Genomic DNA, 72089 nt, shown 5'->3' on the forward strand with positions numbered 1-72089 from the left:
TTTTCTGAACCTCACAATGAAAAACCTAAATTGTCAGCAATATGTTACCGACTTCAACTCCCTATCTAGACTAGTACCCTATTTAATCACCCCGGAACCAAAACGCATTGCGCGTTTCATCGGTGGTTTGGCACCAGAAATAAAAGGGGATGTTAAGGCTTCAAGGCCAATCAACTACAGATCAGCTGTAGATCTATCCTTGTCTCTCACTCAAGATGTAGTGAGACAAAAGTCGTTCATGAATGAAACTAATGACAAAAGACCAAGGGAGGAGAATAACTCTCAGAATTCTAAGAAGAGCAAATCCAAGCTCAACAACAACCAACAGGATTCCAACAAAAAGCCTACATGCAAAACCTGCAAAAGAAGACATTGGGGGCAGTGTCGATTAAACCAAAAGATAAAGCAATGTGGCATCTGTAAAAGAGCTGGCCACCAGTCCCACGAATGTAGGGACATGAAGAATGCAAACTGTTTCAGTTGTGGTGAAAAGGGGCACATCAGTACTAATTGCCCTAAGGCTGCCAAGAAAGGAGCAGCTAGGTCTGGAAAGGATAAGAAAGGAACCGCCTGGACTACCGGTTGAATACCTGAGGCAGTACACATCGATAATAGCATTAGGTACGTCCTTTACCATTTAGCATTGATAGTGACTGCCAAGTATTTTTACATTGATGCAAGGGATAATAAACCTTTAGCAAACCATAAGCTTAGCAAACTCTGGATTACATTCATAAGGACTTCATATATTAAATATGAGGTATAATTTACCAATGGAATCTTTAATGACCTCTCTCCCACCCTCGGAGATAATCCTTTCATAAAAATCTGGAGTACTCTTCCCTAGAAAGAGTACGACAATATATATTATTTATTTTATTTTATTATTTTTCTCATTGTTTTCTATCGTCTGCGAATGCCAAACTATGTTTGATAAGAGTACCATATGAGGATTTGCGTATCCTAGTGTGTCCCATAGATTGCTTCCATGCCTGATCAGTATGGAGGTTTAATGCATGGGATCCCCGAAGATATCCTAATAATCATATTGTACTAAAGTCGACTAGTAGTATTCAAAGAAGATATCCAATATAAAATATCCTTATAAGTATCTCTACTTAGGGCATCTTTGCAATGGTAAAGGGAATGTGTCACTTATCTGACACCGAAAGCGAAAGATGAGCCAAAGCCTGAGAATGCAGAAATCTCTGACACCTCTATGTGTCATAAATAGCTTCTTTATAAGAATTACCATGTCTACCTTCTGAGAGGCAAGAGGATGTTAGGACAAACATCCCGCTTAGGGCTGCAGTTATTGTAAGAATCTTATATCTGTTATTACAAACGAAATAGGAAGAGCTAAGAGCCAAATAAATAAGTTTTGGATAAGGTTTTGTAAAGCCAAAAAATTCGAGGTTTTAAGAACTCCGATTTTTAGTAAATAAGAAAGACGATTCATCTTGCTTATGCATTGATTACCGCAACCCTATTTAGGCAACAACTAGAAATCCCCAATTGCTGCCAGGATCGTCGATTTATTCGACTAGCTGTAAGGAACAACTATTCTTTGAGATTAGTTTTAAACAGTGATTGGAATAACCATCTCACCTTAAGAATGGCTCGTCTATAATAGTTGTTATATAAGTATCAAGGCTGCTCCTTTGGGAGACCTTGTATAGATAAGATGTTAAACATCTATTGCTAGATAGAAAATTGGTAAGTCCAATTAACAGGATCTAAAAGTTGCCCTGGAAACAACGAATAAGATCGAGCAAATCCATAACCATCTATAAGTTGCCAGTATTCGGCAGAGAATCAAGGATTCATGGAAATAGCAAACCTCCAATTTGTTAATTGTCAGGCTAGTAAGCTCTGAATGTATGAAATCATTCGAAGTAATCAAATATATCAAGATCAAATAACTTATGAGCTAAAACTTATTTAAGGAGCTTGGCAGAGCTCGCAATGTATCACACCCTAAGGATTAAAGGATATGTTTCGCCAATAAGTCATGAAGCGCTATCACATAACGGTTGGCAGTCAGACGGACCGAGTGAGCGTACCATCCAAACATTGGAAGACATGCTTCGAGCATGTGTGATTAATTTAGGTGGCAGTTGGGATAACCGCCTACCCTTGATAGAATTCTCCTATATAAATAGCTACCATACTAGTATTAGGGCCGCGCCTTTTGAGGCCTTATACGGTAGGAAGTGTAGATCGCCCATTTGTTGGGCAGAAGTTGGAGATGTCCAGTTGTCTGGACCAGATCTCGTCTTTGAGACGACAGACAAGATCGTGCAGATTCGCGATCGTTTGAAAGCTGCCAGGGATAGGCAGAAAAGTTATGCGGATCCTAAGCGCAAGGATTTTCACTTCGATGTAGGTGATAAAGTGTTGCTTAAGGTATCACCTTGGAAAGGTGTAATGCGATTTGGAAAGAAAGGCAAGCTAAGCCCGAGATACATAGGACCTTTCGAGATAATCGAACGTGTCGGGGCAGTCGCTTATAAGTTAAACTTGCCTGAGGAACTTAGCGCTATTCATAATGTGTTCCATATCTGTAATTTGAAGAAGTGTTTCGCTGACGATTCACTGGTTATACCGCATACGGATATACACATAGACGAGAGTCTAAAGTTTGTTGAAAAACCTTTGTCGATTGAGGATCGACAGGTAAAGAAACTTCGAAGGAAGCACGTGTCTATTGTTAAGGTCAAGTGGGATGCCCATAGAGGACCCGAATACACGTGGGAAGTGGAATCCACGATGAAAGAAAAATATCCCCATTTGTTTGAGTAAATCTCGGGGTCGAGATTTCTTTTAAGGGGGTGAGGATGTAACACCTCGAAAAATTTCGTCCAATAATGTCTTGACACGTGTCATAAGGTTCCGGTATGTGAAAACATACTTTAGAAGGACTAAAAGTGACAAACAGTGAAAACTATGGAACATAAGGGTCCAAAGTGTCAACAATGGATAAATAGGCTCTATGATAACCCCACATAATGTTTATAACCTTAAACGGATGGTTCATGGATCATACGACGCGGAAATTGCACAAAAGTGAAGTATTGTAAACTATAGGGGCCAAAAGTGTCAACATGTTGAATTTATACCTCTGAGTGAACTTTTGGCAGACCCGAAGCTTTGTAAAGCTAAAATATACTCACTAGAATATGTGGTAAAAATTTCATGAAGTTTCGTCAACGTATGAGAAAGTTATGGCCAAAACCGTACTTAAGGGACTAAAAGCGTCAACGTCGAATTTCATGGCTTTTCGGTTGAGCGCAAAGTTATCCGAGGACATTACCATGTTGGTAAATGTCCTAAGGTTCTTAAAAACCAAGTTTGGGGGTTTACGGGTCGAGAAAAGTAGCCGAAACATCGCGTACAAGCTCAGGGACCAATTCTGCCAAGTTTGAAACTTGTTGGGCTGAACCAGGGGTCAGGCGACCCGCCTGGGAAAGCCCAAGCGGGCCGCGTGGGGCTGCCAGCGACAGAAAACTCATTTTGGGTCGATTTGGGTCCGATTTTGGGTTTGTTACAGCTGGTTCTTGCCTCCTTTTGCACCAATTAGAAGCCATGCATGGCTACTACAACAGTAACCTCGAATTTGTGGCTTTAAATCAGATTTGATCAATGTTCTTGGCACTTGCATTTGTAAACAAAAGCTCTCTCTATCAAGAACCTTCAAGGCAAGACTTCTGGAGCTAATCTGATCAACAAGGCCGACTTCTAGTGTTCTCTAAACACCTATAGGACCCTTGTAAGCTTTCAATTCGTTCTTTAATCCGTTCTTGTTGTGATTATTGATAAAAGTCAAACTGGGTGTTCATAACCTTTGACTTTCCGATTAAACGGATTTCTTTCAGTCATTTCTCGAATTGAAACTTGTTATAGATTGGTATTTATGTGGGAAACAAACCCTCTAAAGGGTACTCTCTGATTCCCACTACATGCATGCTAAATGTCGAGTCAAACCTATTTCTAAAAAGTCAACAGAAGCGATTTTTGTGAAAAATGACATAAATAATGATATAGATGACATGCAATCTGTTTGATCTTCATAGAAAGCTTTATTATGAATATAAGAATGTATTTTACCACGATCAACTCGACGATCTTTAGTGTAAACCCGGATTGGAACCGAAAGTCTTAATAATCGACTTTTTCGTAAACTATCGGTTCGGATCCGTGCATGCATGTTCGAGATCTGTATTGGAAAGTATTTTTGACTATTTTTATTTTGTTAAACTTTCTGGAATTTTCGTTGATTGAGTCTACGCCTAGCCTATTCGAATGCATGTTTCCGATTTATGCATAAAGTTGACTATCTTGCCCTTTTTGTTATAAAACGTGATTTTTGGAAAAGTGAAAGAGTAGAAATCTTTATTTTTAATATATAAACTTGCACCGAAAATTTCGGATCAGTTGGTGGTCCAGATTGTGAGTTATGGCCGTTAGCGTAAAACTATATTATAAATTTACATAAACGGCCCTTTTCGTGTAGAACCCGTTTCTGGCCACGTTTTGATGCAAAACTTTTTACCAACTGATGTATTATAATATTCTGGGAATTTTGATGATTTTTAATAAATTTTTGGCTGAACGGATCCTAGATCGCCTAGTTATTTCGGGTTATGTCGGTTTTGACCGTTTAAGCCATAAAATGAGTTTTACACATCCTTTTGACCCGAAACCTTTTTCTACTGATTTTAAATGTTAAATAAATTATTTTAAGTATTCTGGAAATATAAAAATCTCAGATTTATTGTGAAAACCCGAAAACGCCCTTAAATCGCATTTTTAGCGTTTTTAACGCATAGTAAGCGTTATACTTATTTTTAACATATAAGACTTATACCTACTGATGTAGTTAGCATATTTTCATATAATAACAGTAAGTATAAGTATATAAACTCAGACTTCCAGTTTTGGCAGTTTTAGCCCTTGTGAAATTACTAAAATACCCCTACGGTGCATAGTTTGGTTTTAAATGATAAATCTGATATATGGGTCATACCCTACTGATATAATATGTTATATTAAGTATATTTACTGTATGAACCAGACCCGAAACTCAGATTTCTAAATTTACTCTTTTATGATCTTTTGAATGACCAAAATACCCTTTTAAGGCGTAAATTGGGTTTAAAATTATTCCGGGCAATATAGGACATAACTTACTGATATTATATCATAATTAAAGCATATTATATCAGGGAACTTGCATTTGAATCATTTGACTACCCGTATCGCCCTTTTTGCGTTCGGTTCGGTTTACGTAACTAGTTTGCGTAGATTGACCGAAACGGGTCAAACGTTATCATTTTTGTCTCAAAATCCAGAATGTATTTAGTATACCCATATTATACAAGTAATTGAACTTGTCGGGTCTAAATAACGTTCTATCCGGTCTTCGCTTAATCGTGCGCTTGAACCATATATTTCCTTAAAACTAACCGGTCTAAGCTTAGGCTTAATTAAAGACCCGTTAGTAATCTAATTGGTTATTTATACCATCGTTCCAGACTAGAGCCTTCCGGTAAATTGTACCTACGCTTACTTAAGTGAATACGGCTGAGTTATTATAATTCTTGCCATTTAAGACAGGAGCTAGCTCAGGTAAATACTCTTAACTTATTTTCCCTATTACGGGCTTGGGATACGGTAATATAAATACCGCATGGTCAGGTATGGGATTCAAAGACCAATGTGTCGGGAAATCCAAATAACCTGTTTTTAATTCGTATTGCTTGACTGAAACATTGGGGATTAATGCGACCGTGTCCTGGATATCCTTGACTCATTAATTGCAATGGCCACGACCTAAGCACGGGGTGTAGGCATACACCTGACAGATGCTTCATGCTTATTATTTGATTATACCCAATAAGGGATTCCCAATAAGGGAATAGTGGTGTGTCGGTTAATCTTGAACCGGCATAGGACCGGGCCCCGCATGTAGAGCAAGTTATGTAAAACTGATAACATGAGATATAGTTTGTCCCAAGTATAAAAGATTAATCTTGCCTTGTGCATTTTAATCAAGTGTCAAAATAGTTTTGTGCCTTGTGCGCCTAAACCAATTTTCATAAACTCTTTTCAAATGAGTCAGTTGAGTGTATTTACCAGTGAAAACTGACGTATTTTCCAAAGTCTAAGTGACAGGTACAAGTACGTAATAGGCTGGAAGCTGCTCAGGGCGTTAGTAAGGAATCTTGCAAGTTCTAGGCGTCTAAAGTCTGTTGAACATTTATCTTATTTTATTTGATCCGCCTGTGGATCCGTTTCAACTACTTGTGATATTAAACATTACGTTTATGTAAAGTTGAAATGAATCTATTTCTGCTTCCGCTGTGCATTTATATATTGTGTTGTTTGACTATGATGTTATCAACTACGTCACGTTACCCCCACCGGGCCCACCGGTGACACGTGGAAATTCGGGGTGTGACATTAAACTATGTGTAGTCGTATGTGCATTACTTGAGACAAAACCTGACTTGTATGATAAACGTGTTAGGACGTGATTGACCATTTTAATTCAAGTAACTTTGGTATAACCTGCCGAGCAACCCCAGGTGAGTTCATTGCATTTTCTCAAGCATGCGTCCCGGTGGTTTGGGACAACTGGTAAACATTGGAAGGGAAACTTGGGGTAAACAACTGAAACATAGAAACAATCATTTACCGGATTGCCTGTAAGGCAATGGGGTAATTAGTTGATAGCGCTATTAGGTTTGGCACCCTCACACCGGGCCGTAAGGACGGGCGTGAACTAATTACTGGGACAACTTGTAACGCGGATATAAGACCTCCTACAGCTTGTCAAGGTTGTTTGATACCTTGACTTTGACCAATGCCTGTAAGGCATTGGGGTTAGGCATTCCCATCATTGACGCTGCATACGGTACAACAAACGAATTAACAACGATATCAGAAACAAACAACGAGTTGATTTAACTAATATCTGGTAACTTCACACGTAAGCAACACCTTGAACTCACCAGCGTAGTCTGACACACTTGTTTGCATGCTTGTAGGTCGTTAACTTTGGAACATGGACTTGCTATCTGGGCGTGCTGAAGGGGTCATGGATCGAAGCTGCTGAATTAATTATAATTGATACATTGGTTTTAAGTTCATTTTGAAACGATTACAAAACGACTTATTATTTGCTTCCGCTACATAACTCTTGGAAATTAATATTGTGTTTGACATCTAATCTTGACGATTAATGACATGATTTATTTAAGTATCTACTATTGGTTCAGTGTGATTGGTGGCTCAGACTCTGATGTGTAACACGCCTCGCGGGGTTTCCGCAGGTGGTATTTTGGGGGTGTTACAGTTTGGTATCCGAGCCACTGGTTATAGTGAACTAGGTTTTAAAACGTTTTGTAAAACCAGACTATAACCGAACAACTTCGAAAAATCGATCATGACACTCAGCACCAGATTGCAAGGTTCGTTTCTCTCTCACTTTATACAGTACTTGCTTAGCAGTCACACACCCACAACGTATATGAACTGAAACGTTTAACACCATAGTGACTTGATAGTGTGACACTACTCTTCGACTCATGTAAACCATAGAACTGTGATATCATCTATTGTGTTGTTTGAACGGGGGAAACTTCGAGCGTAAGTTAAGAGGCACTGAGATAAGCATGCAAATTGCCTTATTATTATGGGTGCACACTTAATAATAACGCGGGGTGCATGCAAGTCCCAGTGAGGCTTATCGAGCGTGAGAAGGGTTCTGCCTTACTATGTGTGAACTTGGTAGTACGTAAATATCAGTGTGATACTTGACTCCTGTCTCATTTCGATTTCTAAATCGGTTTATTCCCCACTATAGAAGCATGAGTGGACGAGGACACGGACGTGGCAACATCAACATGACTCAGGCTGAGTTGACTGACCTAATCAATACCCGCGTGGCTGAGGCCCTAGCAGCCTATCAAGCTGGTACGGAATGTACCAAGTACTCTTTACTCTTATACCACGTACACGTCTTTTCATTCCTGTAATGTGTTTCCTCCCGTTATTTAGGTCAACAAGCGCAACCCCAACCTAACCAGCCTGCGTGTACGTTCAAAATGTTTATGGACTGTAAGCCACAGACCTTCACTGGAACTGAAGGGGCTGTGGGACTTCTGAGATGGTTCGAAAAAGCAGAGTCTGTGTTTGCTATCTGTAACTGTCCCGCTGGGGACAGGGTGAAATATGCTGCGGGTACCTTGGCTGATGGTGCCCTAACATGGTGGAACGCCCAAGTGCAGTTGTTGGGAATTGAGGCAGCGAATGCCACAACTTGGGAAGATTTTAAAGAACTGATCAGGGAAGAGTACTGTCCTCGGGACGAGGTCCAGAAGTTGGAAAACGGATACTACGACTTGAAGATGGTTGGATCTGAAGTCGAAGCGTATGTGAAGCGATCATATGAACTGGCCGACATGTGCCCAAACTTGTCCCGGCCTATGTCTCGGAGGATTGAGTTATTCATCAAAGGGTTGCCTCCGCGTGTGAAGAGCTTGGTCACTGCAGCCCATCTCAATGATTTGACACAGATCGTTCGTCTGACCCACAAGATTGTGGATCAAGAGGTGGAAAGCGAATCGTTACCCCCGCGTATTTCGGCCACTAAAGCGGCTACACCCACTGCCACTGCGTCCGCTAATGATAACAAGCGGAAGTGGAGTGATTATGACAAGGCATCCAGTGCTGGCCAGACTCAGAAAAGGCCAGACAACAGCAATCGCAACATCAGCCAGTCGTCTTCTGTCAATCAAGGCCAGGGAAGTGGTCAAAGTCAGGGCTCGTATGCAGGGAAGAAACCACAGTGTAATAAGTGTGGCTACCATCATTTCGGGCCATGTAGTCGCACATGTCGCAGGTGTGGTAAAGTGGGCCATGAGGCCAAGGATTGTAGGGCTTCACAGCCCAAACACCAGCAGCAACAGAACCAGCAGAATCAGAGACAACAGGGACAACCACCACAGCAGAACCAGGGTTTCAGGAAGGGGTGCTTCCAGTGTGGTGATGAGGGCCACTTTAAGCGGGATTGTCCTCAGTTAAACCAGAACGCCAACGACAACAACCGCCCGAATAACAACAATGCTGGAAACAACAACAACAACGGCAACAACGGGGGTAATGGTGCTCGGGGCAGAGTGTTTCAGCTTGGAGCAGGGGATGCCAGGAATGACGGCAACGTTGTAACTGGTACGTTTCCTGTTAATGATCGTATTGCTTCTGTATTATTTGATTCGGGTGCCGATTGGAGTTACGTGTCCCTAGAGTTTAGTCAACGATTAGGGATAACCCCAACACCTTTAGAGGTTAGACAAGTAGTGGAACTAGCAGATGGTAAGACGATAGAAGCCTCAAATGTCCTTTTTGGATGCAAACTAGATCTCGTGGGTCAGGTGTTTGACATTGACCTCCTTCCCGTTACGCTCGGTAGTTTTGACATAGTGGTAGGCATGGATTGGTTGTCCAAGCACCAAGCAGAAATTCTATGTAAGGAGAAGATTGTGCGTATTCCTCTCCCTGATGGAGAGCCACTGTTAGTTCAAGGACATCGTAGTGGGACGATGGTTGGGATTATCACGGCCATGCGTGCACAGCAGTATCTACAAAAGGGGTATCCTGCACTGTTAGCGTTAGTTACCAACGCTCAGTCTGAAGAGAGTAAGATCGAGGATCTACCAGTGGTGCGAGAATTCGCTGATGTGTTCCCAGAGGAGCTACCAGGGTTACCTCCTCACCGTCAAGTAGAATTTCAGATTGATCTTGCACCGGGAGCGGCTCCAATTGCTCGAGCCCCTTACCGGTTAGCACCAGGAGAGTTACAGGAACTGTCCAATCAATTGCAGGAGTTGTTGGAGAGGGGTTTCATTCGACCTAGTTCGTCGCCTTGGGGAGCCCCAGTTCTGTTCGTGAAGAAGAAAGACGGGTCATTCCGTATGTGTATCGACTATCGAGAACTCAACAAGGTGACCATTAAGAACCGCTATCCGTTACCACGCATCGACGACTTGTTCGACCAGTTGCAAGGGTCAAGCTTCTATTCAAAGATCGACTTAAGGTCGGGTTATCACCAGGTAAGGGTTAGGAAAGAGGATGTTCCCAAGACAGCCTTTCGAACGCGCTACGGACACTATGAGTTTTTGGTCATGCCGTTTGGATTGACCAATGCACCAGCAGTTTTCATGGATCTCATGAACCGCGTATGCAAGCCATATCTCGACGAGTTTGTTATAGTGTTTATTGACGACATCTTAGTCTATTCCAAGAACAAGGAAGATCACGAGCGTCACCTACGTCTCATCTTGGAACTCTTGAGAAGGGAACAGCTGTATGCAAAGTTTTCTAAGTGCGACTTTTGGATTCGGGAAGTGCATTTCCTTGGGCACGTTGTTAACGAGAAAGGGATACATGTGGACCCTGCGAAGGTGGACGCAGTTAAGAATTGGGCGGCACCAAAGACTCCGTCTGAGGTACGTCAATTTCTTGGTCTCGCTGGATACTATCGAAGGTTTATTAAAGACTTCTCGAAAATCACGCAACCTCTCACCTCACTGACACAGAAGAACACGGCATACTCTTGGGGAACGAAGCAGGAAGAGGCCTTCCAGTTGTTAAAGCAGAAACTTTGCAGTGCACCAATCTTGTCATTACCAGAGGGCACCGAAGATTTTGTGGTATATTGTGACGCGTCAATTCAGGGTCTTGGTTGCGTGTTGATGCAACGCGAGAAGGTAATCGCTTATGCTTCTCGTCAGCTGAAGGTGCACGAGAAGAACTACACGACACACGACTTGGAGCTAGGAGCGGTGGTATTTGCGTTGAAGATTTGGAGGCACTATCTGTACGGTACCAAATGCACCATCTACACCGACCATAGGAGTCTCCAGCACATCTTCGACCAGAAAGAGTTGAATATGCGACAACGACGATGGGTAGAGTTATTGAACGATTATGAATGTGCCATCAAGTATCATCCGGGCAAGGCGAACGTTGTAGCTGACGCCCTCAGCAGAAAGGATAATGCACCTAGGCGTGTACGAGCATTGCAACTCACAATCCAGTCCAACCTTCCTTCCCAGATACGAGACGCTCAGTTAGAAGCACTAAAACCAGAGAATGTTCGAGCTGAAGCTTTGCGTGGCTCGAGACAACGACTAGAACAAAAGGGAGACGGCGCTTACTACATAACTGGACGCATTTGGGTTCCACTCTTTGGCAACTTACGAGAACTTGTAATGGAGGAGGCACACAAATCACGCTACTCTGTACATCCTGGATCAGATAAGATGTACCATGACTTGAAAACTACCTACTGGTGGCCCAGCATGAAGGCTCATATAGCAACCTATGTCAGCAAATGTTTGACTTGTGCTAAAGTCAAAGCAGAACATCAAAAGCCCTCAGGTCTACTGCAGCAACCAGAGATACCCACATGGAAGTGGGAGCAGATCGCTATGGATTTCGTGACAGGACTACCAAGAACTCAGGCTGGGAATGACACTATTTGGGTGATTGTTGATCGCCTCACGAAATCAGCACACTTCCTAGCAATCAAGGAAATAGACAAATTCTCTCAGCTGGCAGCAGTGTATCTTAAGGAAGTGGTTTCTAGACATGGAGTGCCAACTTCTATCATTTCAGACCGTGATCCGCGTTTCACTTCAGAGTTATGGCAGTCAATGCATAAATCGTTCGGTTCCCAACTCGACATGAGTACCGCTTACCATCCGCAGACAGATGGTCAAAGCGGGCGTACCATCCAAACACTCGAAGATATGCTTCGGGCTTGCGTACTCGACTTTGGAAAAGGATGGGAGAAGCACCTACCGTTGATAGAATTCTCCTACAACAACAGTTACCATTCAAGTATTAAGGCAGCTCCGTTCGAAGCACTATACGGACGGAAATGTCGTTCACCTCTCTGCTGGCATGAGGTGGGGGATAGTCAGATCACAGGACCTGAGTTTGTTCTCGAAGCATCGGAAAGCATTGTGCAGATCAGAAACCGTATGGCCGCAGCTCGCGATCGTCAGAAAAGCTACGCTGACAAGCGTAGTAAACCGCTGGAATTCGAAGCTAATGACCGCGTTATGTTAAAGGTTTCACCCTGGAAGGGTGTGGTGCGTTTTGGGAAACGCGGCAAACTAAACCCTCGTTATGTAGGACCATTCAAAATTTTAGAACGGATTGGAAAGGTGGCCTACAGGTTGGAATTACCTGCTGAGCTGGGTAATGTCCACGATGTATTTCACGTATCACAATTAAAGAAGTGTTTGGTTGATGAAACATTAGTTGTACCATTTCAAGAGCTGAAGATAGACGACAAATTGCAGTTTGTCGAAGAACCCATTGAAATTATGGATCGGGAAGTTAAAGTTCGTAAGCACAGCCGCATACCGATTGTGAGAGTTCGTTGGAACTCAAGACCCAGAGTTCACGTGGGAACGCGAGGACCAGATGAAACTTAAGTATCCACATCTGTTCCCCAATGACTAGTCGAAACCTAGCGAACCTACTGTTGATGCAACTAGTGAATTTCGGGACGAAATTCCCATTCAAGTTGGGGAGGATGTGACACCCCAGGGAAACCAGCAGATGATATGACTTACCTAGCTTTAACCTATCTAGCTTACGTTAGTGAGTGCGTACCAAATTTCGGGACGAAATTTCCTTTTAGTTGGGGATACTGTGACAACTCGTAATTTAAACCCACTTTGAGTTAACGTTACGTGCTCACGTGAACTATGTTGGTTGAATGTTATGCTTATTTTATGTGAATGTTACGTTTATTTTATGTGAATGTTATGTTTATCTTATGTGAATGTATATTTATACAAGTGACCCGACCGCACAAGACACTCGAACGCACAACACCTACTTGAACGCACAAGGGCCTTGGGCCGTATTCCTTGTAACCGGAACCAATGGGCAGCCCATTAGGGGTTTCGGCCCACTCCTCTTATACGTACATACACACAACTTTAGGAGGTTGTTCTCATTTGATTACACAAAAACACAAGTTACAAAACCCTAGTACTCTCTCCCCTCCTCTCAAACTCGACGGCGAACAACCCTTTGGATCGAAGACCTTGTCTTCCATTCGGCTCACCTTCTCTTTGATCCCAATCGGTTAGTGTTTGATATATATTGCTTTAGTTAATGATGTTGTAACCTACATAGTTTTACATAGTGAATTATAGATGCTTTGTGTCATGTAGTCGGCTCACATGTGTAGGATGTATGGATTAATATAAGTTAATAACTGATTGATAACATGATGAACTAGAATTGGATGTTTATAAATCGGCTGCCATGTATTGATTCGGATTGTTTGATGATGCTTGTTAGATTGACTATTATGTTAAGATTTCCGATTATTGCACAAAGACTTGGATTGGATAGTTTGAATGTTCTTGTTAGGGTTCATGTGAATTACTTAGATAATGCTTGGTTAATCGATATTAGATTGATCCTATGTTTGGTTATTGTGTTAATTGATTGCAAGAAAATAAGGAAACTGTTAATGAATATGTAACCGATTTTGCTTGAAAGTTGGAATGATTGAAACTGATCGCACAAGACATCTTGGTCACACAAGATGTCTAATCGCATAAATGGATCAACCACACAAGACTAGCCGATCGCACAAGGGAGCCCACTCGTACACGGCTCCTGGATCGCACAAGGCCGGTCTATGTTGGGCCTGTTGAACTGCGTTGTCAATGGGCTGGACGGCCCAAGACACCACTCGCACAAGCTTGTCCAGTCGCACAAGATGAACTGGACCGCACAAGTTGTAATGTTGTTATACTGATGGGCCGAACAAGCCCAAACTGCCAATCGCACAACCACTCCGATCGCACAAGTAGTATTGGATCGCACAAGTTAAATCATGTCTATTCTATTGGGCCGATAAGCTTATTGGACTATTTACTTATATGTTGGGCTTACTTATTGTTTGGGCCGGGCTCTATCATGTCGCACAACACGCTGTGGATCGCACAAGGATGTGCTGATCGCACAACGTGTTGGGCCGAGACTTATGTGGGCTTCATCCGTATGATAAACTTACAACATTTGAAACATGCTATGTGTGTACTATGTTGCCATGATTGATACGTGTTAGCAATATGTTAAACTATGTGTAGTCGTATGTGCATTACTTGAGACAAAACCTGACTTGTATGATAAACGTGTTAGGACGTGATTGACCATTTTAATTCAAGTAACTTTGGTATAACCTGCCGAGCAACCCCAGGTGAGTTCATTGCATTTTCTCAAGCATGCGTCCCGGTGGTTTGGGACAACTGGTAAACATTGGAAGGGAAACTTGGGGTAAACAACTGAAACATAGAAACAATCATTTACCGGATTGCCTGTAAGGCAATGGGGTAATTAGTTGATAGCGCTATTAGGTTTGGCACCCTCACACCGGGCCGTAAGGACGGGCGTGAACTAATTACTGGGACAACTTGTAACGCGGATATAAGACCTCCTACAGCTTGTCAAGGTTGTTTGATACCTTGACTTTGACCAATGCCTGTAAGGCATTGGGGTTAGGCATTCCCATCATTGACGCTGCATACGGTACAACAAACGAATTAACAACGATATCAGAAACAAACAACGAGTTGATTTAACTAATATCTGGTAACTTCACACGTAAGCAACACCTTGAACTCACCAGCGTAGTCTGACACACTTGTTTGCATGCTTGTAGGTCGTTAACTTTGGAACATGGACTTGCTATCTGGGCGTGCTGAAGGGGTCATGGATCGAAGCTGCTGAATTAATTATAATTGATACATTGGTTTTAAGTTCATTTTGAAACGATTACAAAACGACTTATTATTTGCTTCCGCTACATAACTCTTGGAAATTAATATTGTGTTTGACATCTAATCTTGACGATTAATGACATGATTTATTTAAGTATCTACTATTGGTTCAGTGTGATTGGTGGCTCAGACTCTGATGTGTAACACGCCTCGCGGGGTTTCCGCAGGTGGTATTTTGGGGGTGTTACAGTTGTAGTCTCATTATCTGTGGCGGTGGCCATAGGGTTATCAATGCCTAATAACTCGCCTTCTAAATAGTGTGACATATGTGCCGGTACATAATAGTCATAGCATGTATATCCAAAGAAATTATTAACAATTAGTATATGCGAACAAATACCACATATGTACGTATATCAACCTTAAATCAAATAAGCAGGTAAGTCTTAATTAATGTAAGCAAGTAATCATCCTAGTCTCACTAGATTAACCTTCTAGCCTCTCAGACTGAACCTCCTAGTCCCACTAGTTTAACCTCCCAGCCTCTCAGACTAAACCTCCTAGTCCCACTAGATTACCTTCCCAGCCTCTCAGACTGAACCTCCTAGTCCCACTAGATTACCTTCCCAGCGTCTCAGACTGAACCTCCTAGTCCCATTAGATCGACCTCCCAGCCTCTCAGACTGAACTCTCTAGTCCCACTAGACTAACCTCCCAGCCTCCCAGACTGAACTCTCTCTAGTCCCACTAGACTAACTTCCCAGCCTCCCAGACTGAACTCTCTAGTCCCACTAGACTAACCTCCCAGCCTCCCACACAGAACTCTCTCTAGTCCCACTAGACTAACTTCCCAGCCTCCCATACTGAACTCTCTAGTCCCACTAGACTAACCTCCCAGCCTCCCAGACTGAACTATAAAATTTAAATTTGGGAATGTGTATTTGTGCACTTTTTGTTTGTAAAAGGTTTGTTCCCTGGATCTGGACGTATAGTGTATGCAATGTAAAAGTGTTTGAAAACGTTTTTGTGAGAGCCCTGATGATCATAGTCTAGACTCGAGAAAAAATCCTAGTTCGCTATGATCGAGGCTCTGATACCAAGCTGTCACACCCTGGCCTTGCGGAAGCGTGGTTATTTGGTGTGACTTCTTAATATCATAGCAACAACCATAACAATGCTATATGATAAAAACATGAGATATTCACCCATTAATAAAGTTTAGAAAAATACTATATTATACTTGTCTTAAAACAATAATCGCCAAAATAAGTTACAACCCTTGACTTGATTTAAATGAGTTCATAAAACTCAGCAAAAGACTTTAAACAATACTAGATTTAGAGTTATGTAACCCGTCCAGGAAGAGGTTACACCTTCTAAACCCGGGATGACTTCTTTATTCAAACGCAGCTTGAAATATATATGCATACCGTGCCAGATCCGTTAGTTTCCTGAAATACATGTAGTTTGAAAAGTCAACATAAAGTTGAGCGAGTTCATGTGTAAGGGAGTAGGTATAAATCGTTAGAACGTGTTTGTATAGATGTATGTTCTCGGTATGTAGCAATAAGGAAAAAGAGATCGATTAATGTGTAGCTAATACATTAATAAGTGACATGGCCTAGGAAGCACTCAAACCTGTAACGCGTATTTCATACCGGTCCTTCCGGCGGAACGACATAGTCACCACATGCAGCCACACGCTGGCCCATGTGTGGGGCTCGCAACACCCGATAGATCTATCACTCATGCCTCTCGGTACTTATACAAGGATTAATGGTCTTACGATAATAGCCTATCCATTCACGTGATCTAGCAATGATTTCCTTAGCTAATCATACCATGCTTAAAGCGTTTGTAAACAGTATGTAACATGTATTTCACCCCCGAAGTTGTAAAACTGAAAACAGTTAAGAGAAAAGGGGGACATGAACTCACAGTATTGCGTCTTCGTACTCGTAACCCATATCTCTGCGGCAAACCTGGCTACCTACAATGGTCTAATGCCTATTAGACGAACGGGTAGTGCCTTGTCTTAGTATGTATGATTTTGAGTTACGATTCTGATATTATTCCCAGTTATAATGATTGTATTTAGTTCTAGGATAATAGTTAGACAACTATTTTAGAGTTATACTTTTCAAGTATTGTATTTGCGTATTTCCTTCCCAAGGATGGGGGTATTTATACATGTATGCTTTATAATTCCGAAAATATACTTTAAGTCCCACTTATCTGAAATATTCTGTCTCCAAAATATACGTATTTTTCCCAAAAATATTATATTTACTCCATACAATTCCCCAAGATAATACTTTTTCAAAATACACCATTAAGAGTATTTTCCGAAAACACGCGCGTTACATTTTAGAGTTCGCGTTGTAAAAACAATACCAATGTAACTTAAATATTTATCTGTGAGGGCGTTGGTATTATTTTGGAGTCGTATATTCATGACATTCCAAGTAATATTATTTTTATCCTAAAAATAATATGTCTCTAGTTCACAAAATAATCATGTAAGCACACAAGCGTTTTATTTAAAAAAAATATATATTCTCAATATATATTTAACAGGTTTCATTTACAAAAATCCACCTCCGACACTTGGTTATTTTGTAATAAAATCATGGCGAAATTTATATTTTAGAAAACAAGTTAAAAATATATTTATAACACTTGTCACCGAAAATATTTCTAAGCGTTTTATTTCTAGAAAAATTTCGCCAGAGTTTCCTTTTTAAATGGAGGCGTCCACGCTTACTAGCGTATCATTTTCTTTAACATATAACACGTTAGATCACTTCCAAATAACCAACCCGACATTTAGGCATGCAAAATACTACTTGTACCGATTCAGTTTTCAAACACAAAACTAGCTGTTTTCGGTTATTTTATTAAAATAGTTATCTTATTCCAAAAATCCCCAAATTTTTACAGAATGTCTTATACATTCCAAATATTATTGTGTAAAAATATCGTGATCCAAATCATCACCAATATTTTACAAAAATTCATTTTCCAAACTGCATTCAGATCTACCTTTATCTGACTGCAGTGCACGGAATATTTTGTTTAAAATTTATCGTAAGTCCGTTTGACGTAATTCCAGTTGGAGGATCACGGCGACAACAGTGACCATCTTCAGTATAAATTTTATGATCTAACTCTACACAGAATTCAAGTTATGACTGAAAATATGACTCTCTTTTACTGCTGTAAAAATGCAGCTTTAGCTGCTGTTACAAATTGATGCTTTAAAAATAGTAAACGAAGTCCAAAAATTATGATTCCAGTGCCATTAGAACCGTATTTCATAGTACATAAACCTAGACTTCAGAAAATACATTTTTCGTTTTATTAAGGCCCTGTTACAGCTAGTTAAAGTCGGCTGAAAAGGCAATTCAGCAAGCTGTTTATAGTATAAGTGCCATTAAAAAGTACACATACGATTACCATTCATTCTAATACGATTAAAATCAGATCATAAGTCTGTTACAGCAGATTATGGTTTGTTTATTTCAGATTTATCATGATTTCAACATCTTTTAACCATACATCTTCTCTAGTTAGTTTAAACTTCAAGACACTTTGATGATGTTCTTTAGAGTTCTTATGTTTTTTGATCTTTAAACATCATTAACCATCTAAATAACAAGTAAAATACAAGGATCTAAGTGCTTACCACTAGCACAAAGCTAGGAGAGTTCAAGTGAAGAAATGTGGTGATTAAAAGAAAACGGGAGAGGTCCTTGAGCTTCCGAATGCACCAAGCTTCGTTGTTCACCTTCTTACACCTATGGATGCTCTTGGATTGCTTGAAGATGATCAAATGATGGTGGTGGTGGTGGCCTTGGTTTCAGCCGAAAACAATGGCAAGAGGGAGAGAGAGAGTGAAACTTTGTTAAGTGTTTGGATGGATGAATATGGTGAGCTCTTGTTTAATTTATAAACCATTTAACTTAGTTAACCAAAGGATAAAATGTCATCTAGATATGAAACACAAGCTAATAAAATAATCATCAAATGTAAGGGTGTGTCCCCATGGGGGAAACCGATCGGTTGGGGGTTAGGGGGTTTATGGTTTGATTCTAACTATCTAGTTAGTGTTTAGTTAAGTAGTTAGGAGCTTTAAATAAGTTACTAGTGCGTGGTGTTTTGTAACGGGTGTTCGGGGACCCTAACTGGCTCAGAAAAGGAAAACAGTGTCATTGTCAATATTTTTATGTTCCGGGTAAAGTCCGGTTGTTCGGTTGGATATTAATCCGTTAAAGTGCTAAATAAGCGTTTAGAGTGCCTTTAATATTCTTTTTAGTGCCACAATTTATTCCCGACACTTTGCAAAGTGTCTCGTATTATTTTCCCATGTTTTTGCACTTTACTAGTTAGCTTAAATGCTGAATTTTGGTTTAAAGTGCAGAATTTTGTGTTTAAGACATGTCTTAGGCACATCCGGTCACTATAACTAATACCTAGTGACGCAGTTCTACAATCCTCACTTCCCTACACTTCCTACTAGTGTAGTAAACTATTACCGGCTCATACTGGCCTTAAAGGCAGTGTCTGCCTGGTGCTGGCTATGTCGGCACGTTTCTGGGTTATCCGTTCATTGTGCTACTGTGCTTTTGTGCATCAAGTTTGTCACTATAGTTCTGTGCAAATAAATGGAGTGACAGTTAATAAAGTATGATGCATGTATGTGTATGTATCAGAATTCAAGTAGCAGTTTATCCACAATTGTATGCAAGCACAGTAATTAAGCATTAATTGAATATTAATTAATTTGTACGGATACCTGGTTTGGTGAGGGTTGTCACATGAACGCTAACCGATTACGCATGTATTACGTGACTAAATGAATGCTTGTTGATTGTGTTTACACGTGGAATGCTGTCTACCTGCCTTAACGACGTAGTACTATAGTTTGGACTCAGCACCCGTTCACACGGGGGTTGTTAAGGACAATTACTTGCATGAATTACGGTGGTAATCATGTATTGCGAACTGTCTCGGACAGTCAACCCGCAGTCATTGGTATCGATAGATCCATGTCGATAATTAACATGCTTCGTTTTCCTCTGTGTACGTGCTGGTTATGCATAAACTATTCGAACTCTATATGCTATTATCAAACTTGTATGCTAACCTTTACATTATATGTATTGACTTTATTTTAACGTATGTGACGGGTGTTTAAGATGTTTGCTTGCTAGGAAAGCGAGGCTAGAATAAAGCTCTAGAGGCCCCCAACAAATAGTTGACTGTCAGGAAAAAGCAACTAGAGCATAGTTGTCTGTAGATCTTATCAGGCTGGGTCTTTAGGAGCATTTGAACAATATTTATTTGTCTTATTTAAATCTGAGTTGTCGGAACAGAATATTTGACTAGTTGTTATCTGTAATAATTTGTTTGTTATTTGGGACACGGTATGGGACGTGTTATTTAAACTAAATAGTGATGATAATTGTTATGGAAGCTTCTGTACAATCTATTTCGCTCAGTGCCATGCCCCGATGATTCCGCCATCGGTTGGGGGGTGACATTTTTTGCTGTGAATTTGTAATTATAGAGTATTATATTATATATATATATATATATATATATATATATTCAAAAACCAACTGGTACCTTTTCATGAGATCCTTTACGTTAAAATTCAAGGGATACGACTTCTTATAACTATTTGGCACCTTTTTATGAGAAGGGTTTATGATAAAATTCATGGGTTGTGACTTCTCTCCATAACCACCACCAACCGTCAACAATCACGTCTATAAAACTCAAGTCCCTCACACAATAATCTGTTGTTAACCATAATTGATGTGTACAAGCATTTTTATATATGCCTCCTACCGCCCTGGCACATGCCTTCTCTGCCAACTTAACCTTTGCACAACACTTTGTTTTTGCCCATAATGATGATGGTACAAGCCAACAAGGCACATGATACCAGAAAACCGAAGCCAGTTTTATCGCACTCAATTGATTTTCCCCTGCTGATCAACACAACCCCTGACGGTTAAATCCATAAAATCCCACTGGAGATACGGTTCTATTAACGGTTATGTTGGTTCCATGGCTATTACCAACAAAGCATCGTAATCAAATTCAATTAAATTCAAAGAAATCCAAATCCTTTATGTTATTGTTTTCCAATAGTAATCAATATCTTATTAGTAATCGAAGATCAACACAGATCTAGGGAAGAAAACGGTTAAATCAAGACACCTGCTTTTGATGTCCGTTAACCCGGCAAAACTTTATATATACCGGAGTACTCAAAATAAAAAATATCAATCCTTTCAGTTTCGTCTGACAACACATATAAATTTAAAAAAGAGAGATAGTTTCAGCGAAGTTCATGTATGGGGTTTGCAGGTTGAGCGAGGTCGTGATTTCCAGGGTGGTTGTGGTTTCCGACAGCGGTTTAGGTGGAGAAGGGGTGGCGCTGTGACGGTTTCAAATCATCTGAGAAGATGATACCGTTTCAATTTCATCTCAATTTTTACTATTAGCAAAAATGCTAAACTAATCTTATGGTTTAATTTTAATTCTAAATCTAAAACATGGATCGTATCTTTAATTTTATTTTTATTAACAATAATTCTACATTTTAATACCATTTTTCTACACAAACCTCACTCTAAATTTAACCCTAAAGAATAGTCTTCAGAAACCTCACTTTGTTTATTCTGCTTTAGATATCATTTGGGAGATTTTATATTTTGTTCTCTTTCGGTTGATATGGTGCGTGTCGATGAATAAAATATATTCGGCTAAATTCTCGCCGCAACGCGCGGGGTGTCACACCCCGACCACGTGGAACAATCAAACGTGGCGGAAACGTCGGGGAGTGTTGTAACAGAATTAATTGCTTCACAACCATGGCATGCAAAGTTACGTTTTATTTATCAACAATAGAGTATCATTGTCTTAAACATGAAAACCAAGAGTACATAATATAGTCAAACTAAGTCTATCTTCATTTTATGTCTCTAAGGCACAGGTCCGCCCAAGTGTCATGATCATCGTCCTACGCAAAAGCTCCTGAAAACACATGTGAAAATAGGTACGTCAGCATAAAAATGCCTGTGAGATACATAGGTTTTGTGAAAATAGGATTCACGACTTAAGATTTAAGAACTGTTTAATGAAATTCAGTCATGAACCTTGTAAATTGTTTTGTTTTGTAAATCATTTAAAAGTGATAAGATCAAATGATATGTATAGGTAAAAGAATAATGTATGGTTAAATGAATAACCAAGTAAAATGAGTTGTATAAAATAAACTGTATTGCAAACCAAAGCCTTGTGAAAACGGGCTACTTGTGTAAAATGTATAAGTCAAAAAGGAATAATTTAAGTAACGCTAAGATATGTAATATAATACGAACACTTATATATAAAAAGTACCAGCGGCGTATTTACCATGTTTGTATTATACTACTCACATCTCATTACTTAAGTCACTCAAACCAACCAATCAATGTATAATGTCTATGTTTAAACCAATTTGTCAAAAGTCCTTGTGTAAACCTTAGCAAATGTTAAAAAGTCCAAATGTAGTCATGTTATGTGAAACAAATGTTATGTATTGTAAGTAAAGTATTGTCACATAACCAAATGTAGAAAGAGTGTACAAAACAGAGTATTTTGAATATATCAAAAAGTTATGTTTTGCAAAGTAAAAGCATGTTACATTGATACATACATTTATGTGGTAAGTTAACGCATACATTCAAGCCTTGAGACAGTCGGATAACCCTAAGTCAAGGTTATCAAAAGAAATGTTTTCAGATTCAGTCATTCCTTACATCCAAACAAACCCGGGATGTCAGGAATGGGATTTGTCAAGTCCTATGGTACCATTACTTACTACCGAGCGGCGTAGCTAATGTTAATGAACGTATATAAGTCCCGTTTGTGCAAACCAAATGTTATAGCAAATGTAAACATGTTATATGAAAACAATGTACTAAGTATGCTAAGTTAACATACAAAGCAGAGAAGTCATGTAAATCAATGTGCTAGCATGCTATCAGTCCACATACATAGCAGAAATGAAAAGTAAAACAATGTACTAAGTATGCTAAGTAAACATAGATAGCGAAACAATGTAATGTAAATCAAGCACTAATAGTGTACTAATGAGCATAGCAAGTATATGATGTGAAATCAGGAAAGCACGAAAGTAACAAGTAGGCACATGTGTTTCACCCCAAAACAGTTTGGAAAACAGTAAAAGAGGGGACCATGTACTCACTTGAGATTGCTTAGGAGTCCTTGTGTAACAACCAAACAATGCTAGAGATCACGGATATCAAACGGCACCTAATATAGGTAACTATGTTAATATACCGGACCTAAATCGGAGGATTGGATAGAATGAGGGTTCGTAAACCAAACGAGTATGGAAACTCATGTAATATGGTTTAACAAAGCCCACATACTAAAATGAAACCTAACCTAAGTGCTTACGACCCGTTACGACCCGTTTAGGTAGCTTATGCTACTTTAACGCGTCGTTCGCGTAAAACGCGTTCGGAACGCCTAACTAGCCCTATGATAAGTAAAATATGCCTTAACATGTCTAATATTGTTGCCAAATCAGTTTAGATACCAAAAGTTATGTTACATATGCTTAATATGAATTTTGGCGTAAAAAGGGCATTTTGGTAATTTACCTAAGGCATATATACTACCTATCATACAACTACTCAAATGATGTGACCATAAGGTATAACCTCGGAAGGTTATTCCCTATTCAACTATGGTCACCTAATGCGTTTAGTCGGATCCTAATGATCGACCAAATGGGTCGGGTTCGAAAGTATAAGCGATTGTTTAGATCGCTTACCTTACGACCCTATATAAGCACTAAACTAAAAGTGACGAGCTAAGCATGTTAAAACATGCTTAACTAAGTTTAGAAAACAGGTTTGGTATCAAAACAAACGGTTTTGATACTCATGAGTAGTTTGGTTACAAAATACGCAAGAACGCACATTTTGGCCGAAACTACGACTCGTCACTGAGCCTAGATAACGTGGTAATCAGTAGGTATAGTCGCTATGGACTATAACCATCGTGATCACGCTCATGTTATGAAGTTCAAACGAACTTCGCATTGACCATAAACTGGTCAATGCAGAAAGTCGAACAAAGTTCGACTTTCGGACTCGAAAAGCGATAAAAGAACGAAAGAACACTTACGAAGGGTCCCCGAAAGCTAATCTTGATCCAGGAGCTCAGGTATGAAGCAATGGCTTCAACTTAGAGCTTTTAGATCAGATTTGTGGGTTTTTGCAAGAATGGGGGGGGGTATTTATAGGATATGCAAGACCGTTAAGATCGTTTATCGATTTACGTGCTTGAATCTCATCCGTACAAGTGTCAAAATGTTATGGTATCACAATATGACCCCAACCCCAGAGATTTGCAAGAGGCATTGCCCTTTGGAGTGTTGAAAGGCTGCTAACAGCTGTGAAAACGAGTTTCTGCATATCTGGGGGGGCCTAGCTGCCCGCGTAAGGTTCAGACAGGGCTTACGCGCCCCGCCTGGGTGTCCTGATCTGCAGCCAACTTTGGAAAATGACAGTTTCAGTCCCTGTTGGTGTTTAAAGCCTTTTCCGACATGTTTAAGGCCCGTTAAGCCAACTTTAAGGCCCTAAAATGATGCTTAAACATTGTGGACATGAAACATGCTCAAAAATATGCCGGATGTTGGTTCGTTTGGCCGTACAATCGCGATGTTCGGTTAATTACGACGGAATGCGCATAAGCGCGAAAAACGATCCAAATTGCGCGACGAATGGATGTTTCTCAGGCCAAACACTAAGGCATAATATTATGATGCTTACATAAATTTTTGGATGTCCGGATGTATTCAGAACGTAAGTTATGCGCGAAAGTGCAAACTTATGTACTTTTTGAAACTTTTAGCCCCTGAATGATCCAAAAGTTTATTTTAGCATACCGAACCCCTCAAAGTCTATTTATAAGCTATGTAAAGGATATTTATGGTATGTTTAACTTATGGTCATGTTCCGGAATGTCTGTTACAGTTCAAATTGGCATACTTTCGCAGTTTGTCAAATTTAGCCCCTGAAGGCGAATTAACTTGTTTTTGCCATACCAAAGCCTTCAAAACTTGTTTCTAAGTTATGTAAAGGTTATTTAAGGTATGTTAGGTATATGTTGATGTTCCGGAGTATTTTTCGCATTAAACTGAGTATGTTTACGCACCATTTTGCGTATAATTCTCCAGAAAGCGATGTAGAGTTTAAAATCGAACAAAAGTCAAAACATGGAAAATGTAAAACATAAACAAACAAACATTGGGATCAAATAACATTGTTTTATTGATAACTGAACTGTTCACAATGATTTCAAGCACAAATGTTACAGTCTCCCCTACTTGCGGAAATTTCGTCCCGAAATTTATTTAGAGGAAACTCGCGGAAAAAGATGCGGATATTTTGCCTTCATTTGATCTTCGCGTTCCCAAGTAAACTCGGGTCCACGTTTAGATTCCCAGCGAACCTTGACCAAAGGAATGCGCTTGCGTTTAAGCCACTTTACTTCACGTTCCATGATTTCCACCGGTTTCTCAACAAATTTCAATGTTTTATCAACATGAATTTCGTCAAGTGGTATGTGGAGGTTCTCATCAGCTAAACACCTCTTGAGATTGGACACGTGAAAGGTTGGATGAGCATTTCCAAGTTCAGGAGGTAACTCAAGTCTGTAGGATACCTTACCGATTCTTTCGACGATCTTGGATGGTCCAACGTATCTAGGTGCAAGTTTTCCTTTCTTTCCAAATCTGATCACACCTTTCCAAGGTGAGACCTTAAGTAATACACGATCACCGACTTGAAAATCCAAGGGCTTGCGTTTTAGGTCCGCGTAACTCTTTTGACGGCTTCTAGCTGTCTGAAGGTTATCACGAACTTTCTTAACCTTATCTGTTGTCTCTAAGATGAGGGCAGGTCCAGTAAGCTGAGCCTCGCCGATCTCATTCCAGCAGACTGGTGAACGACATTTTCGACCATAGAGAGCCTCGAAAGGAGCCATGTTGATGCTGGAGTGATAACTGTTGTTGTAGGAGAATTCAATCAACGGAAGATGTGAATCCCAACTACTACCAAAATCGATCACATAAGCTCTAAGCATATCCTCCAGAGTCTGGATTGTTCTTTCAGACTGACCATCCGTTTGTGGATGATAAGCTGTGCTCAGATTAAGTTGGGTCCCCATAGCAGATTGCATGGTTCTCCAAAAATGAGAAGTGAAACGAGCATCTCTGTCAGAAATGATGTTCAAAGGAACACCATGTCGAGCTACAATTTCATCCACATAAATTTTAGCAAGTTTGTCAGCCGAAAAATCCTCACGGATTGGCAAGAAATGCGCTGACTTGGTAAGACGATCAACGACTACCCAGATAGCATCATGACCTTTCTTTGTCCGCGGAAGTTTAGTAATGAGATCCATAGTAATGTTTTCCCATTTCCAAACTGGGATCTCTGGTTGTTCCAATAAACCAGAAGGATGCTGATGTTCAGCCTTAACCTTAAGAGAAGTAAGGGATTTTGATACATATAAGGCAATGTCTTTCTTCATACCAGGCCACCAATACTGACTACGAAGATCCTTATACATCTTATCTGAGCCAGGATGAACAGAATAACGAGATTTATGGGCTTCATCCATAAGCAAGGTACGAAGATCGTCTTGGCTTGGGACCCACAAACGGTCCATGAAGTAATACGATCCATTGTCCTTCAGTTCAAGAGCAGGCGTTATGTGATAAGGAAATTCCTTATCCATCAAATCTTGTGAAACACAAGTGTGTTGAGCCTGAGAAATGCGGGCTTGGATATCGGATCGAGCTTGAATATCAGATTGAACACGAACACAATGAAGCTTGGTACGTTCCTTGCGACTCAAAGCATCGGCTACGACGTTCGCCTTACCAGGATGGTAGCGAATTTCGCAGTCATAGTCGTTTAGAAGCTCAACCCAACGTCGTTGCCTCATGTTGAGTTCTTTCTGATTGAAGATATGCTGAAGACTTTTGTGGTCAGTAAAAACCACACATTTTGTTCCGTACAAATAGTGTCTCCAAATTTTAAGAGCGAAGACAACTGCACCCAACTCAAGATCATGAGTGGTGTAGTTCTTCTCATGTATCTTCAACTGCCTCGATGCGTATGCTATGACTTTGTTTCTTTGCATCAGGACGCAGCCAAGACCTAATTTAGATGCATCGCAATAAACGACGAAATCATCATTGCCCTCGGGCAAAGTTAGAATAGGCGCGTCATAAAGTTTTTGTTTCAAAGTCAGAAACGCTTCATCTTGCTTGAATCCCCAATCAAATGGCTTGTTCTTCTGAGTTAGAGCAGTTAGAGGAACTGCAATCTTTGAGAAATTTTCAATGAAGCGGCGATAATAACCCGCAAGACCAAGAAAAGAACGAACTTCAGTAGGAGTAGTAGGCGTATCCCAGTCCTTGATCGCACTGATCTTGGAGGGGTCTACATGAATACCTTGTTCATTGACAATATGTCCTAGGAATTGAACTTCTTTAAGCCAGAATTCACACTTGGAGAATTTGGCGAAAAGTTGCTCTTTCTTTAGGAGTTCCAAAGTAAGACGAAGATGTTGCTCATGATCAGCTTGCGTCTTAGAATATATCAAAATGTCATCAATGAAAACGATGATGAACTTATCCAAATAAGGCTTGCAGACCCTATTCATCAAGTCCATGAAAACAGCAGGAGCATTAGTTAAACCGAATGGCATGACTGTGAACTCATAATGCCCATAACGAGTGCGGAACGCTGTCTTGGGAATATCTTCTTCATGCATACGAAGTTGATGATATCCAGATCGCAGATCAATTTTTGAAAAATAAGAAGCGCCCTGTAACTGATCAAAGAGATCATCGATGCGAGGTAGGGGATATCGATTCTTGATGGTAAGCTTGTTAAGCTCACGATAATCGATACACATCCTAAAAGATCCATCCTTCTTGTTGACAAAAAGAACGGGAGCACCCCAAGGTGAAAAGCTAGGACGGATAAAACCTTTGTCAGAGAGTTCCTGCAGCTGCTTAGACAACTCTTGCATCTCGGACGGTGCAAGACGATATGGAGCTCTGGCAATGGGATTTGCACCAGGTACGAGATCAATACGGAACTCGATTTGGCGTGCTGGGGGTAGACCAGGTAACTCTTTAGGAAATACTTCAGAATAATCTCGTACAACAGGAATATCTTGAATAGACTTACCTTTGCCCTTATCTGCTACAACATGTGCCAAAAATGCCACATAGTTCTTTCGCAGATACTTCCGAGCTTTAAAACAAGACATGAGTTTGAGACCACCAGTAGGTTTCTCACCACGAACTTGTAGGATCTCACCTGTCGAAAGCGGCATACGAATGATCTTCTCGAAACAAACTACCTCTGCATGATGCTTGGCTAACCAATCCATACCCACAATAACGTCGAAGCTTCCAAGTTGCATAGGCGTGAGGTCAATAGGAAAAAGATGGTTGTTAAGGTTCAACTGGCAGTTGCGGAGAACAGAATCAAGAACAATGGGTTCACCACTAGCCACTTCTACTGTCAATGGTTTACCTAGTTTCGTTCTAGACACGCGAAGAAATGGCTCAAAAGATAAAGACACAAAACTCTTATCGGCACCCGAATCGAAAAGAACAGATGCTGGCTGATTATTAATAAAGAACGTACCGTTCACCACATTATCATCTGCTCTCGCCTCTTGTGCGTTCATGTTGAAGACTCGACCTCGAGCCTGAGCCTGATTCTGATTCTGATTTGGAATCTGATTCTGATTCTGGTTGGCTAGCCTTGGGCACCGGTTTCTGTAGTGGGTCAGATCCCCACAATTGTAGCACGAACCAGGAGGAAAATGAGGTCGTGCAGCTTGACCTTGTTGCTGAGCAAGAGGCTGAGCAATTTGTTGGGCTTGGTTCTGAACTGCCTGATTCTGGTTAGCAAGAATGCGGCAGGTGGCAGCAAGATGACCATTTCTTCCACAGTTGGTGCATTGACGACACTGAAGATGTGGTGGGTGATGGCCGTTACACTTGTTGCACAAAGGTGCATTGCCAAGATAAGGCTTCTTGGCTAGTGGTTGCGCAGGCTGATTTGGTGCAGCTTGAGCCTGTGTAGTAACGGCATAGTTTTGGGAAGCCTTTCGCTTCCTAGACCCTCTTGGAGAACCAGAATCCTTTCCCTTCTTGTTTTGACCTTTCTTGCTATCCTCTTTGTCAGATGCCTGCTTCTTACCCTTGTCACCCTTTTTGTGTAGCTTTCCCTTTCGAACCTGCGACTCAGTCAGTGTCGCTGCTAACTCGATCGCCTGACGGAGTGTGGTAGGGTTACTACCAGTAATGGTGTCTTGTACCGAGTCAGGTAGGCCGTCGGTGTACCTTTCGATAGCCTTGTCGAGTGGGGCAACCATTGTTGGGCAAAGCAGACTCAACTCCTCAAACCTATCAGTATATGCCCGGTGCTCGCCACTGTATTGTTTTAAGTCATCAAACTCTTTCTCCAAAGCTCGCTGTTCATGACGAGGACAGAACTCCCTCATCATAAGGACCCTAAGTTCAGCCCATGTCTGTGCTAGAGCAACTTCTGCACCACGGTCTCTCATTACCCCGTTCCACCACGTAAGAGCCCTCTTCTGAAACACACTTGAAGAAAACTCGACCTTGCGATTGTCAGGACACTGCACGTGACGAAAAGTATTCTCAATGCTCTCGAACCATTGAAGAAGCCCAGTTGCTCCCTCAGAACCACTAAACTTGAGTGGTTTAGCCGAGTTAAAATTCTTGAAATTGCATGGAGCATTGTTGTTGTTGTTGGCTTGGTTCCATTGAGCAAAGAGGTTTGGGAATTGAGCAGCCATTTGCTGCGCAATAATTTCTGCCAGTTCGGCAGTCGCTATCTGGTTTTCGCGTCAAGGAGGCATTCTAAAAGAGGAAAACATGAAAGGAAACGAGTGAGATGATTGGATGAAGAGAATGAGATGAAACAATTTCAACAAAAGTAAAGATGGTGGTCATTCGTTCGCATCGCAAAGCAAACAAGTGACACATAGTGTCTAATCAAGGTAAATGGGTCAAAAATAATGTATCGCGAAGACATGCTCGCCTATAAGCGAACACTCACCCCAAGAGTTCCCAGGCAAGAGTGACTGGTCCGATTATGTGGATTTGTACGAACACTCTAGCCTTAGACAGAAAACCCAGGGTACAGGCATTCACTCTTCCAGTTTGCACGTGTTCACACTATTAAAAATCCAAAACTTTGATGAGGGTTCAAAACCATATAACAGAGGGTTCAAAACCTAGTAATCAATCATCCTACAACGGATGATTAGTTTTCAAAGCGGTTTTGAAATTTATGTTCTTGTTGCGGTTATCACCTAAGGATAGGAGAAGTGCATGTTTTAAAATCTAAACATAAGATAACTTGTGTTAGGGTCCTAGAAAGTTATAGTCTAGGTCAAAGCATTACTAATAACCTAATTCCCTATAACCATTGGCTCTGATACCAACTCTTCTGTCACTCCCCGACCACGTGGAATAATCAAACGTGGCGGAAACGTCGGGGAGTGTTGTAACAGAATTAATTGTTTCACAACCATGGCATGCAAAGTTACGTTTTATTTATCAACAATAGAGTATCATTGTCTTAAACATGAAAACCAAGAGTACATAACATAGTCAAACTAAGTCTATCTTCATTTTATGTCTCTAAGGCACAGGTCCGCCCTAGTGTCATGATCGTCGTCCTACGCAAAAGCTCCTGAAAACACATGTGAAAATAGGTACGTCAGCATAAAAATGCCTGTGAGATACATAGGTTTTGTGAAAATAGGATTCACGACTTAAGATTTAAGAACCGTTTAATGAAATTCAGTCATGAACCTTGTAAATTGTTTTGTTTTGTAAATCGTTTAAAAGTGATAAGATCAAATGATATGTATAGATAAAAGAATAATGTATGGTTAAATGAATAACCAAGTAAAATGAGTTGTATTAAAATAAACTGTATTGCAAACCAAAGCCTTGTGAAAACGGGCTACTTGTGTAAAATGTATAAGTCAAAAAGGAATAATTTAAGTAACGCTAAGATACGTAATATAATACGGACACTTATATATAAAAAGTACCAGCGGCGTATTTACCATGTTTGTATTATACTACTCACATCTCGTTACTTAAGTCACTCAAACCAACCAATCAATGTATAATGTCTATGTTTAAACCAATTTGTCAAAAGTCCTTGTGTAAACCTTGGCAAATGTTAAAAAGTCCAAATGTAGTCATGTTATGTGAAACAAATGTTATGTATTGTAAGTAAAGTATTGTCACATAACCAAATGTAGAAAGAGTGTACAAAACAGAGTATTTTGAAAATATCAAAAAGTTATGTTTTGCAAAGTAAAAGCATGTTACATTGATACATACATTTATGTGGTAAGTTAACGCATACATTCAAGCCTTGAGACAGTCGGATAACCCTAAGTCAAGGTTATCAAAAGAAATGTTTTCGGATTCAGTCATTCCTTACATCCAAACAAACCCGGGATGTCAGGAATGGGATTTATCAAGTCCTATGGTACCATTACTTACTACCGAGCGGCGTAGCTAATGTTAATGAACGTATATAAGTCCCGTTTGTGCAAACCAAATGTTATAGCAAATGTAAACATGTTATATGAAAACAATGTACTAAGTATGCTAAGTTAACATACAAAGCAGAGAAGTCATGTAAATCAATGTGCTAGCATGCTATCAGTCAACATACATAGCAGAAATGAAAAGTAAAACAATGTACTAAGTATGCTAAGTAAACATACATAGCGAAACAATGTAATGTAAATCATGCACTAATAGTGCACTAATGAGCATAGCAAGTATATGATGTGAAATCAGGAAAGCACGAAAGTAACAAGTAGGCACATGTGTTTCACCCCAAAACAGTTTGGAAAACAGTAAAAGAGGGGACTATGTACTCACTTGAGATTGCTTAGGAGTCCTTGTGTAACAACCAAACAATGCTAGAGATCACGGATATCAAACGGCACCTAATATAGGTAACTATGTTAATATACCGGACCTAAATCGGAGGATTGGATAGAATGAGGGTTCGTAAACCAAACGAGTATGGAAACTCATGTAATATGGTTAAACAAAGCCCACATACTAAAATGAAATCTAACCTAAGTGCTTACGACCCGTTTAGGTAGCTTATGCTACTTTAACGCGTCGTTCGCGTAAAACGCGTTCGGAACGCCTAACTAGCCCTATGATAAGTAAAATATGCCTTAACATGTCTAATATTGTTGCCAAATCAGTTTAGATACCAAAAGTTATGTTACATATGCTTAATATGAATTTTGGCGTAAAAAGGGCATTTTGGTAATTTACCTAAGGCATATATACTACCAATCATACAACTACTCAAATGATGTGACCATAAGGTATAACCTCGGAAGGTTATTCCCTATACAACTACGGTCACCTAATGCGTTTAGTCGGATCCTAATGATCGACCAAATGGGTCGGGTTCGAAAGTATAAGTGATTGTTTAGATCGCTTACCTTACGACCCTATATAAGCACTAAACTAAAAGTGACGAGCTAAGCATGTTAAAACATGCTTAACTAAGTTTAGAAAACAGGTTTGGTATCAAAACAAACGGTTTTGATACTCATGAGTAGTTTGGGTACAAAATACGCAAGAACGCGCATTTTGGCCGAAACTACGACTCGTCACTGAGCCTAGATAACGTGGTAATCAGTAGGTATAGTCGCTATGGACTATAACCATTGTGATCACGCTCACGTTATGAAGTTCAAACGAACTTCGCATTGACCATAAACTGGTCAATGCAGAAAGTCGAACAAAGTTCGACTTTCGGACTCGAAAAGCGATAAAAGAACGAAAGAACACTTACGAAGGGTCCCCGAAAGCTAATCTTGATCTAGGAGCTCAGGTATGAAGTAATGGCTTCAACTTAGAGCTTTTAGATCAGATTTGTGGGTTTTTTGCAAGAATGGGGGGGGGTATTTATAGGATATGCAAGACCGTTAGGATCGTTTATCGATTTAAGTGCTTGAATCTCATCCGTACAAGTGTCAAAATGTTATGGTATCACAATATGACCCCAACCCCTGAGATTTGCAAGAGGCATTGCCCTTTGGAGTGTTGAAAGGCTGCTAACAGCTGTGAAAACGAGTTTCTGCATATCTGGGGGGGGGGGCTAGCGGCCCGCGTAAGGTTTAGACAGGGCTTACGCGCCCCGCCTGGGTGTCCTGATCTGCAGCCAACTTTGGAAAATGACAGTTTCAGTCCCTGTTGGTGTTTAAAGCCTTTTCCGACATGTTTAAGGCCCGTTAAGCCAACTTTAAGGCCCTAAAATGATGCTTAAACATTGTGGACATGAAACATGCTCAAAAATTTGTCGGATGTCAGTTCGTTTGTCCGTACAATCGCGATGTTCGGTTAATTACGACGGAATGCGCATAAGCGCGAAAAACGATCCAAATTGCGCGACGAATGGATTTTTCTCATGCCAAACACTAAGGCATAATATTATGATGCTTACATAAATTTTTGGATGTCCGGATGTATTCAGAACGTAAGTTATGCGCGAAAGTGCAAACTTATGCACTTTTTGACACTTTTAGCCCCTGAATGATCCAAAAGTTTATTTTAGCATACTGAACCCCTCAAAGCCTATTTCTAAGCTATGTAAAGGATATTTATGGTATGTTTAACTTATGGTCATGTTCTGGAATGTCTGTTACAGTTCAAATTGGCATACTTTCGCAGTGTGTCAAATTTAGCCCCTGAAGGCGAATTAACTTGTTTTTGCCATACCAAAGCCTTCAAAACTTATTTCTAAGTTATGTAAAGGTTATTTAAGGTATGTTAGGTATATGTTGATGTTCCGGAGTATTTGTCGCATTAAACTGAGTACGTTTACGCACCAGTTTGCGTATAAGTCTCCAGAAAGCGATGTAGAGTTTAAAATCGAACAAAAGTCAAAACATGGAAAATGTAAAACATAAACAAACAAACATTGGGATCAAATAACATTGTTTTATTGATAACTGAACTGTTCACAATGATTTCAAGCACAAATGTTACACGGGGTGAATTGTACTCATAACCCTACAAATACTAACTTGGGGTATGTTTAAGGGTTGCGTCCCTGCTTCATGATTTAGAAAGCATCTGACACCTGTTGACATTTATCTAAAACATTCACACCCACCGGTTGACAAATAGTCGCCACTTTATATTTGACAACTGCAACCAAACTCATGCCACCTTTTGAAAAGAACCCAACCGTCGCGTCAACTCCATCCACCGGTTCCCGTCATTTGCCACTGTTTCATGCACTATAAAACCCCATCCATCCTTCATCTTTGGCCACTCAGTTCCGCCGCCTGCCTTTGAAGCACAGTGGTCGCTTCTCACACCGAAACTCTAGATTCCTTCACATTGATGCACTGGTGATTTACGTTTTTTCTTCTGTTGTGTATTGATTTTCATGTTGTCTAATTTATGGTGTTCATGTTTATTGTATTTTGTTTTAGAATAATAATAATAATAATAATAATAATAATAATAATAATTGTGATCGTTAATCTGTATGCAAATGATTTAGTAAATGTGTAATTTTAATTCTGCATGTTGTAGATACAATTGTTTCGGGTACAACAAAGAGCGTCGGAGTATGGTCGGACCAAACAGAAGGGTTTCCGTCTTCTTAATATCGTGTTTAATGCAGGTTTTGTCTATTCATATTCTCACTTTAAAAAAATTGGTGATACAAAAATATGTTGTTAAATTCAAGGGACACAACCCTTCGGTTAATTAAAGGATGATGTAATGACGGTTTTTAGGACGGTGAATGGACCATATACAGTAATCCGGTGAACTGTGACGCCAGCGGTTAAGTACAGTCATCCGGTGATCTGTGACGGCAGCGGTTAATGTGTTTCTCGGTTCCATTACTGATCTATGATGGCAGCGGTTAAATACGGTCATCCGGTAATCTATGATGGCGGCGGTTAAGGTGTTTGTCGGTTCCATTACGGCGTGTCTACTTCCGGTAGAGGTTTGAGGATAAAAAGGGTGTTTTTGTTGTATGGCTGTGACGGATTGTGGATTTGTTATCCATGGAGATACGGCAGCAGCGTCAAACGATGGTTTGGAGATTATCGGTAAGGTAGTGTTTGGTATGCAGGAATGAGAGGTGGAATGGAATGAGTGATTACGAGGGAATGAAGAAAAGAGTGTTTGGTTGGTCAATGGAATGGAATCATCCATTCCAAAAAGCATTCCATTCCCTCAAAATCATTCCTTCCACCCCCCATGTTTTTTTTCCATTCCATCCCGTCTTGCACTGTTCATCAACAACACCACAACCTACGACCTTCGCCATAACCCACCACCCACCACTGACGCCATCGCCGCCACCCACCACCACCTCACCTCGACAACCACCGCCACCGCCGCCACCCACTCGCCACCATTATCACCCACAGCTACGACCAACCGCCAACGCCACTCGCCGCTGCCGCCCACCACCATCGTTGACGCCACCGCCACCACCACCACCGCCACCGCCGCCACCAACCGCCGCCGCCACCACCAACCGCCACCTTGCTGCCACCCACCACCAACGGCCACCTTGTCGCCACCACCACTCGTCGTCACCGCCACTCGCCGCCATCACCACCCATCGCCGCCGCCGACACCCACCACCGCCATCTATAACCACCCACAATCACTACCACCGACCACCACCACCACTCACCGCTAATTTTATTACTCCGTTTTTCTTGCCTACCGAACAATGCATTATAATAATTCATTCCATTCGTATGGTAACCAAACAAGACATGGAATGGTAATGATCCATTGCATTCCCTCGTCCATTCTATTACCTCGTTCATTTCATTTCTTTGTCCATTATCCATTGTTTTTTACTTTGTTAATATGTTGAGATGAATCAAATCAGAATTCCATTCATTATGTTTCTTCCGATTTCCATTGATAACGTGGGAGCAATTTATAGTTTATTAATTATCGTTTTGTAGCCTATTAATATAATAATATATTTCATTTTAATTTTTTTAATCGGTTCATCGGTTGCGTATTTACTTTAATGTTGTTGGTGGTTTGTTTTAATTGACGCATCGTATCGGTTTAGTTATCGTTATACACATGTATCTTATTATTCCATTTGAATGTCAACAGGGAAAACCAATGTTTTGACAGTGAAATTTGAAGATATGGATTGATGCATCTCCTTTTTATTGATACGGTTAAATGATGATTCTTCATATAAATGCCCGGATAGTCTCTGTGGTTTCGCCTTTTTTCACCTATAGTCCCTAACTTTCTAAAACTACCTGAATAGTCCCCAAGTTTTCATTTTTTGTTCTCGGATAGTCCCTGGGTCTAACTTCAGTTACTTTTCTCTGTTAAAATGATGTGAAATGACAAAATTACCCTTACCTTAAAAGGCCAAACCATAGGAACTATTCGGGCATCTTCTTCATTTTTATTTATAAAACCCCCCACCACACTTCATCTTCAACCTCCACCCACCATCACCCTCCTCCACCCTCCACCATCGCCGCCGACATCATCTTCTCTCTAGTTATGTTGATGCTGCTGCTACTGTTGTTTCATTTGAAAAGGCTATGACGATGTGCACATTTCGTTTTTTTAATCCCATTCCGGTTCAGGTATGCATATGCATATGTATTCCATTAATTTGGTCAAAATGGAGTGTGAATGATACGACGACGTGTCGTTGATGAAAGACGCATCTTAACATATACACTCCCTCTACTCGTTTCGTGATTTCTCTTCTTTCAATCCCTTGCTCTCAACTCTCAATCAATCGATAATATTCTCATCACTTGGATTCAAGATCAGATTTTCCATCTGGGTTTCAATCAAGATTGATTCTTGCGCATTCAGAAATCCAAAAAACTGTTGATTTGAAATCATTTGATTACAAATTAATAATCTTTAATTAATCTGGGGTTTTGAAGATAGAAACAGAGATAAAATTATTCAATTCATGGGTTGGTTTTCTTGTTTTGATTCGAGCGTAGAAGAAAAAAAAGATTCCTCAAAAAGTTGGGGCTGATCAACCTCAAGTCCACTCACCTGCTTCTTCCAACATCTCCATATTACCTTCTGGTATGTATGTATGTGTGTTTGTTTAATAATTAAGTTTATAATTTGAAGTATGAATGGATATTGGATAGATAGATAGATAGATATACAATATTGGTTGTTTGATCTGATCTATGTTGACGATGGAAATTATATTAAGCAAAATCGGAATTTACATATCGGATCCGTATCGGCCTGTGATTGCAGCCATGGCGGATTTTGACAACAAATTCCGATGATAACATATATGGGTGGAGGTTGAAGATGAAGTGTGGTGGTGGGGTTTTATAAATAGAAATGAAGAAGATGCCCAGATAGTCCCTGTGGTTTGGCCTTTTAAGATAAGGGTATTTTTGTCATTTCACATCATTTTAACAGAGAAAAGTAACTGAACTTAGACCCAGGGACTATCCGGGAACAAAAAATGAAAACTTGGGGACTATTCAGGTAGTTTTAGAAAGTTGGGGACTATAGGTGAAAAAAGACGAAACCACAGGGACTATCCGGGCATTTTTCTCTTCCTATTTAACGATTCTATTTTTTTAATACTTACCCCCCTCGCCCAGCCCCTGTATCAATACCATTCCAACCGTTTGATTATCATTACTATCCACCAGTAACTCCATCATCGTCCAACCGCCACACCAGTACCGTTTACTTTTTGTGGACGCAACGACTACATTTACCCCATTCAACCGTCCTTCCCTTCATTTTTTTCTCCATCTTTCTCTGTCTACCGCATCTACAACGCCCCCTCCGTTTTCCGCCTCCACCCTGAATACCCACCGAACGGACGAAAATCGATACAGGCTATTTATTTTTTCCTTGTTTTTGTTAGTGTTCAAAGATCTTTTCTAAAACTTTTTCATTGTCTTCAACAGTACATGATTAATTATTTAATTTGGTACAGTATGATGTTGTATAGCATATCCACGAAACAATTTTATAGATTATGTATGGTTTAGCCAACACATGTTCACATATTGCACATTAAAGCATTAGCCAAACATGTATGCATATCATATCATAAAGTAAATCGATCATATTTTTAAACTGTATCTAATACTGTAACCTTGATCAACATCCCGCCGCAACGCGTGGGTTAGCGTCAACTCGTTAATATACAAAAGGAATTTAAAAAAAAATCATGAGTCTCGATTTCATAGGTGCTCCTTAAGTTCATTTGCTTTTGGTTTTAATATAGTGTGATAGCAATAATTTTCCTATCTAACGAGACCCGAACAAATGAGAGTCAAATTGGCTTCTTTATGGAATTCTCATCTAGTTCCCCATGGGAAACCCAGATGCGAAAACTCATGTCGCGTTTGGATTCATGCGTCTGATATTTTTTCCAGTTTATATTGTGTTCAAGTTCATATCAACTTTATCATGTTTTAGAATAACCGCCAGTCAGCTACGTGTGGGCATGCCTCAATGCCACACTCGCATCACCCCCAGCCGAGGCCCGTTTTTCCTGAGGGCCTTAAAATTTGTATGTATAGTGTATATATATTGTATAATGAATTTAGACATTTTGCTCACCAGTGCAGTGGTCTACGCGTTACCTTTTAAACCCTTGGTATCTGGTTCGATTCTTGGCATTTGCTTTTTTTTTTCAGTTTTTCGAGTAGTGTATTTGATAAGTAGCATTTATTTCTAAAGCAAAATTGTGGTGATGTGTTCGTCCATTGGTTTAGTAATTACTTCTACATTTAATGGCACTGGGTTCAATTCCCAATCTGCTGGGAGAGTTGGATCCAAGCATTTTGTTTGCTTCTACTCGCTGAGGTCTCATACTTCTTTCTATAAGACTAGTGGGTATGGAGAGCCTCATCCCCAAGGGGATGGGCCGTCACGTCAGCGCCATGTAGGCTCGGCTTGGAGGGGATGGACCTAGGGGGTGGGGGATGAACCCCTTTATATATATGTGTGTGTATGTATGTATAGGAGTGTGTGAGGGAATGAGGGGCGTCGAGATCGGCTACCAGCGGCCGGATATCACGGGCCTGGCCTGGCGCCGAAGCAAGGGGGTGGGAAGATGGGGCGGCGGCGGGAGGACGAGGCTGGGGATGAGCCCCATACCTTCTGGTCTAATGTCCTCATTTTTAATATAACTAGTGAGAAATGTGCACGTTGCGGCGGGGTTGACATTACGAGACGAGAACATAATTCAAACCTTAAAATTACAAGCTATTAGACCCTTCATCGCATTGCTCCATAATAATCTAACCATTTGACCCGCATGACCTACTCAACCCTCCATAATAATCTAATCATTTGACCCGTTTGAGGCAAAGTGTAGACAATATCTACATGTTTACTCATGATTGGCTCGAAATAGCCACCTTAAATTGAATTAAAAATTACCTCAAATACTCGTTGAGTGACTTTCATCCCAGTTGATCCATTTTCCATTACTAAACTTACCAATGGGGTTGGTGGCCCATTGACAAAGGCAAAGCCTTTAGGAACACACAGATTTAGAGGTTTTGGGTTCAAGTCCCACAGACAATAGGGTTAAAGAAATTCGACGTTTAAAAAAAGCTACAGCTTTAACTTTTCATGAATGGGTTGAAATAACCACCTTAAATTGAATTAAAACTTACCTCAAATGCTCGTTAGTTACATGCATGGTTGTAAAAGTCGATAGGCGCTCCCTAGTCGGTCGACCAGAGAGTTGAGAGTACTCGGCCTAGGCGGAGAGTACTCGGGGAGTACTCGGACATGTTAAATTATAAAAAAATAAGTTTTTGGAAATTAAATATATGTCAAATAACATAAATTTACTAATATCTATAACAAAATACGTGAAAATGATATTCATTTTTTAATATAATAGGCATAGAAATTATGTTTTATTATTTTCTAAGTCAAACTCGGCCCGAGTTGACCTACTAGCCACGATTTTGGTCGAGGTTGACCGTGTTTGACCGATTATGAGTAATTAGGCGGAGTCAAAGAAAGTCGCCTCGGCAGCCTACCTTGTAGTGACTACTCGAGGAGTACTCGGCCTTGGAAACCTTGTTTTACAACCATGGTTACGTGAACTTAAACCCATTTGATCCGTTTCCATTTAACTAAATCTTTAAACATTAAAAACCTCTAATATGCCCATACGCCCTGAAGACACTTAAAAGAACCAAAATATTTTCCATCACCAAAGTTTAATTCCATGTCCAAATTCAGATTTTTTCAACTGTAGGAACTTTTAAGCCTAATCACCACAATTTACAGCCTTGCAGTTTAATCTAAGTAGTAGTCAAATTAACACTTGACCCACTTGTTGTAGCTAGTGATAAGATCCGATTCTGGTTAATGGCAATATAAATTGGAATTGAAAATGAAATTGATACGAAGAAGATGATCCAATCGGATCTTACAGACTCGATAACTAACTCCGAAGAGTTCCAGGGCTAGGCCTCTCTCTGTAAACAAAGCCTAACAAACTTACGCCTTTTCTTATCCCCTTCCCCAAGTGATTACTGACTCATACTTATGCTATATTATTTGCACTTACCCCCCTCCTAGAATAGATAAATGACACTTAAAAGCTAAACTAGAATATGATTCCTATCATTACTTCCCCCTTCAAAAAGTCTTGTCCGCAAGACTGTGATCAGAAGCCTGTCCCGGGATCCCAGTAGAGGCCTCCTTCGATGCGTCTTCTGGTGGCCGAGGCTACCCATGCACAACCCATAAATGCCATGTAACCGAAAACGTCAATCGCGTTCCACTGAGAGGACGATGAGACAATGAACTCTTTCCCATGTCAAATGGTGCTTTTCCCTTCTCACACAAGTCCAAATCGGAAAAAAAGCCCACAACCATTTTTTGCTCCACATCTTGGCCCGGATCTGGATAATCCAAATCCACAACTGTATTCAGCTCCACATTGTGGCCCACCACTAGTTCTGAGCCCAACTTCCAGTGTAGATCATCAGATATAGCCCATTTAGCCCTAGTCGACATCAAATGTCCCTGACCAGACGACTGTTCTTCAGATCTGGAGATGATCGTAATCAATCGAGCCACAGGAGACAGCGATCGCAACTGAGAATCCGAAGAGCGATCCACCGCACGTTCAATCAAACTTCCGTGGTCAATCGAATTGCAGTCAAATTGTGATTCAACTTCCGCAAATTATACAAGGGAAGAAGGAGCTTGAGCAGTTGGAGTTGGCGATGTAGAATTCAAACCTTAAAAACATGAAACCCTATGGCCACGCAACGTTCTTCAGATCTGGAGACGATTGCCTCCAATTGCTCTATTAGAGATGGAGGTGGAGAAATAGAATCCGAAGATGATGCTGGAACATGTGAAATCGACATGGAATTAGACCGCGAATCCTGATGGTGCATCCAATTGAGAACGAACTTCTGGAATTCTCTAGAATCAGACCGATCATCATGCAGTGCTTTAAGAGAATCCTTTATCGTGTTACGAACCTAATCGTTAACCAATTGATCCAAGAAAAAAAAGGTAGAAGCTTGAGAGAATTGATAGACTTTTGGAATAGATTCAACTTATCATTTTTCATTCATATCTTCCAACAAAGAACATACGGCTATAAATAGCCTTACAAACAAAGAAAATAAAATAACCAACTACCACTAACTTGAACCCTAAAATACGTAGGAAATGTGGAGTATGGTAACTGCCCATTATCCCATTATTTGACCCACTAAAATGCACCTAACAAATAACTAGAAAATAACTAAAGTAACATGAATTAATATATAGAAAAGTAACATGCAGAGACACACGTGCATGCTTCTTCCAGGCCAAAGTAAAGAACATATCATTCCATCCCCCTTAAAAGAACCTTGTCCACAAGGTTGAAATTCGGACACAACATTGGAAACTTCCACGGTGGATGCCATTCGAATCTTCCAACCGTGTTCGGAGCAGTCGTAACAGAGCGCCAAGGTGGGTGCCACTCGCGTTCATCGGCTACGCCTTCTCTCGAAGATGATTCATTGTCCTTTTGCGAGTTCTGGTTGTCTTGTTGGCATGGCGGAGTGCTGAAGACACGAGCCGAGGTTGTGGCTAGTGTGATTTGTCGGTTCGAAAGAGGGTGGTGGGTGTTGAGGGGTGCAAAGTGTTCGTGAGATGATGTGGGTTTAAGCACCGGTACGGGTGCGGTATTCAGAGCTGGGTTTTGAACAACAGAAGACGTAGGGGTGGGGTTTGGTGGCGGATCGGCAACGGTTGGTGGTGGTGTTGTGGTAGCGGCAACGATGGCAGGAGCTTGGAACCGGGGTCGATTTTTGAGAATATCGATCATCCGAGCAATACATGACTCGATTTGATCGAACAACTCGTGTTTGGATAGAGTTTGAGCGTCCATTGATGTGGATCAAGACCGCTCTGATACCAATTGTTACGAACCTAATCGTTAACCAATTGATCCAAGAAAAAAAAGGTAGAAGCTTGAGAGAATTGATAGACTTTTGGAATAGATTCAACTTATCATTTTTCATTCATATCTTCCAACAAAGAACATACGGCTATAAATAGCCTTACAAACAAAGAAAATAAAATAACCAACTACCACTAACTTGAACCCTAAAATACGTAGGAAATGTGGAGTATGGTAACTGCCCATTATCCCATTATTTGACCCACTAAAATGCACCTAACAAATAACTAGAAAATAACTAAAGTAACATGAATTAATATATAGAAAAGTAACATGCAGAGACACACGTGCATGCTTCTTCCAGGCCAAAGTAAAGAACATATCATATCGCTGTAACATCATATTGCAATTGCTTAATTTGCTGTGCATGAGTATCCAATAGGGATGACCGAGTCACCACGATTGAATCGCACATTGTAGGAACAGAAACAAATGAGGAATTGGTTTTAGAAATGGGATTTATATCAGATGGGGACCAGATCTGATTTAGCAGAAACTGGAATTCGATGGAGAGCAGAGATGATGCAGGTCGGACCAATGATAAGATCCGATTCTGATTAATGGCAATATGAATTGGAATTGAAATTGATACGAAGAAGATGATCCAATCGGATCTTACAGACTCGATAACTAACTCCGAAGAGTTCTAGGGCTACGCCCTCTCTATGTAAACAGAGCCTAATAAACTTACGCCTTTTCTTATCCCTTCCCCAAGTAATTACTAACTCATACTTATACTATATTATTTGGATTTACCCCCTCCTAGAATAGATAAATGACACTAAAAAGCTAAACTAGAATATGATTCCTATCAGCTAGAATATAAGAGGGTAAGTTAAACTCGATGAAGTTACGAAGGCTGGTTGCACCAGTGGTCAGAGAATTCAGAGAATTATTGATTCCAACAAGCTAGCAAGCTAATGTGCCTTGTGTCCCTCAAACCCATAGCAGGTCGGGTCAAGATTCAGAAAAAAGTTAGTTTTATATTTTTATGTAGTAGATTTTAGATATATACCTGCAGTTTGTGTGTGCTTGAGCACCATTCCAATCTGCCTGATTAATGTATAAGTATATAATTTGCTATTTTATACAAACATAACTTGAAGAAAAAATTTACACCGATTTGACCCGCTTAAATTAACGGGTTGCACAAGTAGTGTTTGGGTTGTACAATTATAAGTGCACCAAGGTTGGGTTCATCAATACCACCTCGCAATCCGAAACCCAATATGATCACTACGCTATAACTTTAAATCGATACGAAATGCGGGTGGTGACTATCGAGCATCAATTAGATATACTGATATACACTATGTCCCTTGGGGACGTTTAGAATGTTTTGGTATGTGGTTTAAAACTACAAAGCGTTTTTTTCACCAATAATAAAATAAGTGTTACAATTATAATATGACAATGATTTTACAAATAACTTTTTTAATACACTTAAGATATAGAAAACAAACTAAAAAAATAAGACTGGAATATTTTGGCATTCGGATTAAGGTCAAAAGGTCAAAGAACCAAAGCAATAGTCTTATTCCAAATCATGTGATTAGATGCTCCAAATATTTCAGATAATAAGGTGCTGATAATTAACAAAAAAATACATTAGAATGATAATTTAGGACCCATGGCATTATAGCCTAGTAGCATCTTGGGGGTGGGATAAGGCTTATGACCATTAGGTCATGGGTTCGATTCCCACAAAAGGGGTTTTTCCCAGATTTATTGGGTTTCCTCCTGAATTGGTGTATAGGCATTATTGCTTAGTGGAGATGGATATGATCGAGTGGTTCTGCTGGTGGCACAATGATACTCCAGTGGTCCGTCAGTGATCCAAATTTGCCGTTCAAAAAAAAAAAAAAAGAATGATAATTTAGGGGGTAGATTATAATCAAATCCCTAAAATTAAAAAAAATCTGGACCAAATTAGTTTGACAAATCATTAACTTCATTTTTTTGCAAAAGAGAGCATGAGGCCAACTCTAATGCTTCAGTTTATTTATGCATGTGCAATCTGCAACAGGACTTTTTACAAGTTATGGTAATTAGTATTACTTCTAGTCACCAGCTATCATTAGTATAATGATACATTAGTTAGAAGGTGGCAAATGGAACTTTAAGTGTTGTTATTACTTTACACTATTAGATAAAGTGTAAAACCTTCTATACAAATTAATTATGTTACGACTGAAAAAATCGGCCATTCAGAAATATCACACTCTAAGCTATAGGCAATATTGTAAACCAAATATTTGAATATCAAAAGTCTATACGAAATAAACGAGACAAATGAGACAACGTACTATACGAAATAAAAGATAGACTGAAAGCTTACTAGCAATTGTACCACTTTATTCACAACCTTCTTCGTTACTGCAATCGGTCAAACACAAAAAGATGCTATCTCGAACAAGCGAGTTCATTGCCAGAAGTGTAGCATCCCGTTTTTCCAACGTAAGATATATTAAGTATATGTAATGAATGAAATATTTATTTGGGGTATATCTACATCTACATACATGTAATATATCGATTTAAACTGAGGAAATAAAATTGAGTTTCGGGGTTAAAATTGTAAAGTTAACCAAAGGGGTTGAAATTCAACTATAACCACTACATAACTATACCTTTTAACATATTTGTATTATGAGCATCAGCTTTTGACATATATAAAAATCCAATTATACCTCTACATAACTATACCTTTTAACCAATGCATCACAAGATTTTTTACTGATCCAATCCAATAGCCAACAATCAATCAATAGATCATCAAAATTTTGACTTTCAGTTTTATTCACACTTCAGTGTCAGCCGCTTAATATGTCTATTTCATCTCTCACAGTTAACATTATGCTCATATATATCCAAATCCACCAATTCCTATAAGTTATAAACCCTCCTCCTTGTAACACCATCCCAACCCAATAAGTTATAAACCCAGTTTGCCCAAGACAAAGTTGACCGACTCAAAATATTCAATGTTGCAGAAAGTTCAAAAAATATGAGTAATGACGGCAATCATCAAAATTCTCATACTATATATCCCTTCTCAACCTCTGAATTGGCAATGTAGGCCATTGGTCATTATCAGTGACAATGGAAAGTCCTACAGAATTGAAGAGAGTAGGAGGAAACAAACACGCAAAACACGTCACGAAAAAGTGAAAAACCTATGAACTGAACAAGTGTTTAAGAGTACTACCCTCAGTCAGTCTCCCTTTCTCTCCAATATAACCCAAGTTCCCATTTAAACCAAACACACAACTAATGACATACTCAAGACCCAAAATGAAATGTTTGAACTGAATTAAGAAGGAAAAATTAACCACAACTTCACAAAGATGAAAAGACCTCCACACCCAACCAAAAGATGAAAAGACATGTGAATTATGCAAAGAAATTTCTTGTCAGAAATATAGTTTGAATCTATTTTGGGTGGCTTTTAATCCGTTTGACCTGTTTCATATGGTTAATGCCAACAACCACCAGGAGATCAAGATTGATCATATATGTAATAGCATACATGTACAACACCACTAAAGCATGTACCAGACATATCATTACTTGTTTTAATAATTTGACAAACAAACTTAAACTAGTTAGATAAACAAGTTGATTGTTTTTAGACAAATACACTCGAGTTAAAACATCTTGAACCAATAAGATATATAACCAGTGGATAAACAAATGTAAACATAACACCTATAAAGGAAGACAACATTTGCCCGTGGGTGGAGGTACTTGTTTCGGATCATTAAGTCTTGTCCGTTCCTCTATAAAGGCACCATGCTTTCATCATAACTCTTGACCATATAGAACCTCAAATTTCTTGACACCGGAAATAGATGACCCAGAGTGAAGTGTAATGACTTAAAACATCTACTCTTCTTGTTATAGACAGGTACACTCATCACATTCTCAGACAACTTGCTCGGACGACAGATAATCTCGTCCGTATCAACAAAATCTTGAGGGTAGGGGAAACATACCTCGGCCAAAGGCTCAGTGTAGATTTCTCTGACCCAAACACAGTTTTCATAGTCTTGTAACATCCATACACGTAGTTGGTTGTTTTTTATTATACGCCAAGCAATTCCGACACATCCATTGGCTTTTATGATGTGGGGAAAGCAGCCATCATAGGGCGGTGCACCTTGAGGAGAGTTGATTACTGAAAACACCTCTGTTCTCAAGTCAAACGTCAAAATGTGACACCATAAACCATCTAGAAACTTTAGATGTATAACACTATTGACACAAACGCTGCAGATGTAGCCATAGGAAATACTAAAAGCAATAGGAGGCCCGGCATCGATCTTTCTCCAAGAACGAGTTGACATAGAGAAAATCCTAATCTCAAATCTAGCAGGTTTAGGAAATTGCCTGATCATGAGAACCTTATGCTCGTTTGTAGACTCATCAAACCCGAAAAAGTAACAGGCAGTCTCATCTATATCATGGGAGTAAGGATCAGGATGAGGGAGTAATAAGGACTTACGCGTGCTAGGGTTGACAACGTAGGCGCAAGGGTATCCGGAATCCGAATTGACGGAAGTAAACAATACTAAGCCGTTCAAATGTTCGGCCGCTCGGAAATCATTTTGAGAAACGTCGTCGATTGTGAGGAGATGAGACACGGGACCACCGTCACGGGGGGCGGAGAGAAGGTGTTGTTGGCGAGTGGAATCATCGTAAGCGGAAATGAATAAGGCGGTGCGGGTGGAGCGAGTGAAGTGGAGTTTGGTGAATGACGGATCGGAGATGCGGGAGAGCCATGGTTTGGAGACTGATCTGAACCGGAGGATGGATTCGACGGGGAGTCTGGAGAGGATGTCTTCGATGATTTCGATTGGGACTGAAAGCTTCGCCAATCGATCATCTGTCGATTGTTCTTCTAGGGTTTCCATTTTCTAACGAGTGAGTGAGTGAGTGAGAGGAACAGAATGTTCATATTGGTCCGGACTCCGGAGAGAGACGGTAGGTTTTCTATTCCTTTTTTTATTTTAAAAAATGAAAGACTAATATGAGTTATCCAATTTTGTAACCATTTATATATTATTATTATTATTATTAATTTAAAACAATTCTAAGCATTACTATTACTACTTGTATGGTATGCTATTAAGGTTGTAAGGTATCATAAGCATTAACATCTTGTACTTTAAATTGCTATATTTGTTTTATATTTAATTAATATTAAACAAGACAAAAATATTATTTGTAGAAGAGTAAACTGCCATTTTGGTCCCTGAGGTTTGGTCACTTTTGTCATTTTAGTCCAAATCTCAAACCTTTTAAATCTGGTTTCCATGTGGTTTCACTTTTATTTACATTTTAGTTCAAAAATCAAATTACCTCTTATTTGACAATTAAAAGCTGACTATTTTGTCTTTAGCTTCAGGGGCAAAATTGTCCATCTCATTTTATTATACCATATTAATAATTTAATAATTAAATTAGTGAATAACTTCATCTTCCTCAACCCTCATTAATCTTCTTTCCCATAGATTATTTACCTTCCACATTATCTGACCCAAAAGAAACTACCCAAGTGGATTTGATCTTTTCTTTCAAATATAAAATTAACCAAAAGGGTTCAAATACAATAAGCTTTCACACCAGTCTTGTTGTTCATCTGCTTCAATAATACAACCAACATTCCTCCGCTTTCTCTCTCCTCCGTCGCGCTGCCGGAGAGAGATAATATAATCTTCCAAATTCTCATAATAATACAAACAATGAGATGATCGAGGAGGCTAATTAATTGTTAAAGGACCCACCACGATCTTGAACTCTGTTTCAACAACACATACCGAGAGAGAGAGAGAGAGAGAGAGAGAGAGAGAGAGAGAGAGAGAGAGAGTTTATAAGCCCTAGATCTCTTCATTCTATGCACAGGTAACATAACATCCCTCTTTTTCTTTTTGTTTTGGCTTTCTTAATTACTTCTGATTCTGTTTTAGGGTTTAGATTGAACTAAAAAATGTTAAATTGATGCAGAAAGAGATTTTGTTATATTTTCAACTTGTTGTTAGCTCTAAATGGAGAATGGTCATGCACTTCTGCTGCTGGTGCTTTTGGCTGTAGGCATGTGATACGGATCCACCATGACCCGATAAACAACCGGTTGCCGACCCATATGGTGACCCACTTTGCAGTTTGACCAAGCAACTGATATGGAGGAGTCAAACAATTATCTCAACTTTTTTTCCTATAATTATTAGGGTGGAGGGTATAGTCAATCACCCTAGGGTGTTTGAGTGAAATCCTACCCAACAATATTATGCCATGTCAACTCTCCATTCTACTCCCCATTTTACACTCAATCACTAGGTATGGTCAAACACCCCTCAATTAAAAAAAACTTGATTGGTCTCTCCTCTCTCTCTCCTCTCCTCTCAATCACATCGGTGAACAATCACCGATTTTGTTCACTTTCTCCAACTCAAATACCCAACTCAATCAAGTGGGGGTGGTCACCGATCGGTGACTCCCACTCAAACACCCAATTCCCCGAACCTATACCCTCCACCCTTATGCATGCATTGTTTATGTTTTATTAGTCACCCACTATCTCCATGATACCTTTGCATTACCATCCATGATCCCATTATCTAGGAAGTATCAATCATGCACGTTTATTTCAGTTACATACGATTTCCTTCTATTTAAGCATTTGTTGAATTAATGAAGAGAAAAAGAAAAATTGTAGCAAACTTATATTTTGTTTTTATTTACTTCCGTTCATTGCTTTTATATTTTTGGGAGACCGCAGATCTCGAATCCGGTATCCATCATTTGGTGCTTTCATTCCTCGAGTCCGTCATGCCTCCCCGCAAAGAAACAACCACCATTGACGACCCCTTGCAGGCTCTACTTGAGAAGTTTGATCAGTTCCTTTCAACTAATGCCACCACCGTAGCCGAATCTTCTGCTCAGGCCAAGGCTCAGTTTGAAACCCTGCATGCAACCATGAACCAACAGTTGGAAGTTAGTAACAAGCTTCTAGCCGCCTTTATAAAGGACAAGGAAACGACCTCTTTCGAGATCGGTTCTTCGTCTTACAACCCACCACCACCACCACCCGGTCATCAGCCACCGCCACTACCACCACCCCCTCTCGGTAAGAACCAACCCCGCCCTCCCAAAATTCTGCTACTTATATTTGATGGTTCTAACCCGTTAGATTAGCTCTTTCAAGCCGATAACTACTTCAACTACTACAACATTCCAATGAACCAACGTCTCTACCTAGCTGTGTTCTATTTCACCGGTGACGCACTAAGTTGGTACAAGTATCTCTCGAACAACAGGTTACTCAGAACTTGGCCGGAATTTTCAAGAGCTTTGGAACTCCGATTTGGTCCTTCTTCCTACGAGAATCACCAGGCGATTCTTTTCAAACTCCAGCAAAAACCACCGTTGCCATGTATCAGACTGAGTTTGAACGACTCGCTAACCGGGTCATCGGTTTATCTCCCGAGACACTAAAGAATTGTTTCATCTCCGGACTTAAAGCAAACTAGCAATCCATCATCCTCACACGTTGCATCAAACGTACGGATTAGCTCGTTTAATTGAAGACAAGCTCATTGCCGGGGTAATTAATTCCACTGTTGGATATGTTTCGTCCCCACAATCCGCATCATCTCTTCCAATCAAACGCCTTACTCAAGCGGAGATGCAAGCGAAGCGCGCCGCCGGCCTTTGTTTCAACTGCGACAAAAAGTTCCAGCCCGGGCACCATTGCAAAACGCCACAATTCTTGCTTTTCGAGCCTCAAACTGATCCACCATGAACCGGTACAATTTCGACAAATGTGGGTCGTGAGGACATGACCCGTTTTAAAGGGGTGGGTATTGATACGGATCCACCATGACCTGATCAACAACCGGTTGTCGACCCATACGGTGACCCACTTTGCAGTTTGACCAAGCAACTGTATGGAGGAGTCAAACAATTATCTCAACTTATTTTCCTATAATTATTATGCATGCATTGTTTATGTTTTATTAGTCACCCACTATCTCCATGATACCTTTGCATTACCATCCATGATCCCATTATCTAGGAAGTATCCATCATGCACGTTTATTTCAGTTACATAGGATTTCCTTCTATTTAAGCATTTGTTGAATTAATGAAGAGAACAAGAAAAATTGCAGCAAACTTATATTTTGTTTTTATTTACTTCCGTTCATTGCTTTTATATTTTTGGGAGACCGCCGATCTCGAATCCGGTATCCATCAACATGTTGTATATTTGTAATTACTTGTGTTTGTTTGATTGTTCTGTATGGTTAAACAAATTTTAATCCAATTTCAAGAAAATAATGTATCAACAATACTGTATACCTTGTGGTTGGTTATTATAATGTGTTTATTCTTGTAGTTAATCTGTAATAACTTGTGTTTGTTTAGTATGAGGGTTGGGGAAGATGAAGTTCTGTGTAAATTTATTAGGGAGGAGGGTAAATGAATTAATTACTGTTGATGCATGAAATGTCTGTTAACTACGTCTACATGAAGTCTTAGGCCAAGATTGAATCTTTAGAGTCAAAATTAGAGTTTATTATGAGGTTTAGCTTATTTGTACATAGGTTTATATGTAGTTTCGCTTTTATGTACAAAGGTTAAATGTAGGTTCGCTCATTAGTCATCAGGTATGGTTCCGCTTATATGTCACTAGGTAGTTCCGCTCATATGGCAGTCCATATGAGCGAAACCTGCTAGGCTATAAATACCTGATCAGTTCATTTGTGTATGCACGTTGGAGCGGAACCTTGTCATACATTGTGTAACGAAACTCTGTCAAATTTGTATCAGAAAGCAATAAAAGAGAAGGAATTGAATAGGAAAAGATGTGTAACTTCATTTACGTTGATTTCGCCTTCGTATGTGAAGATGAACATTCTCAACTGACTGTTTAGGATCGGAACATGGTCCAACAAGTGGTATCAGAGCTCAGGACGAGGAGTTCATACTACTACAGCTTGAATCTACAGAATTCTCTCATTTCTACTCACTTTCTCTCATAGTTTTTCGAATTGAACTAGTTCCTACGGTTGAAATGGCCTGATTTTTAAGTATAACATGCGAAACGTTGTAATAACAAACGCTAGAAAGAATTAGACTAAAACATGGCTTAAATTTGGTAAAATTTGGGTAAAAACATAGTTTCGCTCATTCGAACATATAGTTTCGCTTATCCGGACATACATCTTTCGCTTATTTGGATAAGTGTAGGTTCGCTCATACAGTCATATATCACTTTCGCTTATACGGACAAGTTATAGTCTCGCTTATCTGTCAAATAGTACTTTCGCTCATTCGGACAAGAGTGGTTTCGCTTATTTGACACTTTCACTTATCAGTCACAATAGCTGATAGTTTCGCTCATTTGTCATTGTTGCTCAAAATTTCGAAAATTTTTCTAAGTGTTTGCTGATTTTGCAGGTACATTCAAAATGGATGACATATTCTTGAACCCGTTTAGTGACATGTACGCGTTCACGGGAAATTCCAGAAACGATGATACTTCATCAAGCAAAGAGAATGAGAATCCGCCAAATGCGAAGAAAAAGTTAACGGAAGCTTGGGAATCAGAAAGTGCCTTCGGAACATTCAATAAACCTCCAAAGCTAATGGCTATCGAGGAATACAGTCGGTGGTCAAGAAAGTTTGAAGATTGGATGATGGCATTTGCATTTCCTAGCTGGAAGAGTCTAAAGAACGGTTATGAACATGGAAACAAAAATGGTGAAACTTTAACATCTGCTGATGAGATTGAATCGTTTGTAGCTGAGCAAAAATGTGTGGCTTTGTTATTTCAGTCTGTCCGATAGGATATTATTTCTTTGATTGATTATTCGAACGCAAAAGATCTCTGGAAAAAGCTAGAAACGAAATGTCTAGGAAGTGCTGAAATTGTAAAAAGTAAAAAGAAACTTCTTAGGAAAGAATTTGATATGTTTAGCTGTTTAAAGAATGAGTCAGTCTGTAAAATGATAGAAAGGTTTGGTCATCTGAAGCTGGAATTAGCAAGACATGATATCAGATTTTCTGATGAAGAGCTTATCGACAAACTGTTCGATTCGTTACCGGACGAGATGGATTGGAGATATTATGCACTGATGCTGAAAAACACTATCGAGCCTGCAAAGTTGACTGTGGATTTGGTGATTAAGAGACTTGAAAGTCACGAGTTGGAACTGAAGAAGACATACAAAGTCAATCACTCATCCTATCAGCAGAATTTGGATTTATATTATCCAAAAAGCATGATGCCAAAAACAACTTCTCCCAAGACTGCGTTTACTGCTGAGAATGTGTCCACATCAAGCAAAGAAAGTCAAAGTGGTCAAAGCAGTGGAAATCACAGTGGTTATCACAGTGGATCTTCATCATCTGCAAGTCATTCTGATGCAAAGAATCGTTTTCAATGCAACATTGCAATAGACTTGAAGAATGCTTAGAATTTTGATGAGGAGTCGGCCAAACAGCAGATAATATTCCTAGCATCGGTGTTGGAATCGTATGAAGGGTTAGTAGCTGGGAAGATAGGCAATACCAACTTAACGAAGGAAGATTATGATCAGATAGATCCTGAAGAAATAGAGCTGATCGATATTCGTTGGGCTATGGCCAGTGCTGTTCGTCGAGAACAGCGTTTCATGGAAATTACCGGCATGAAGACAGTTGGTGGTCCATCTACCAAGCTGGGGTTCGATAAATCCAAAGTGACATGCTTCAAGTGTAAGCAGAAAGGTCACTTCAAGCGTGAATGCAGAAACGCATATGCTGATGAGTCGGAGAACCCTTTCAGAGATGATTACTACAAGAAGGCGAGTTATCACCAGAATAAATCTGAGCCACCTAGATTGAAGCAGGTTGAAGACAACAAAGAGAAATCTATAGCTCTTGCAGTAATTTACGATGATGAGGGGTATTGATGCGTGTGTAGTGTTATATATTTTTAATGTATAATTAAGCCCTTTTTTACACCTTTAGCCAAGTTTTAAATTTATAAAACACGATATTCACTAACACTAAACACACATATGGGCAAGTGCACCCATCGTGGACGTAGTATAGTGTTGGTAAGATACCGAGGTTGTCCAAGGACACAAGAGCTTTTAGTACCGGTTTATCCTCAACGTCTAATCAAATCAAATGTTAGAAAAATGTTTTTAAACTAAGAAAATAAAAACTAACTAAATGCTGAAAAATAAAAATAAAATAAAAACAGATAGAGAAGATGAATCACTTAGATCCGACTCGTGTATTAGTATAACCTTTGATTATTTTCGCACTTTTGCACTTGTTTAAGAGATTATCTTAGTTATTGTAGTAGGCCCCTCTTTTGAAGGCGACGCTACCCTCAACCCAGTAGTTTGAGTCAGCAAGGATACAATCCTAAAGGGTTGGATTATTGGAAGATAATGAATTAAGTTATTAATGCGAATTATGGTAGGCCCCGCTTTTGGCGGTGACGTTACCCTCGGCTAAGTAGTCTGAGTCAGCAAGGATACAGTCCTAAATAACCGGGTTATAGTATTAATAGTAGTTCACTTATGAGGGGGTCAAAGAGTTTGGATCCCCGCCATCCAATACCTATGGGCATTGAAGGAGATCCTACTAAATTTGACCCAGGTCCCTTGCAGGACCTCTAAACGCTGAACAAGGGCAAGACCCTTACCAAACCGTTCCCTTAACCCCCGACCAGGTAGCCAACATACCTCCATATAGACCGTGGAGATATGAATGGTGAAAATCTTTTATTTTATATAGACAGTAAAATAATGCCAAGACACCACGGACAAACGATAAGGAAAGATCACCTTCAACATAAGCAACTAGTTATTAAAGTCATTAATACAAAACCAAATAAAAAGTGCAAAAGATTAAAAATAAAAAGTATTATACTAAACACTTGTCTTCACCAAGTGATGTAAGAGACTTAGGCAAACATGGCCTTGATTGTCAAGAACTCTTACTATCAATCTTGGATCCCGAGACGACTCACACACTCTACGATGGACAATGGATGATGGTGGTGGATGATGGTGTTATGGTGGTGGTGGGTGGTGGATGAAGTGTGAGAGAGGTGGTGTGCCAAGGGATGAGTTGGAATGAAACCAAGCACTCCTATTTATAGGCTGAACAGAAGGCTTGGGTTTAAGTTGGTAAGGACCGGGAATGAATCGTCGTGGCAAGTTCTAGAATTGTAAGAACCAAGCGGCTATTCACACAAGAAACGAAAAATGAGCATTTAGTCTAAAGATGTAAATTTGTATGCTCAATAAAGGCTCAAAGCTCACTTTTGTGGGAATGGGTTTTTAATGTGATCAAGTATATATAATCAAATTTTAACTAGATTTGTTATGCCGTTTCATAATTTTCTTATGTTGGTTCTTGTTATCACGACGCTCTCTGTTGTAAATTTTATAAAAATATAACCTTATTAATCTTGGGATTCCTAACTTAAACTTTAGACAAGTAAAAAAAATGAAAATTTTTGTAAAAAATTTGGGGTGTTTAGCGGTTCCAATAGAGTTTTGTGTAAGGCTTGTTGTTAGGACTTGCAAAATTTCAAAGTGTTAGCTTCCCCCCCACACTTAAATTACACATTGTCCTCAATGTGTCCCAAAAATAAATTTTTAGGTTGATTGGATGTGTAATGTGGCATTAAAAAGCTAAGATTTATGTTACTGGCAGTCTGGACACGGCCCCGTGGGGACCGGACACGGCCCCGTGTTCAGGTGCCAGTAACAGAAATTAAAGAAATGAGACAGAAGCCTGGACACGGGAGCGTGTCCGGTGAACACGGCCCGTGTCCAGTTACCTGAACTGGGCGTTTTTCTGCTGGTGGTTCAGCACGGGGCCGTGTTGGTTGAGCACGGCCCGTGTTGAGCCTTCTGTAATGGAGATTTGTGTCGGGTTGCTCCGTTCTTTGTGCATGGGGCCATTTTTCTCGTTCCCTTTTTCATCCATTACCACCACGAGTGTGTTTTATTTCTGCAAATTAAAACTAAAGGATTAAACTAAACTAAGGATAGTTCCGCGGAATGCCTCCGTGGTGCGCCATGTTTATAAGGGTCCTTGGCTAGACCCAATCTGAGGTTATATATTTTCTGAGTGGGATGCTTGGCGTCCCATGTTACACCGTCGGAGAGCAGCATCCAAGCTCGAATCAATAACCTTCATGTAGTTGACCGGGTCGTCGTCCTCTATTCTCTTCCCAACTCCGAATTTTACTTCATCATCCCCATACCTCAAGGTGAGTGTTCCGTCATTCATATCTACCACCGCCTGTGCGGTGGCAAGAAATGGTCTCCCTAGTATGAGGGGGACCTCGGTGTCTTTCTCCATATCGAGTATGACAAAGTCGGCTGGATAGACGAATCTGCTTACCTTTACCAAGACATTTTCGATGACACCTTGTGGAAATTTAACGGATCGATCAGCGAGTTGTATGCTCATTTTTGTAGGACTCGTGGTTCCTAGGCCGAGTCTTTTAAACATTGATGAGGGCATGAGGTTAATGCTAGCCCCAAGGTCGGCTAGGGCATTACGAACGGGGGACTCCCCTATTGAGCAGGGAATCGTGAAGCTTCCGGGATCGATTTTCTTTTAGGGAAGTTTATTGAGTATGAGGGCAGAGCATTCTTCGCCTAATTTGACTAATTACAAATTTTCAATTTTCTTTTTATGAGTGAGGAAGTCCCTCATGAACTTAGAGTGTTTGGGCATTTGGGTTAGGACCTCAATAAAAGGAATATTGACATGCAATTGCTTTAATAGACTTTCGAACTTCGCGAATTGCTCATTGGTCTTTTGACGAATTAACTACCGGGGTACGGAACTCGAGGAGCTTTGGTAGGCTTTGGTGACGGAGGGGAGTTCTTTTCCTGCAGAGGTGTGGGTATCGTTTCTTCTGTTGGCGGCGGTGCTTCTGCAGGCCCTATGGTGCGGTTTCGTAGCGTGATGAGGTGAACTTGCGCTTTTGGGTTTGTTTCGGTATTGCTAGGTAATGCGCCTTGCGGTCTCTCGGCAAAATTTTGAGCTATTTGATTTAATTGTTTTTCTATGTTTTGAATACTAGTTTGTTGATTTCTAAAATTTGATTCTAATTGTAGAAATCTTTCCGAGTTTTTCTTTTCAGTGTCGGAGATGAGGCGAGATACAGTATCTTCAAGCCTTTCTCGTCCACTTTGTTGTTGAGTGAAATTTTGTGACTCATTTCTTGGTTGTTGAAAGTTTGTTCGTTGGGTTTGTTGGTTACTACTATTGTCGGGTTCTTTCCAACCAAGGTTTGGGTGGTTTCGCCATCCTTGGTTGTAAGTTCCCGTTGGAGGACCCGACGGCCTAGGTCTATTATCAATGTAGCTTACCAATTCTTGTTGATCGTCCGTTTCTTTCATACAACTCCAATTTTCATGTGACCCACCACACCCTTCACAAGCCATAACCGAGACTGTCTTTGTCATTTCCAATTTTTTTATTTTTGAAGAAAGGGCCTCGATTTGGGCTTGTATAGAAGTGCTTTCATCGACCTTATGGGCGCCCGGGGCAATAGATTTATTGCCTCGGGGGGTGTGCCATTGAAAATTGGTGTGAGCAATTTCCTCAATTTGGTTATATATTTCATGCGGGCGTCGATTACCTAAAAGTCCCCCGGAGCTAGAATCAAGTGTCTGCCTTGTGTGTGGCAACAATCCATTATAAAAAGTGGATACTTGTTGCCATATCGCAAGGCCGTGATGTGGACACTTGCGTAATAACTCCTTGAACCTTTCCCAAGTTTCATATAAGGATTCCCCGTCCTCTTGTGAATATGTATTAATTTCAGTCATTAATTTAGCCGTTTTAGCGGGAGGGAAATACTTATATAGAAATTTTTGGGCTAGTTCATCCCAGGTGTTTACCGATCCAGCTGGGAGGGCGTTGAGCCAAGCTTTCGCTCGGTCTTTTAGTGAGAAAGGAAACATTCGGAGGCGGATGGCGTCATTTGATGCTCCGTTGATCCGAAAGGTATCACATATTTCTAAGAAATTAGTAATATGCAGATGGGGATCCTCGTCCGCAAGCCCATGGAAGGTTGCGGAGTTTTGGAGCATTTGTATCAAATGCGGCCGAAGTTCGAAGTTATTAGCTTCAACATTCGGAGCATTGATAGCGGCGCCTAGGTTACCTACGGTGGGTCGTAGATAATCCATGAGGGTACGTTGGTCCGCCATTGGAGGTGGATCACCCGAAACCTTCTCTTGGTTTTTACCTTTTAATCTTTTTCTGAGAAAGCGTTCGGGTTCTTCTAGAGGTTCTTTTATGTCCTTATTAGAACTGGAGCTCATACACTATGTAAGATTGGCGTCGGGTTCCAAGTCCTGCAATAAAAACAGAAAAGAATGCTGGTCAGAAGATTCACCACGGCCCCGTGTTCAGCGAACACGGCCCGTGGTCGGAGTTACAGTGATTGTTTTCCAGATCCCAGTTACTGGAAGTTGGACACGGCCCCGTGTTGCACCGACACGGCCCCGTGGTCAGCCTTCTGTAACTTGGAAAACTAAAAACTGCCAGTAACGATGCTGGGCACGGCCCGTGTCCGACCAGGCACGGCCCGTGCTGAGCTCTGCAGAAGCTGAAAAACTAAGAAAATCCTAAAAAATTAAAAAGAAAAATAAAAATATGATTAGGCCGTTGATTCCCAACTTTCTTAAAATCCTTGTGTCCCCGGCAGCGGCGCCAAAAACTTGATGCGTGTGTAGTGTTATATATTTTTAATGTATAATTAAGCCCTTTTTTACACCTTTAGCCAAGTTTTAAATTTATAAAACACGATATTCACTAACACTAAACACACATATGGGCAAGTGCACCCATCGTGGACGTAGTATAGTGTTGGTAAGATACCGAGGTCGTCCAAGGACACAAGAGCTTTTAGTACCGGTTTATCCTCAACGTCTAATCAAATCAAAAAGTTAGAAAAATGTTTTTAAACTAAGAAAATAAAAACTAACTAAATGCTGAAAAATAAAAATAAAATAAAAACAGATAGAGAAGATGAATCACTTGGATCCGACTCGTGTATTAGTATGGCCTTTGATTATTTTCGCACTTTTGCACTTGTTTAAGAGATTATCTTAGTTATTGTAGTAGGCCCCTCTTTTGAAGGCGACGTTACCCTCAACCCAGTAGTTTGAGTCAGGAGGGATACAATCCTAAAGGGTTGGATTATTGGAAGATAATGAATTAAGTTATTAATGCGAATTATGGTAGGCCCCGCTTTTGGCGGTGACGTTACCCTCGGCTAAGTAGTCTGAGTCAGCAGGGATACAGTCCTAAATAACCGGGTTATAGTATTAATAGTAGTTCACTTATGAGGGGGTCAAAGAGTTTGGATCCCCGCCATCCAATACCTATGGGCATTGAAGGAGATCCTACTAAATTTGACCCAGGTCCCTTGCAGGACCTCTAAACGCTGAACAAGGGCAAGACCCTTACCAAACCGTTCCCTTAACCCCCGACCAGGTAGCCAACATACCTCCATATAGACCGTGGAGATATGAATGGTGAAAATCTTTTATTTTATATAGACAGTAAAATAATGCCAAGACACCACGGACAAACGATAAGGAAAGATCACCTTCAACATAAGCAACTAGTTATTAAAGTCATTAATACAAAACCAAATAAAAAGTGCAAAAGATTAAAAATAAAAAGTATTATACTAAACACTTGTCTTCACCAAGTGATGTAAGAGACTTAGGCAAACATGGCCTTGATTGTCAAGAACTCTTACTATCAATCTTGGATCCCGAGACGACTCACACACTCTACGATGGACAATGGATGATGGTGGTGGATGATGGTGTTATGGTGGTGGTGGGTGGTGGATGAAGTGTGAGAGAGGTGGTGTGCCAAGGGATGAGTTGGAATGAAACCAAGCACTCCTATTTATAGGCTGAACAGAAGGCTGGGCACGGCCCCGTGTCCGCTGGACACGCCCCCGTGCCCGTCTGACACTCTCTCTCTTCATTAATTGTAATTCGCAATTACAATTAATGCGCCTGCTGTACTTTCGCCACGCCCCCGTGCTCACTGGACACGGCCTCGTGGTGGGCAATAGAAGCTTCTACAGGTTTGTCTTTTCTGCTGCTTCTTGGGCACGGTCCCGTGCTGGCTGAGCACGGGGCGTGCTCAGGCTTCTGTTTTATCTTCTTTGCTTTGGAGGATGCCGTTGGAGGTTCGGGCAGTCTACTTTTACTCCTTTTCTTGTATTTATGTTAGAATTAGCTGTCTTTTTGCTTCTTTTGTGAATTTGAGCTCATTTCATCCTGAAAATACAAAAGGAAGACAAAAACACTCTTTTTCCAACATTAGTACTTAAAAAGGGTTAGTTTTATGCCTTATTTGATGTAATTTATATGTTGCATTTTACACACATCAGGTATGATTGGAGTCAGGAGGTTCTACCAGAGGAAGATGCAGTTGGTTACGCATTTATGGTGAAAACAGAACCTATTCCGTGGAAAGATACTCGTACTGAAGAGCAGAAGTATAGATACAGGAAAATGATTGCTGAGAACAGAATCATTAGAATTTCTGGTATCTATCTGGAAGCGAGAAGAGAAGATGGGATCCGGACAGGGAGTGTTATCATGATCAGGATGGAAATATTGCGATCGATGACAAAACGCTTGATATCGAAGCCATAATCAAGGAGTTAAAAGAAGAAGATGAGTATTGGCAGAATAAATGGTGGGGAACTGGAGACGAGAAAGAGAAAGAAGAGAAAGAGAAAAAGGAGAAAGAAGAGATGGAGAAATCAAAGAAGATTGATACTAGAGTTATTGACACAACGCAAGAGTTGACTGCTGAGATCCTGGGAAAAATGGCTGACAAAGTGCTGGCTGCTAAGGCACTTGAGGTAGACCCTAACTCCGTGTCTGAGTCAAAAAACCAGGTCAGTTCAAACTTGTCAACAAATGCGCCAGGTAAACAAATTGATGGAAATGTTGATTGCAAAAATTGCAACAAAGAGTGCAAATTTTGTAATACAGTCACGTATCTCAGTGGTTAGAAAGTTGAAGATCTGACAGCAAAGGTCAGAAGCGTTGAGAATCAAATTCTTGATCGTGACAAAACAGTTAAAGCTTCAACTGAACGGATAAGAGAATTAACTAGCCAAATTGAAAATGATAAAATTGATCATGAAAAAGTTAAAAAAGAAAATGAAAAGTTAATTTTTGAAAACCGTCAGATTTCTGAAAAGTTTGAAAAACTCAAAAGCACAATGAAAGATTTTGATGATCGAAATGGTAAAACTCATAAAGAAAACGTTCATTTAAAAGCAGTGCTGAGAGTTAAAGAAGAATCAATCAATCAACAACTGGATGAAATCGCTAAACTGAAACTTAAATTTCAAGAGGCTGAAATTGAAAACGAGCGAATCCAGTTGAAGCTTAACAGTTACAGCTCCGCAAGCTTTGTTTTGCAACACATTGTTCCCAAACCCATCAGGAAAAACAAAGCTGGCGAAGACGTGTATTCTGATGGAACCGGGGTGGGTTTTCACAGAGTTCCACCGCCGATTTTGGATAATTACACGAAAAAGCAATCAGGTTTGGTTGAAATTGGAGAAGAAAGTGAAGTTAAACTTCCGGAGAACATTGATGTCACGTTCACGTCTTCCAATGACGATAGTGTCCAGAATGATATTGTAAAAGAAGTTGTTGAAAATGTGCTAAAAACAGATAATGACACTACTGAGGAAGATGGATGTTTCTTGGACAAATACATTCCGAAACAAAAGTCCAAGAACAACTTAAATGATGAACCTACTCTTGTCATGTACAAGATGTCGGGATCTGATAAGTTATTTTCGGATTCAGAGTTTCAGATTGAGAATGTAAACATGAACAAATTGACAAATGTTTTTAAGTTGGTTGAAGTTGAGTTGTCAGCAGTGAACAATCTGAGTCAAAAGAAAAGTAAAATGAGGTTTGAGAAAGAAAAAGTTTACAACAAGAAACCTGTTAATCCACCGCGTTTTTATAATAACAACCGAAACAATTGGTCGGGTGGTTATCAGGGGGGTAAGTCTTATTAGAAAAGAAATGTTCAAAAAAAGAGGTTTGTTGAGAAGAAAAAGTTTGTGAACAGTTCGAGTTCACTTGCTGATGAAGAGAAAGAAATTTTTTCAAAATCAAACAAAGAGTTCTTTGAGAAAAGAGCTTCTCAGTCTCAGTCTGAAGGCTCGAACATGCTTCAGATGTAATCAAGTTGGTTACATTGCACGAAAGTGTACCAATGTGAAGCCTAAGACTGAAACTGTGAAGACTCAACATAAGAAAGTTGATGTGAAGGGTAAAGCACCAATCGTTGTTGAGAAAAAAAGTGTGAAAAATGATAACATCAAAGTGAAAAATGAACCTGTAAAGAAGTCGGTAACTAAAAATGACAAGTTTTATAAACGGGTTGCATTATCTCAACAAGTTTGGAAACCAAAAACGGAGAAGAAAATTTCAACTTCTGAAGTGAAAAATGCTGAAGAATCAATTCCGGTTGATTATGATGCGAATTTTCCACCTCTTAAGGCTGAAAATTTCAAAATTCAAATTGCGAGGTCAAGATTACACCTAAGGCTGATGAAGCCTGGGTGGACTCAATGTTTGATTAAATAGTTTGAATTGCCGGAGCTTCCTTGATCACGAAGCATGAATCGGCATCTTTCTTGAAATTTGTTTAAATCATAGTTTGTTATGTGCAGGATCTTCCAAAACTTGTATCCAGATGGATCATGGATAGTGGAGCTTCAAGACATATGACAGGGAAGACCGCGTTGCTGTATGATGTCAGAAACATAAATGGAGCATACGTAGGTTTTGTGGGTAATCAAGGAGGAAGGATTATTGGTGAAGGAGCGTTATCCAACGGGATTGTGACGTTTGAGAGAGTTAACTACATTGCTGAGCTGGAGAATAATCTGCTGAGTATCTCGCAGACCTGTGACAGGATGTATACCACTCACTTCACTGATAAAGAATGTTTGATCTTGAAACCAGGATTTGTTATCCCTGAGGAATGGATTATCATCCGGGCACCGAGAGTTAATGATCTGTACGTGTTGGATATGAGCGTAGCTACTACAACCATGGGTCAGGCTCATTGTTTCGTGTCCAGAGCAACTGAAAAAGAATCGAGATTGTGGCACCGGAAGATGGGGCATATACATCTTAGAAAAATGAATCATTTGGTGCATAATGATTTGGTTACAGGAGTTCATGTCAAAGGTTTATATCTGGAAGGGGAGTGCATTAGCTGTATAAAAGGCAAACAGAAGAAAAAGTCACACCCTACAAAGCAAGTCAATTCAGTCTCAAGACCCCTGGAAAGACCTCACATGGATTTGTTTGGTCCGGTGAATGTCAAGAGCATTACGGGAGATAAATATTGTCTTGTGGTTACTGATGATTATTCCAGATTTTCGTGGGTTTCTTTCTTGAAGACGAAAGACGAAACGTTTGATAGTTTGATGGCGTTGTTCAAGAAGATTGAGAATCTGTACCAGAGGCGTATCAAAAGAATTCGAAGTGATAATGGTACTAAATTCAAGAACAGCTGAATGGAAGAATTTTGTGATGAAAGAGGTATATTGCATGAGTTTAGTGCTCCGTACACTCCGCAGCAGAATGGAGTTGCAGAATGCAAAAACCGGACGCTAATCGAGACGGCTAGAACGATGCTCGCAGATTCAAAGTTACCAATTAATTTCTGGGCTGAAGCTGTTTCCGCCGCATGCTATACGTTCAACAGGGTTCTCACTGTCAAGAAATTCAACAAAACATGCTATGAGCTGATCAATAATCGCAAACCGAATTTGAAGTATCTAGAACCGTTCAGGTCACCCTGTACAGTTATAGAGCCTTATGGGAAGTTTGGTCCGAAGTGCATTGAGGGTATATTTGTTGGATATTCAAGTCCTACACGACGTGTCTTCGTTCCAAGTGAGAAACAGATTATTGAAGCTGCAAATGTTGAATGTCAAGGTTATACTATGCCGCCACAAAGTCCAGGAGATTCATGGCGATATCATTACGACAAGTTGTGGGAATCGTTTGACATGATGGAAGAAGAAGAAGAAGATTTCTTTGATGAGTTGGATATTTTGCGTGAATACGAGTCACAGCAAAGGTTCCCAGCTGAGTATTCAAGACGACCACGGGAAACTTCAAATGATGATGAAGCAGGTCCAAGTAATGTTGGTGAACACGATGATGTCCAACAGAATGAAGTTGCTCAAGATAATCAGTCAGATCAGAATAATAATCAAGAATCAGAGAACATGCCGATCTTTGATCATGGAGATTCAGATTCTGAGGGGGAGCAGATTCAGGATTCAAATCAAATAAACCAAGTTGGTGAACAAAGTGCAAATCAAAATGTTACTAATCTGGAAGGTGATGTGGATGTTCCAAGCGAAGTGATGTCGCGAACTCTTTCTTATCATCCAGAGGAGTTGATCATAGGAGAATTGCATTCAGGCGTTCGCACAAGACGTCAAATAGACAAGGGCTTAACATGTTTTTATTCTACAGTAGCACCTTTACAAACTGAATTTTCATTAAGTTGTTTTATCTCGCAGATCGAACCGAGAACGTATAAAGAGGCGCTTACTGAAGACTCTTGGGTCATTGCGATGCAAGAAGAGTTGAGTCAGTTTGAAAAGTTGGGAGTGTGGAAGTTAGTGGATTTACCGGATGGCCAAAGGAAAATCAATACAAAATGGGTATTTAAGTGTAAGAGAGACAACAGAGGAGTTGTTGTAAGGAACAAAGCTCGACTCGTTGTTCAGGGCTTTAGTCAACAGGAAGGGATTGATTTTACAGAAGTCTATGCTCCTGTGGCACGACTAGAGGCAATCAGAATTTTCCTAGCATTTGCGTCTTGGAAGAACTTTAAAGTTTATCAGTTGGATGTAAAATCGGCGTTTCTTTATGGGAAGGTCAAAGAGGAGGTTTATGTCGGTCAGCCGCCGGGCTTTACTGACCCAATCCACAAAAACAAGGTATACTTATTGGACAAAGCGCTGTATCGTTTACACCAGGCCCCGAGAGCTTGGTACGAGACTTTGTCTCAACACATACTAGCCAACAAGTTCATACGTGGAAAAGTGGATGCCACTCTCTTCACTAAGGAGGTCAACGGACATCTTCTGATAGTTCAAATTTATGTAGACGGTATAATTTTTGGGTCAACAAATGAGAAATTGTGCAAAGATTTCGAACAGGTGATGAAGCAAAAATTCAAAATGTCATCAATGGGGGAGATGAAATTCTTTCTGGGTCTACAAGTTGAACAACTACCCGAGGGAATTTTCATTCACCAGACGAAGTACGTGCATGATATTCTAGAGAAATTTGGAATGTGAAGTTCTACTCCAGCTGCTACCCCACTCGCAACAAATCATGGGATTCACCCAGATCTCACCGGAGACAGGGCTGATGAAACGTTTTACCGTTCCATGATAGGTTCTTTGATGTACTTAACTGCTTCACGTCCTGATATCATGTATCCAACGTGCCTCGCAGCAAGATATCAATCTAACCCGAGAGCTTCGCACATGATTATTGTGAAGAGGATATTACGCTACCTGAAAGGAACTCCTACATTGGGGTTGTGGTATCCTAGAAAAGGCGACTTTACGCTCGAAGGGTATTCCGATTCGGATTTCGGATGCTGCAAAGTCAATACCAAATCAACGACTGCAGGATGCCAGTTCTTTGGACCTAGATTGGTTACCTGGCAGTGTAAGAAACAAACGTCTGTGGCGCTATCTACATGTGAAGCGGAGTATGTTTCTGCTAGCAGTTGCTGCTCTCAGATCCTGTGGATACAGTAACAGATGCGCGACTACGGTTTGCAGTTTCTTAAGACACCTCTTTTTGTTGATAATGAGGCTGCAATAAATATAACAAAGAATCCAGTACATCACGCTAAAACTAAACATATAGAAATTCGTCATCACTTTATTCGCGATTGTTTCGAGAAAAAGTTGATACGAATTGAGAAAATCCACACTGACGAACAGAAAGCTGATTTATATACCAAAGCTTTTGATAGAAATCGGTTTAAATATTTGTTAAAACTGAATGGTATGAAGCTTCTTTCGGTGTCGGATGGGATTATTAGCGTTGATGAGAGTACTGTTGCGGATGAAGATGAGAAACAATCTGCAATGGTTTGTCGATTTTTTACTTGTTTTGGTATTTAGGGGGAGTAGATAGATGTATATAGTTTATTTTCAGAAAATACAAAAACAGTAAAAAATGCAAAAATACAAAAACATGATAAAACTGAAAAAGAGCTTGTGTATAAATGGAAAATGATAGTACATCGGCTAGACAATTACAGTATGCTAAAGATTTGTAAAGTCTAAATGAGTTAAACAGTCTCACTGATGATGTGTTGATAGGTTTTCGCACATTTAGTAGATTTATTCGGGATATAAACCTAAAATTTCAAACTTGCGAAATTCGTGGGGAACACTACTTGGATATATAGGTAACCCCTGAAATCTCGTTTGAAAGGTCCCATATTCTGAGATACTAGGTCTTTATACTCAGTGATATCTGGGGTATTATTCCGGGACTTCTGTTGTATGGAAGTACTGACCTAGTCCCCGAATAAGACTTTCTGCATATGCTTGAAACACAGCATCGCCCTCAGCAAGCTGATGAAACAATAAAATTGATAGTCGCTGCTGTTGTAACTAAAAGATCCTCTAAAGGGGACACACCAGAAAGTCGAAGCCGTCATCTCTCTGCGTATACGGAAGTATCGACCTGAGCTCTCACGACCCTCGCATTTAACCCCTAACAGATATCATTTGTGGTATACTCACCTGTAAGACTGAATATCTGGGATTCTGGATACGGGAGTATATTCAAGAGGTGGGACACATGAATAAGCTAAGTTCATAAGACATCTAAAATCGTATCATGAATAGATTGAAATCTGTGTGAGAATTTAAGATGGATCAGTATATCGACAATCGAGGTGAATTGTTTAAGTTTGAATATGTAATGAAGCTTAATGGTACTAGTAATTTGTCTGAAAAAGCTGATATGATTCCCTGACACGCTCGCCAAAAATAAGTTTGTATATAGTTTACTTTGTTTACTTTCTGCAATTTTAGTTTTCTGCATTTCATTTCTTAGTCTAGAACACTTTATAAAATCCAAAAAGATTTTATTTCTGCTTTATTTTTGACAAACTAAAGTAGAGAGTTGATTGTTGGATTCTCGGAGATTGAAGCAGATGCAGGAAAAGTTCTGAGCTGAAGAATGAGGAGAGCTTACTTTGTTGAAGTTTGAGACGTTTTCAAAGTTAAAACAAGTTCATTAGTTTGATGCTTGTTACATTTTTCAAAAGAAAATGTTTGAAAATGTTTACAAAATCAGTTTGATTTGTCAGAAGATCAACCAAGGTCATTAAATTGGACTTGGTAGATTAACTGAGTAATCAGGGTCATTAACTTGGACCTGAATACTTGAGTGGATTTCTAAAGCTGATTGAATTTGTGATTTATTGTTAAAGATAAGTTTGTAATGTTATTGGTTGAGTAACAGGTTTTAGACTTCATTATTCCCAACGGAAGCTAAGTGTCAAAGCTTGAACCAGATACCTCAGATTCTAGCATATCGAGAGGGGGAGTGTGTGAAAGGGGGAGTCTGGATCAACAGTCAAAGGGGAGTTTGAAGATAGAGCTAGGTTGTGATCCTAAACCTGTGAAGATAGAGTGCTTATGATGTAAAGACAGAGAGTTGGAGGAAAGACCAAGACTGAAGACTCGGAGCTGAAGACTTCGTCAACATCCAAGGGGGAGTCTGTTGATGCATGAAATGTCTGTTGACTACGTCTACATGAAGTCTTAGGTCAAGATTGGATCTTTAGAGTCAAAATTAGAGTTTATTATGAGGTTTAGGTTATTTGTACATAGGTTTATATGTAGTTTCTCTTTTATGTACAAAGGTTAAATGTAGGTTCGCTCATTAGTCATCAGGTATGGTTCCGCTTATATGTCACTAGGTAGTTCCGCTCATATGGCAGTCCATATAAGCGAAACCTGCTAGGCTATAAATACCTGATCAGTTCATTTGTGTATGCACGTTGGAGCGGAACCTTGTCATACATTGTGTAACGAAACTCTGTCAAATTTGTATCAGAAAGCAATAAAAGAGAAGGAATTGAATAGGAAAAGCTGTGTAACTTCATTTACGTTGATTCCGCCTTCGTATGTGAAGATGAACATTCTCAACTGACTGTTTAGGGTCGGAACACGGTCCAACAATTACTCATTAATTAAATTATTAATATGTTATAATAAAATGAGATGGACAATTTTGCCCCTGAAGATAAAGACAAAATAGCCAGCTTTTAATAGTCAAATAAGAGGTAATTTGATTTTTGGACTAAAATGGCAATAAAAGTGAAACCACAAGGACCCAGATTTAAAAGTTTTGAAATTTGGACTAAAATGAAAAAAGTGACCAAACCTCAGGAACCAAAATGGCAGTTTACTCTTTGTAGAAATTGATATGATCTATAATATTAAGAGTAAATTTCAAAGTTCGTCCTTTATGTATGTCTAATATATCAAAGTATGTCCTTTATCTTTAATAACCTCAGAAAACATCCTTAATGTTTGAAAATCCTTACATGTTACGTCCTTTAGTCCTAATCCAGTTACTTTTCATGGTTAAATTTGACTAAGTCAGCCCCACATAAGGGTATTTTGGTCATTTTATCATAAATATTAAAATAAATAATCATCAAAAACTATAAATATATACAGAATTATATATGTGTATATATACAGAATGTCTTCTCCCTCTCTCTCTTTCTAATTATCCTACCCCCACAACCACAACCCACCTGCCACCGCCACCGCCACCGCAATAGAAGCCTGCCATCCCAAACCGGCTTGTTGCCATCCTTAATAAAAAGGGGTTATGTCTAAAAATTAGCACACTTATCAATCTAACATCCGTTAAAAACGAACGTCTGAAACTCAGAAGTGAAGAAAGTACCTGCCACCGCCACCGATCTGCCACCACCGCCACTCGATCTGCCACCACCGCCACCGATCTGCCACAACCACCACCGCGACCCATACTTCTCTCTGTTCTACACAACCACCACCGCCACTCGATCTGCCACCACCGCCACTCGATCTGCCAACTGACCACCGCCACTCGACCACCACCATCACCTGGGCACCGCCACTCTCAGATCTGTGAGATCTTGGCAACCTGCAAGAAACGAAAACCCTAATTTATTCCAATCTCAGGTACGTTGTTTGTAATCGCAAATCAGAGGCGGTGGTGTTGGCTGTAGTTGGGTGATGGTGGCGGGTTGGTTTTGTATTGGTCATCGCCGCCGGTGCCTGTGGCGGTTTTGAGACGGAAGTTTAGAGAGAGAGAAAGAAAGAGGAGATTGTAGAGAGAGATTGAGAGAGAGAGCAGGTAGAGTAAGAGAGTGAAAGTGGTGGTGGTGGCAGATCGGTGGTGGTGGTGGTGGTGATGGTGGTGGCAGGTGAGTTGTGGTGGTGGTGGTGGTGGGGGTAGGTGAGAGAGAGAAGGAGAATGTATATATTAAATGTCTGTATGTATTTACATATAGAGTATGTAAATTAATATTAAATCTAAATTGTTTATTGGTTTTATGATTATTTATTATAATATTTAGGATAAAATGACTAAAATACCCTTATGTGGGGTTGACTTAGTCAACTTTAACCATGAAAACTGATTGTGTTATGACTAAAGGACATAACTTGTAAGAATTTACAAACATTGAGTATGTTTTCTGAGGTTATTAAAGATAAAGGACATACTTTGATATATTAGACATACATAAAGGACGAACTTTGAAATTTACTCTAATATTAAATACATAGCAACATAAAGTACAAGATATTAATGCCTATGATACCCTACAACCTTAATAGCATATGGTACAAGTAGTAATGCTTAGAATTGTTTTAAATTAATAGGTCTATTATTTGTAGAAATTTACATAACCTTTTTACTTTCAACTTTAATCCCCTATGTTTTTCATATTTTTCAAAATTTTTTGTTTTACATTTAGATATAAATTTTGCGACTTAACACGACACAGTGTGTGTGTGGGTCAACGATTTTACGTTTTGTTATACGCTTTGTTCTAAATTTTGCGAGTTAACATGGGGCAACGTACGTGTGTGGTTCAGTGTGTTTACGTCGTCTATTTTTTCCCGTTTAATAAGTTCGTCACAACGCATAGTCCTAAATCGAGTTAGTTATTATTTTCTAATTTTTCCACGTCAAAACGCCGCAACTTCAATATTGGTGGTCGTTGGCTATAGTGTGGCATTGGTGCTATTTGTCATGGTTTTAGCCCCCACCGTAGCGCGGGGGAGCTTAATACGATAGGTTATTTATATGGATACAAGTCATGTAACGTAGTAATTATGATACCATTAATTGTATTGAGCTTATTTGTATAAGATAGTAATACAGACTTAACCGACAAAAACAACTTTAACACATTGTAATTATGAATCTGATCAACAACATGTCAATTTCGTTGGCCGCGGCGCAACGCGCACGGGTCAAACTTCTAGTTAATCCATAATTTGCATCGGTAAAATTATGCTACAACTGGCCCATATTTTTAACCCTTATTCCATATTTTGCATAAGATAAAATACAATATGGAGGAAACATGTCCACTATAAGAGAAAATAAAAAAAAAAGTTAAGGAACACATACAACACCAGCTAAGAATAGGTTAATATAACCAAACACCAGTTAGTTTTATACTCGCCCAATGGCCAGGTACTTTAATCTTATAATCACATAAGTATACTCTTAGGATTTTAAACTAATGTTATTTACGATAATCCAATAGAAATCAGAATCAAAAGCCACATATTGACAATGTCATCAAGCAATGGGTCACTAAAGCATAAAAATAATTTTGATATTCTAGTGATCAGTCTGTCAGTAGGCTCACTAATTATGACTAAAACATTAAGTAAATGATATTCCTCGATATTAATTGCAGCAGTTGATGGTATAGCAAAAAGATATTCATGACAACAATGATTATGCTTCCATTCAACAAAAACATGTAAGTTGTTTGCAATAATCCAATATTTACTCGTCCATGATAAACAATGGTTTTACAATGAATTCAAATGTAGTTACTCCACAAATTAGCAAAAGAAAAAACAGAATATGCAGAGTAGCCTTAGAGTGCAATAAGCAAAGATCCACTTGGCCCACAATTGGTCCATATTTTTTTTAACCACTACTCCATTATTAGCACAAGAAAAAACATAATATGCAGGAAACATGTCCCCTATAGGGGAAAATGAGAAAAAGGTTATGAAACACATACATGTTGATCATTTAATTATAATGGAAAACATGAAAACATACCCGTGATTGCAAACAGGCCAGCAGAGAATCCAGTAAGAGATGTTGTCATCGAGTTTGACATGCTTGTCAGGAATTAACGATTTTGAGTCCAGTGATCAGATTTCTAAGAAACATTCCATGACAGGTTGCGTTATAAACAGCAATGTATTCTGTCATCGTTGTGGAAGTTGTGGTCAACTGTTGTTTATGACTCTTCCATGAAATGGGTCCGGTCCGCCTGCTAACATAAAGATATAGTCCGAAGTGGATTTCTTGTCATCTTTGCATTTGGCAAAGTCAGAATCAGAATAGCCTACCACTTCTAAATGATCACTTCTTCTATAAGTCAGTTTATAGTCTTTCGTCCCTTGCAGATATCGAAGTACCTTCTTAGCTGCTTTCCAGTGATCTAGGCCAGGATTAGTCTGATAACGACCTAGCATTCCAGCAATATAAGCGATATCTGGGCGAGTACAAACTTGAGCATACATCAGGCTCCCAACTACTGATGCATAAGGTATCTGGCTCATCTGCTTCTTCTAGGGTTTCCATTTTCTAACGAGTGAGTGAGAGGAACAGAATGTTCAAATTGGTTTTCAGTTTTCTATTTCTTTTTTTTCTACAAAATAAAAGACTAATGCGAGTTACCCCATTTTGCCAACTGTGGTGTTCGGGATTCCTTTTAACTTCTGAGTTATAACTTCTAAGGGTGAAGAGAGTGGTTACATGTTCCAAATAGGTAAACTCTCCATTCAACCAATCAAACAGTGTCACGTCAATTCACCTAATTAGTTTACCTATCGCTCAAAAACATTGGCGGTGGTTTACCTATCTTAGATTAGGTAAACTATTTTTTTTATTTTTTAAAGAAGTATATTTAATATTTAAACATGTATTTTAACATAATAAATGTAGAATAAATTAAAAATAACATTACATTAAATTAAAAACAACTAAAGTTACAGTAAATTAAAAAAAATTAAAATTACATTAAATTGAAATAAATTAAACTAGTCTTCGTCAGAATCGACCAACAGCTGGGGTAAATCTTGACTTGCGAGATGATTCACGAGATCGTGTTTTAGTCTCCAATGCGTGTCTTCATCCATAAGCTCGTCCAACAC

The 72089-nt window shown here is 39.8% G+C and overlaps 1 protein-coding gene, 1 long non-coding RNA gene and 1 other non-coding gene across 3 annotated transcripts; 1 reads left to right on the top strand and 2 right to left on the bottom strand.

Moving 5' to 3' along the window:
* Positions 1–40400: 40400 nt before the first annotated feature.
* Positions 40401–43204, bottom strand: LOC118480331. The gene is made up of 2 exons (XR_004861974.1): positions 42463–43204; positions 40401–41519 (listed from the first exon to the last, which is right to left on the bottom strand). It is a non-coding gene; the product is annotated as an uncharacterized LOC118480331 (long non-coding RNA).
* Positions 43205–46036: 2832 nt separating this feature from the next.
* Positions 46037–47502, bottom strand: LOC110867854 (putative F-box protein At3g10240). The gene has a single exon (XM_022116910.2). The coding sequence runs from the start codon at positions 47404–47406 to the stop codon at positions 46273–46275; it is 1134 nt and encodes a 377-aa protein (XP_021972602.1). The 5' UTR covers positions 47407–47502; the 3' UTR covers positions 46037–46272.
* Positions 47503–57253: 9751 nt separating this feature from the next.
* LOC118480635 lies at positions 57254–57360 on the top strand. Its single transcript, XR_004863615.1, has one exon. It is a non-coding gene; the product is annotated as a small nucleolar RNA R71 (small nucleolar RNA).
* The last annotated feature ends 14729 nt before the right edge of the window (positions 57361–72089 follow it).

Source organism: Helianthus annuus, chromosome 7 (genome assembly GCF_002127325.2).
Source record: "Helianthus annuus cultivar XRQ/B chromosome 7, HanXRQr2.0-SUNRISE, whole genome shotgun sequence".
Taxonomy (NCBI): domain Eukaryota; kingdom Viridiplantae; phylum Streptophyta; class Magnoliopsida; order Asterales; family Asteraceae; genus Helianthus; species Helianthus annuus.

Coding starts and splice junctions, on each gene's coding strand:
- LOC110867854 (XM_022116910.2), bottom strand. CDS start 47,406: ATGGAAACCCTAGAAGAACAATCGACAGATGATCGATTGGCGAAGCTT.